General features: G+C 48.8%; 1 protein-coding gene across 1 annotated transcript; it reads left to right on the forward strand.

Annotated features, from left to right (window-relative positions):
• The first annotated feature begins 33,276 nt into the window (after nucleotides 1-33,276).
• On the forward strand, nucleotides 33,277-57,711 carry LOC142468059 (macrophage-stimulating protein receptor-like). The gene is made up of 7 exons (XM_075574146.1): nucleotides 33,277-33,417; nucleotides 35,530-36,460; nucleotides 39,370-39,730; nucleotides 40,175-40,360; nucleotides 49,462-49,584; nucleotides 49,981-50,151; nucleotides 57,488-57,711. The coding sequence occupies exons 2-7, from the start codon at nucleotides 35,610-35,612 to the stop codon at nucleotides 57,491-57,493; spliced, it is 1,698 nt and encodes a 565-aa protein (XP_075430261.1). The 5' UTR covers nucleotides 33,277-33,417; nucleotides 35,530-35,609; the 3' UTR covers nucleotides 57,494-57,711.
• The last annotated feature ends 12,861 nt before the right edge of the window (nucleotides 57,712-70,572 follow it).

Here is a 70,572-nt window from a genome sequence, read left to right on the forward strand (position 1 = left end):
TACTGCTTCCCATTTTTTGGGACGCCCAAGACACTGTGAAAGCTATTTGGCTATTAGAAAGTATTTATGTAGTGTCCCTATCCCTCTACTAACTGATTGGATCAACCTTGGAACAAGAATATACGTTTATATATATATATGTTTTTCGACAATGTGAATACAAAATGAGATCAGGAGTTTTCTGAACATCCATTGCAGATGAGTTTATATATTTTTAATTGAAGTGGGTATATAAAGGCACATTTGGGGAAGGGGCATCACACTCCTGAGGAGGGAGCTGCATACTCCATTTTGGCAAAACGCGTAGAGTGAGACCGCCCAGAGGAGGAGAGACCAGAAGTCCTGAGCCGAGTCCTGGCGGATGATCGGGAGACAGAAAGCTGCACGCGGAGCCCCCATTAGCCACAGCAGACGTCAAACGGAGGCAGTGTGGTGAGCCCCGACACCGGTCGGTTTGTCCTGCTTTTCAGAATTGAGTGATGCATACTGTTTTTATATTGTTTTATTGTAAGTGCGCATTTTTGAAGTGCTATAAAATGTACACTTTTGACTATATTGATCTGCACTAAGGATACATTCCTTTTCTTTGCATCTCCACACTCCGTTGGAATTTGATATGGAGTATACCCTGACCTGAGACCAGAAGAACACATCCACCACAGTTTGCTGTTGTTGCCCTTAAACCACTGATATGTTGTGAGTAGGCTGCACAGAAGAGCCAAGATTGAACAGAATTTAATTCACTTATTACTATTGTCTACACTTAGATTGTTGGTTTTTCTCCCTACATGCTCCCCCTGGATTTTGAGAAGCATATTCTACATTTTGGGGACGAGTGAAGACAAACCCTACCAGTGTGTTTGAGCAGGGAGTCACAATGTTTATTTATTATCCTTTCACTGTTATATGCACATTGATTGTCACCTTTTTGCACGAGAACGTGCTGTTATTTAATATTGATTGTCACGGTATAAGTAGTGACCACTTTGTGTTTAGTGCCTTTTTTTTTTACACCGTCACTTTGTCACACAGAGACAGAACACATCAAAATGGATGACAGACAGGGACAAGAACAGACAAACAAAATGGCTGACAAGGACAAGCAAAATGGCTGCTTAGATCCTAGTGCGTTTTACATGAGACCCCCTATGTCACTTTCTCACTATCTTTTAGATATGTTGGACTCCATTAGCCTATGTGATTGTAGGGGTAAAGGTGACTGCTTTTAATAAAGGTCAAGCCCTTCATTACCGCTACCTGTCAGTAATTTGTTATATATGTATATATATATATATATGTTCAAATAACGGGGGAAAAAGAGGGGGAAGGGATAGGGAAGAAAAACCTCGCATCTACTTGTACAATATTCATGCCACCATAAGCCAAAGAAAATATACTATTTGTTTTACATGAGTAAGATTTGGCGGTGCTCACGGGTTGTGAATAATGTGAGTGAAAAGAGAAAAAAGTAACCCGTATGGGAGCACTCAGGTATGCAATTGATATATTTGTTTATTTATTTGACACAGTGCAAAAAGGGATGAATAAACAGTACATGATTAAAAACACTTAAAAAAGAGGCATGGACCCCTGTCACGGGTGCTACCCAAACACAAGTGAACAGCACTAGGGAACGACACAAGTTGTCAACCCTAAACATGAAAAGGATAGTGACTCAAAAAACACTAGGGTAAGTCAAAGTGAATCACAATAGGTTACTGGGTTCAAAGGCACCTATACAAGGCTAAGAATAGTACACACTACACACCAAAAAGTAGACTGGTCAAAATATAAATGACAGTCTCAAAGCATCACACATATTTGCATAAGCATACAGTAATATAACCAATACCAACAGCGCAAATAAATCATTTGTAGGTAAGATGGTAAGTTGGAATGAAATCCCTAGATGTGTAGAACAATAAAGTTTGTGAATAGCATGTATAGGAAAATGCCTAATGAACGCCTATTAAATAACCTTGTGTTTGTTATCAGTATCCCTAGTGAAAAAATGAAATGTCACAGTCCAGAAAAGTAGTTTGCATAAGTGCTGGGTAGCATAGTTACGTGAACCATGGGTCAGGGGTCCTGCCTAGCACCCCCACTCCGACGCGTTTCGTCCAGAGACTTGTTATATATGTATATATATATTTATGTGTGTGTGTATATATCTGCAGGGCCGCCAACAAATTTCCTGGGGACCGGGACTAGAGTTATGTCTGCCCCCCCCCCCCCCCCGCTCGGCAGAATTGTGAGCCCCCCAATTTCACACCTCACGAGCCCTCTATTTCCCACCCTCTTCCCATGTATTTCTCTCCCCTCCGTCTCACTCTTACTCCCTATTTTCCACTCACTCCCCCTCTCTCCCCTCTCACTCGCCCCCACCTTCCGTCAATTACCCCACTCTCACTCAATCCACCCACAAAATATATACCAAAACCCCCACCCACCTAAATACATATTAAAAATACACACCCCAATGTATTATAAAAAAATACACCACCACCCCACCCCATATTAAAAAATACACCCCACCCCATATTAAAAAATACACCCCCACCCCATATTAAAAAATACATCCCCACTCTATATTAAAAAAGATACCCGCTACCCACAATGCATATTAAAAATTACACCTCCACCCCATATAATAAAATACACGACCTACCCCATATTAAAAAATACACCCCCCAAAGCAATTTAAAGACCCCCACCCCCCCAAATTCATATTAAAAATATCCTCACCTCCCCAATACATATAAGAAAAGACCCCCACCTTCCCAATACATATAAAAAAGACCCCCAACTCCCAATACATATAAAAAGACCCCCTAATACATATATGTGGCAAAAATGGGAGTAATCAGCGCATTAATAAAGGCAGTGGGCTCGGCTGGTTACCCCTATTTCGTATTGGGGATGAAGGGGTTAATTTTATATGCTGTTCCCCTGTACCATTTTCCCCTATATGCATTGTTGTCCCCTTTTTGCAGGCTAGTCACTACCTGCAGTGCTGAATAACAGGAGCCTTTCCATTAAGACTGCTAATTTAGGAACGGAGTGAGCCAGCACCCTGATTTTTGGTGTGCAGCCTCAGTGTAACCCCCGAAGAACACACATATTAAAAATATAACTTTGTCATAAGGGAAACATATATTTTTGATGAAGTGCCTTTCTGTTGCAGTTTTAAAATGTACCGGCAGGATGCTATTTTTTTCTGCCTGCCTTTGTAATGCATTAAGGAACAAATGCTATGCATATATGAGCCCCCAGTTGGGAGATGCCGATGAGTCTAGGGGATGAAAGACACCAGATTCTTAAAGTGTCACTTAATCAGGATGTTTCTGATTAGCAGATCCTGTTACTCATCCTAGATATTTCACACCTTGGGACCAAACTCCAGACGTTGCGTCCCCAGAAATGAGTGGCCCCTTTTTACTTAGCAGTGCTACCAAGCTGCTTACTGAGCATGCTCAGAGTTACCTGGGCTGGCTGTAGGATTTGCCCATGTGACCTGGCAGGTTCTGATAGGAGGAAGATAATTCCTTGCCTATGGGATGAGGTTAATGTAACACTTCACAGGCCCTTGTCCTTAAAAAGGCCTGTACCCCTCATTCCTGTGTTGTTGCTGTTGCTGTTGTTACCTGATTTCTTCAAGCGGATAAGATCTAAGTACAGCGGCTACGATTCCAGAACGCAAGGGGTTAAACACATCGCAACAAGGAAACTTGCCCTGCTTCAGGATTTCGTTAGCCCTGGGGAACCAGACCGAACCCCAAAGAACCAGAAAAGACTTTGCACATTCACAGAAGGATTGAACTGGCTATTTATTTGGCAATTTGCAAAAGGACTACATTTTAAAAGACAATCTTCTGGTGCTTTGCACCTTTCTGGACATTATCCTCTGTTCCTCTACCCGTAAGTGCAATTATTAAGTTTATTCTGCAGTTGTCGTGTGTTTGCCTATCAAGGGAATAAATCTCAGTCTATTTTGCTCAACCTGTTCTGCTCAATCAGGATCCACGAAATATAAATGTGTTATTAAATGCGTCTCCCGTCACGAGCGTTTAAAACTGGTGGCAGCTGGTGAGATACTGATTGAGCCTATATTGCAGTGTCCCACGGGGCTCTGTAATATAATGAGGACCTTGTAGATTGCAAGCTCCTCAGACAAGTGGCAACTTACACACACTTCCAAAGAAGCACGAGATAATTCACTGGTCTCTGGACCCATAACCGGTGGCACCATGAGTCTGCACTCAGGGAGGTTCCGTTCCTGGGACAGAGAGCAAGTCATGGAGAGATGTGCGGGATATGGCTTAACGACAGACGGTCGTTCCAAGAGTCAGCTGGAGGAGGATTTAGAAGAATATGAGGGCAGAGCGGCCCAATTAGCTGCACTTGCAGCGGATGGTAATCAGCCCGAAGTTGAGGAGGTCCCTCCAACTCTGGAGCTGTAAGGACAGGGGGAGGGTGATGCTGACCACCCGGTCGTGGGTGGCTTGGTGCCAGGGGATGCGGAGGGGTTTGTGGCTGCGGCCGACGGACTGCCGGCCACGGGACTCAGCGCACTGCTCGCCACCTGGGGAGAGGGAATCAGCTACGAGCAGCGGTTAAAGCTCCTCACGGTAGCAGAGGTTCCCAATCCTACCTTGTAAATGGGGAACAAGAGCTTTCCCGGCCAGATCACCACAGTTTTAGAAAGTTCATTGATGGCACAGATGACCTGGACTCATTTCTAAATGATTTTGAGAATCAGTGTGGCCGGTTCCGAATACCAAAGAGGGACTGGGTGGTCAAACTACGACCACTATTATCCGGCAAAGCCAAAAGAACTGTGCAGGAGCTTCCCGGTGTGGATGCTGATGACTATGGACATGTGAAGCGCAAGCTGCTGGTCCAGTATGCCCTGACACCTGAGGGGTATAGGAGCAAGTTCCGGACGGGGGATATAAAACCCGGGAAATCATTTGCGGACTATGCCAACAGAATGATCAGGCATGGAACCCAGTGGGTCACAGGGTATGGGGCTACCAAATACCATACCTTACTGGACCTGGTGTTCCAGGAGCAGCTGATGCAGCGGTTTCCCCCCACTGTGCGGGCTTGGATCTATGACCGCAAACCTAAGACCTGTGAGGACGCTGCCCGGATGGCCGACGAGTATGTGGCCAGCAGGATTGCTTTGGATGAGCCAGCAGTTCCCCAAGGAGGGGCCCGAGCAGCCCAGGGAACTAAAGCTACCCCTCAATGGACACTGAAAACTGCAGCAGCAAGCAAAGCGCCAAAGGCTGCAGAATTCAAACATGAGAGGCGGTGTTTTACCTGCAATAAGGTTGGGCAACTTAGACCCGATTGTCCGGACCGGGACCGGTCCACAGGACCCCATCAGGGGCACCGCTCTCAAGCAGCAAAACCAGTTGCCCGTGTGCGACTGGCACCATCGGAGGGGACCAGCGCAGCCATGACGCCAGCCAACAGAGGGATGACCACGGAGGCACCAACCCTTGACAACTCAGGACCTGCAGTGGAGAGCGGAGGGCATCAGGTTGCACTAATCGAGTTGCAACGCAACGATGCCAGGCAGAAGCATCTGCGGAGGGTGACCATCGGAGACCGGCAAGCAGACGGGTTGCTGGACTCCGGTGCCACCGTGACTCTGGTGCGCCCTGATATGGTGCGGCCAGAGGATTTGCTCCCGGGCACCGGGATGCAAGTGACCATGCCAGACGGAGGACCGCGGTCACTCCAAGTTGCCCGGGTCTTTTTGGACTGGGGGGCGGGTCGTGGCATGAGGGAGGTGGGGGTATTGCCCGGATTGGATGCTGAGGTGCTCCTTGGCAACGATCTGGGGCACGTTACCTGTATTTTTACTGCAGAGCTGACACCTGCTGCACCGGTTGCGGCGATTACTAGGAGCCAGGCAGCAAAGATCACAGCAGCAGCCCCTGTCCCCCTGCATTTGGGACCCACCGTTCTAGCAGTCTCTGAGTAGACCAGACAGGTAAGCCAGACTCAGTCCGCTTCTGACACTGACTTACTGTACCCTGTCCCTATTCCCTGTCCCCCTGACTCAGGTATGACCGGGGGTTGGCCAGAATTAGGCACTCAGTTTAGGGAAGTGGTGCAATCTGATCCCACCTTGGAGGGCATGAGACTTCGGGCGTCCGAGTCTAAGCCAAGTGAGGGATCTGATTACTACTTGTGGCACTGCGGGCTTTTGTATAGAGAGCAGGGGGCTACAGGGTTAGATAAGGTTTGGACTGGCAAGCGACAGTTAGTGGTACCCACGGGGTATAGGCAACAGTTATTACAGGTTGCCCACTCAATCCTGCTTGCGGGGCATCAGGGGGTCACACGCACGAGAGCCCGGCTCTTGCAGCGTTACTACTGGCCGGGGGCCTCCAGCGAGGTGGCAGATTTCTGCCGCTCCTGTGATGCCTGCCAGCGAGTAGGTAAGACGGGTGATCGTGTGAAGGCCGCCCTGTGTCACGCTGCGCTCACCACAAACAGGACGGAAGACCGCGGGGCTGAGGTGGGGATTGATAGGCACCGACCCACAACCACGCAGTCCTGTCCGGAATGCGTAGTCCTAGTCGTACCGCGTCGTAGGGTTGGAGAGGTCAGGGTAGTCAGGGTACTTGCCGTGTTCCAGGGTTGGAGAGTCCGGGTAGGTAGAGTTTCGTAGCCAAGGTCCTGGGTAATAGAAGGTAGAGTAGTCGAGTAACGAAGCCGGGGTCAAAGTGCTGGAGAGTGTAGAAATCCAAGTAACAGGCAGGGTCAAACAGGTCAGACAAAGTTCAAGACAAAACTAGACAGCAGCGGTGAGCACAATGCATAAACAGGAGTTTATGCTCAGCAATGAAGGACAGGCAGAAGCAGGTATATATGTGGGAAGGGTCCAATTACCTTGCAGGGGTGTGTACTGGTCCACCAATGGTGTCAGAGAGACACTGATCAAAAACAGCTTGCAATTAGGCTTTCCTGATGCTAGGTCTGGTTGCCGGGCAACCCGCGCGCGTGCGCGATGCGCGTCGCGACGTGATGACGTCATGCGGTTTACTCAGCAAGTCTCCTCCTGTGGGAGGCTCCAGCAGCTCCCTCACGTTCTCCTGCTTCCTGGTTGCCGAGCAACCCGTGCGCATGCGCGATGCGTCTCGCGGAGCTCCGCCATCACGCCGCTGTGCCTGCACTGCCCTGGCAGTGCGTGGGCGCATGACTCTGCCCCGTGGTGCTTCCCTGAGTCGGTCTCCGCGTGGATCAGAGGCAAGTGTGACACCCTGAGACCGCTACCGGTGATAGGGGAACCCTTTCAGCGGGTAGCAATGGACCTTGTGGGGCCCCTTATGATTCCTAGCTGGACAGGGAAGCGCTACATCTTCACAGTGGTGGATTTTGCTACCCGGTACCCTGAGGCTATAGCGCTGGCTACTATAGATGCTAAGGCAGTGGCTAAGGCTTTGCTCACCATTTTCACTAGGGTAGGTTTCCCTAGCGAGGTCCTAACCGATCAGGGGTCGCAATTCATGAGTGAATTGCTACAGTGTCTCTGGGATGCGTGCGGGATGAAGCACCAGCGCACGACCCCTTACCACCCCCAAACCAATGGACTATGTGAGAGGTTCAATGGTACCCTGAAGCAGATGCTTAGGACATTTATAGAGGCAGAGGGAAAAGACTGGGAGATTCATCTGCAGCACTTGCTGTTTGCATACCGAGAGGTACCGCAAGAATCCACAGGCTTCTCTCCCTTTGAGATGCTGTATGGTCGCAGGGTACGTGGACCTCTGGACCTATTCCGGGAGGGATGGGAAGGGGAAGCTACCAATACTGATGCGTCTGTGCTTCAGTATGTGGTAGATCTTAGAGACCGGTTAGAGATGCTCATGGGGTTGGCACAGGACAACCTTAAGGCTGCTCAGACCAAGCAGAAGACATGGTATGACCAGAATGCCCGTAGCAGAGAGTTCATCCCAGGACAGCAGGTACTTGTTCTGAAACCCACTCAGGAGAACAAATTAATGGCTGCCTGGTCGGGACCGTATTCGGTACTGCGAAAGATGAACGAGTGCAACTATGTTTTACAGGTAAATGCTGAGACAGGGAGGACCAAAGTCTATCACATCAATATGCTCAAGGAGTACATAGCACCGAGTGTGGCATCGGTGCTGGCCATTTGCAGCCCACCGATGGGTGATCCGGCGAGCAATGCTCTGCCAGATCTCCTAGGGGAGGCTAGGCAGGGAGGTACCATAGAGCAGGTGGAGATAGGGGCTCAGCTGAGTGTCAGGCAGAGAGCAGATGCCAGGGCTATGCTTGAGCAGTATAGGGCTCTGTTCACGGACAAGCCAGGGAGGACACACATCACTGAGCACCCAGTGCTGACAGGGGATCTGAGACCTCTGCATAAGCACGCTTATAGAGTGTCAGCAGAGGTGAAGGGCAGTATAGAGAGGGAGGTGGAGGAGATGCTGGCCCTATGGGTAATTGTACCATCCCAGGCTTGTCCGGTAGTCCTAGTGCCTAAGAAGGATGGGACCACCCGGTTCTGTGTGGACTACCGGCAGCTCAATGCAGGGACGGTTTCAGATGCCTACCCCATGCCCCGCATGGATGAGTTGCTGGATGAACTCGTGGGGGCAAGGTATCTGACCACCATGGATCTCAGTAAAGGGTACTGGCAGATCCCTTTGACCCAGGAGGCTAGGGAGAAGTCGGCTTTCATCACCCCAAGTGGCCTCTATGAGTTCTTAGTGATGCCATTTGGGAGGAAGAATGCACCAGCTACCTTCCAACGCCTGGTCAATTGTTTGCTAGAGGGCATGCAAGGTTTTGCAAGGGCTTATCTGAATGATATTGCTGAGTACAGTAACTCCTGGGAATCACACTTACTTCATGTAGCTGCGGTGCTAGCCAGGATTAGGGAGGCAGGTCTCACCTTAAAACCCACCAAGTGCTTAGTAGGGATGGCTGAAGTCTTATACCTAGGGCATAGGGTGGGTGGAGGGCACCTCAAGCCAGAACCAGCTAAGGTAGAGGCAGTAGTGCAGTGGCCCACTCCCAAAACCAAGAAGCAGGTCATGGCGTTTCTAGGCACTGTGTCAGGGTCGCCTAGACCTCCTGCCTAGCCATAGCTTCCGTGTCCACTGGGTGTGCTGCTGCCTTCTGTTGGCTCTGGGTTCCTGTCTGTCTGTCTTCTTGTTGCTCCTGTCTCTGTACTTTTATAGCTTGCTTCCTGTCTGTTGCTTTTGCCTTTGCTTGAAGTCAGACTCCTAATGCACATGCTTCTGATTCCTGATCTGTTTCTGTACCTGTACCTGTATTTGAGTCTGTTCACAGTAAAAGCCCTTGCTAGTAATCTGGCTTGTCCCTGTTTGTTCCTGCTCCCCGGTCTCAGTCCCTCCCCTGCCCCGCCTGTCCTGTTCCAGTCTCCTCGTTGCCGACCTCTGCTTGTTACCTGACTTCGCTACCTGCCGCCTGCCTCGGACCCCTGCTTGTTACCTGACTTCGCTACCTGCCGCCTGCCTCGGACCCCTGCTTGTTACCTGACTTCGCTACCTGCCGCCTGCCTTGGACCCCTGCTTGTGACCCCTACTACGCTCGTGCTGTTCTGGCCACCGAGATCCTACCCGCCACAGGAGTCTCTCGTGACAGAAAGCAAAGGACACTTCTGGATCTCGCTGGAACAGATTCTTCTTCTGCCTGCACCTTTTCCTGCCTGCTGCAGCAGACCACATCTGCATGGTTGAAGATAAGTACTTTCGTTTCTTTTTTGGAAATCCAAGTTGGGATCTTGAAAGGTTTTTTTTGCTGCTAAGTGTTCTGCAAGAAGTATTGCGTTCATAACGAAAAAACATTTTTGCTGAGATTAGAACTGTTGCTGCAGAGACTATTGCAGTTTTCTTTGAGATTTTTCTTTTTGTGCAGTGCCTGGGTTAACCCTTGCAGTACATGTTGCCACCTTTTTAGACTCTGACTTTTCATTCCCTGGATAGGCTTGTCTCTGCATCACTGGTTGGACCACTGCTGTTCACAGGGTTCCCATTTCAAAAGACAAGAGTGCTTCTATTATTTTGTTACTGCATACTGTGATTTTTCCTGCAATCTGTAGTTTTTCATATGATTGGTTCTAAGGTTTCAGGTTTACCTGCAAGTTCCCCATAAGTTTGTTTCTCTGCAACATATGATATCCCTACGCCTGATATCAAAGGTTTCAGATTTGACTGCAGAGTTCTCTGTCTGATATTCCTATGTCCGATGTCAAAAGTTTTAGATCTAACTACAAGTTTTCTCTGTATTAGTTTCCTGCTGTCTATGATATTTCTATGCCTGATATCTAAAATTTCAGATTCAACTGCAGGTTTTCTTTGTCTATATGATATCCCTACGCCTGATGCCTAAAGTTTCAGATATAACTACATATAACCTATACAGGTTTCTCTGTCTATGTTTTTTCCTTGCATTTATAATCTCTGTGACTGATGTTAAAGTCTCAAAAGGTCAGCTCTCCTATCTTGTGCCTCTCTGTGTCTAATATTCCTGTTGTTCATTCTAATGCTTCTGCTTTAAAAACACTTTTCCTATTTACTGGTTTCTTGGGAATTGTGGTTTTTCCATGTCTGAAATTATGGCTCCCACTCAAACAGTCTTGAGCAGTAAATGTGAACACAGTACCACTGATTCTTCAGAACTTCTCAAAGCAAGGAAGAAGAAGAAAAAGAAGGGAGGCATTACTGTGGAAGTTGCAGAAGGAATTAAGAATGAAAATTTAACCTCAGAGTCTGCATTTGATGAAAGAGATATGCTGCAGCTTAAGGCAACTCACAGACATATCCCAAGAATAGTGGAAGAGAAGAAAGATGCCCCTACTCAGACGCTTCAAGCTGCACAGAAAGTGATTGATTGTCTTTATGGACGTTTAGATAAGGAGCAAGAAGCTAATTCTGCACTACAGAGTTGTCTATCCTCAGCAATTGCTAAGTGTGTTCTCCAGGAAAAAGAAAAGCACCAGTTGGAGAGTGACCTGTATGTCATGTCAGGTGAGCTGGAGAAGGCATATGCTGATGCTGCTGAAAATCGGCGCCTCGCTTCTAAAAGTAACGAATTCCTGGAAAGTTCTATGAAGGAAATTGACAGGCTAAATACAGAGCTTAAAGTCTCCCAGGAGGACATTTGTTACTTCAAAAAAGAGATGGAAGTCGATCGGGAGGAGAGATGCTACTTGAAAACAGAGATACGTTCGATGAGAGACGCCTCCGAAGAGTTAAATATAGGCATACCCCGGTTTAAGGACACTCACTTTAAGTACACTCGCGAGTAAGGACATATCACTCAATAGGCAAACGGCAGCTCACGCATGCGCCTGTCAGCACGTCCTGAACAGCAATACCGGCTCCCTACCTGTACCGAAGCTATGTGCAAGCGGGGAGACTATAGAGCCTGTTACAAATGCATTATTTACATCAGTTATGCACGTATGTGACGATTGCAGTACAGTACATGCATCAATAAGTGGGAAAAAGGTAGTGCTTCACTTTAAGTACATTTTCGCTTTACATACATGCTCCGGTCCCATTGCGTACGTTAATCTGGGGTATGCCTGTAGTAGGTTTGAAACTATAAACCAAATGAGTAAGAACTTCTCTGTCCAAGCCAGTGAAGGAGATAAAAGACTCCATGAATCAGAAGAGGAGAACAGACTATTGATAGAAGAAAAGTCAAGGATGCAATTAGCACTGGAAAAAGCAGAGGGTGACTGGGAAAAAAGAAAAACATCAGTTGGAGAATGACAGGTTGATCTTGTCAAGTAAGCTGGAGAAGGCCTACGCTGATTCTGCCCAGTACCAGACTTTCATGGCTCAAGTTGACGCAGCACTGGAAGCATCTCAGAAAGAGGTTCACAGGCTTACTACAGAGCTGGAAGCCTCTAAGGAGAAGAGTTGCCATTTCAACACAGAACTATGTTCATTGAGAGAAATCTTCGAAGGGGTAAATATCAGTTTTGAAACTGTAACCCAAGAGTGCAAGAATCTCTATGTCCAAGTCAGTGAAGGAGATAAGAAACTCCATAAATTAGGAGAGGAGAAGAAACAGTTGGCCCAGGAAAAGTTGGATGTGTAGACAGCACTGCAGAATGCAGAGAGAATGCTGCAAGAAGAAAGTGTCTCCCTGGAGCGGCGCACACAAGCAGAAAATATGCTGCAGAGTCAGCTGCGAGAACTGCGTACACATCTGCAGGACACCAAGGAGAAATGGGTGAATGCTGAAGAAAAGCAGCGAGTTCTGCAGGAAGAAAGTTTCCAGACTGCCTACAAAATAAAGATGCTGCAAGATTATTTGAGTATCCAGTGTGTCCCCAAAGAACAGCATGAGGAGCTGAAGGCCACACTGAGCATAACCAGAGCCTCGCTGGAGGAAGAACTAAAGCTAGCATCTGAACACACATCTCAGCAACTCACAGCACTGCAGGCGCAGATCGCTGAGCTCAAGACACAGCTTTCCAAAAAGGAGGAGAGAGAGAAGGTGTCCGTCTGTCAAGTGGCTGGCCTGACACAGCGCTATGAGGTCAAAATGGCCGATGCCTGCAAATTATTGGACCACACAGCCCGTGATAAGGTCCGGCTGCAGCTGGAGCTGGACAATGCCCGGGAGGAGTACCGGCAGCTGCAGATCAGAAATGAAGAAGATGAAACATATTTAAGTTTTACTCTGAGTCAGCTGGGAGATATGGAGTCGCGACGCAACTCCAAAGAAGCCGAACTGACAACTGCATTGAGTGTGAAAAGAAGTGCAGAAGGACAGCTTCAAGAGCTGAAAAATCAAATAGCTGGTCTTAATGAGATTTTAGGTGATACCACGAAACGGCAGTCACAAAAGGAGACCATGGAGCGTGAATTCTATGTTCCCACTTACCCATGTGAAAAGTCTGCAACCGTCCTTGATGCCCACATTCCTGATGTCCATGCCTCTGCAATGGAGTTGAACGTATCCATTGGGAAGTTCCAGATTCCAAAACTAAAAGAGATATATTGGTCACAAAAAGAGACCACGAAGAGTGGTCCCCATGACTCATGTCAAAAGGCTGCAGCCGTCCTTGATGCCCACATTCCTGATGTCTCTGCCCCTGCTTTTGGGCTGAACGCGCCCATTCGGATGTTCCTTGCAGCAACCAATGTACCTGTGGAGTACCCTCTGCCCGCTGACAAACCACCAGAGGTGGGTCACCTTGAGTCCACTTTTCATCAAGGCCTCCGGGAAGAGCCTGGAGGATCGTCCGGAGAACACTCTCGAGAGGGGGGAGTAATGTCAGGGTCGCCTAGACCTCCTGCCTAGCCATAGCTTCCTTGTCCACTGGGTGTGCTGCTGCATTCTGTTGGCTCTGGGTTCCTCTGTCTGTCTGTCTTCTTGTTGCTCCTGTCTCTGTCCTTTTATAGTAAAGGCAGTAGGGGGCCCCTGCTGCAGCCACAGTGGAATGGGGTGGTGAGCGGTGCTTAGGGTGTACATACAGTAGGGAGCAAATAGAGAGAGAACCCCGTATAGCACTCAGGTTCACGCTCTGATGATGAGTGAGTGATTTAAAACATATTCTTTATTGGTAGCATCATATATTAAAATAGTAGATTTGGAGCAACGTACTGGAGGTAGGTTGATCCTAGATAATAGTAGCCGTATTGGCTCCGGATCAGACGATATCTTATATACCAGATATATCTGTATTAGAACACTGGTAACAGAACAGCACAGAAATCCTGATGTGGACCTGTGTGGTAAGTGCGTGCTGATAGGTGTGCTCAAATAGGTACTGAAACTACATATCACTTGATGGCAGGATCTGCGTAAGCCCTTAGTAAGGTGGTAAGTGTGATTTGTAGTTACTGATAAACACTGGAAGCAAATGTATAGTGATTATCAGTGGTCGTGTGCGCTATCAGCTATGTTACCACTCTGTAGTAAGGATGTATCTAGCTAAATGTCAGAATGACCTGAGGTAACCTTGAGGTGCTGTACTGCAGGGATATGTGTCCTGCATTAACCTCCTTGGCTGTATGTAACAGGTAGGTTACGCTGACTGTGAGCGGAGGGTAAGGTAATAGGAACCTATGTCAGGGAGACAATGTAGCTAGAAGATATATAACACTGGTCTTATATCAGAGGGTAAGCTGTGGGTTTAATGGTACCATTCGCCTTGAGAAAGCCTTGAGAAAGCCTTGAGAAAGCCTCTCGCGAAACGCGCGCGTCGGCTGCTATCTCCCACGTGCACGCGCAGACCAGTGACTGCCTCCGCATTATGTGTCTCTAACCGCGAGTTCATGCGGCAGCCTGCTCGTGCAGGATATACAGGGTAAAAGTGCCCCGATGGTCACTTTAAGCCTCTAATGTGCAGTGTTTATAAAGATAGTGCTCACTATCCATAGAAGTATTGATTTTAAGTTACCTGCAGTAACACTCAAGCTGCGCTGCTGTATACGGTATTTCAGACAGCAGCACAAAGGTTTACTTTATGTGCAAACCCTCAGCTTACCCTCTGATATAAGACCAGTGTTATATGTCTTCTAGCTACAGTGTCTCCCTGACATACTGTAGGTTCCTATTACCTTACCCTCCGCTCACAGTCAGCGTAACCTACCTGTTACATACAGCCAAGGAGGTTAATGCAGGACACATATCCCTGCAGTAAAGCACCTCAAGGTTACCTCCGGTCATTCAGACATTTAGCTAGATACATCCTTACTACAGAGTGGTAACATAGCTGATAGCGCACACGACCACTGATAATCACTATATATTTGCTCCCAGTGTTTATTAGTAACTACAGATCACACTTACCACCTTACTAAGGGCTTACGCAGATCCTGCCATCAAGTGATATGTAGTTTCAGTACCTATTTGAGCACACCTATCAGCACGCACCTACCACATAGGTCCACATCAGGATCTCTGTGTTGTTCTGATACCAGTGTTCTAATACAGATATATCTGGTATATAAGATATCGTCTGATCCGGAGCCAATACGGCTACTATTATCTAGGATCAACCTACCTCCAGTACGTTGCTCCAAATCTACTATTTTAATATATGATGCTACCAATAAAGAATATGTTTTAAATCACTCACTCATCATCAGAGCGTGAACCTGAGTGCTATACGGGGTTCTCTCTCTATTTGCTCTGTCCTTTTATAGTTTGCTTCCTGTCTGTTGCTTTTGCCTTTGCTTGAAGTCAGACTCCTAATGCACATGCTTCTGATTCCTGATCTGTTCCTGTACCTGTATTTGAGTCTGTTCACAGTAAAAGCCCTTGCTAGTAATCTGGCTTGTCCCTGTTTGTTCCTGCTCCCCAGTCTCAGTCCCTCCCCTGCCCCGCTTGTCCTGTTCCAGTCTCCTCGTTGCCGACCTCTGCTTGTTACCTGACTTCGCTACCTGCCGCCTGCCTCGGACCCCTGCTTGTTACCTGACTTCGCTACCTGCTGCCTGCCTCGGACCCCTGCTTGTTACCTTACTTCGCTACCTGCCGCCTGCCTCGGACCCCTGCTTGTGACCCCTACTACGCTCGTGCTGTTCCAGCTACCGAGATCCTACCCGCCACAGGAGTCTCTCGTGACACACTGCAGGCTACTATAGGAAGTTTGTTCCCCAGTATAGTGCCATTGCTAAACCCCTGACTGACTTGACCCAGAAGCGACTGTCTGTGCTGGTAGTCTGGTCTCCTGCCTGTGAAGCTGCATTTCAGGCTTTGAAGACTGCACTAGCCAGCGCTCCTATACTGGCCGCTCCAGATTATTCCAAGAAGTTTCTGGTGCAGACGGATGCCTCAGACTTTGGCATTGGTGCTGTGCTCAGCCAGGTGGGGGACGGGGGTAGTGAGCTGTGGTTTACCTGAGCCGCAAGTTGCTGCCCAGAGAAGTGGCCTATGCCACTATTGAGAAGGAGTGTCTGGCCATAGTATGGGCTCTCAAGAAGTTACAGCCTTATCTCTATGGCAGACACTTCACTGTTATCACTGACCATAACCCCCTAAGTTGGTTACAGCGGGTGTCGGGAGAGAATGCCAAGCTCTTACGCTGGAGCCTGGCCTTGCAAGAATGTGACCACCATTCAGCACAAGAAAGGCAGTGAGCATGAGAACGCTGATGGCCTCTCCCGGCAGGACAATCCCCAAGACCTAATGACTTCAAAAACCCTCCGGTCAGCCCAACCACCAGAGGAGGTGGCCAGGGCAAACCTTGGGCTTTGAGTGGGGGAGATGTGGCGAAAATTGGGGTAATCAGCGCATTAATAAAGGCAGTGGGCTCGGCTGGTTACCCCTATTTCATATTGGGGATGAAGGGGTTAATTTTATATGCTGTTCCCCTGTACCATTTTCCCCTATCTGCATTGTTGTCCCCTTTTTGCAGACTAGTCACTACCTGCAGTGCTGAATAACAGGAGCTGTTCCATTAAGACTGTTAATTTAGGAACGGAGTGAGCCAGCACTCTGATTTTTGGTGTGCAGCCTCAGTGTAACCCCCCGAGAACACACATATTAAAAATATAACTTTGTCATAAGGGAAACATATATTTTTGATGAAGTGCCTTTCTATTGCAGTTTTAAAATGTACCGGCAGGATGCTATTTTTTTCTGCCTGCCTTTGTAATGCATTAAGGAACAAATGCTCTGCATATATGAGCCCCCAGTTGGGAGATGCCGATGCGTCTAGGGGATGAAAGACCCCAGATTCTTAAAGTGTCACTTAATCAGGATGTTTCTGAGTAGCAGATCCTGTTACTCATCCTAGATATTTCACACCTTGGGACCAAACTCCAGACGTTGCTTCCCCAGAAATGAGTGGCCCCTTTTTACTTAGCAGTGCTACCAAGCTGCTTACTGAGCATGCTCAGAATTACCTGGGCTGGCTGTAGGATTTGCCCATGTGACCTGGCAGGTTCTGATAGGAGGAAGATAATTCCTTGCCAATGGGATGAGGCTAATGTAACACTTCACAGGCCCTTGTCCTTAAAAAGGCCTGTACCCCTCATTCCTGTGTTGTTGCTGCTGCTGTTGTTACCTGATTTCTTCAAGCGGATAAGATCTAAGTACAGCGGCTACAATTCCAGAACGCAAGGGGTTAAAAACATCGCAACAAGGAAACTTGCCCTGCTTCAGGATTTCGTTAGCCCTGGGGAACCAGACCGAACCCCAAAGAACCAGAAAAGACTTTGCACATTCACAGAAGGATTGAACTGGCTATTTATTTGGCAATTTGCAAAAGGACTACATTTTAAAAGACAATCTTCTGGTGCTTTGCACCTTTCTGGACATTATCCTCTGTTTCTCTACCCGTGAGTGTAATTATTAAGTTTATTCTGCAGTTGTCGTGTGTTTGCCTATCAAGGGAATAAATCTCAGTTTATTTTGCTCAACCTGTTCTGCTCAATCAGGATCCACGAAATATAAATGTGTTATTAAATGCGTCTCCCATCACAATATAAAAAGACCCCCAACCTCAATACATTTAAAAAAGACCCCCCCATACATATTAAAAAGATCCCCACCTCCCCAAGACATATTTTAATAAAGCCCACCCCCAATACATATTAAAAAGACCCCCACACTACATATTTTAAAAGACCCCCACAATAAATATTTAAAAAAAGATGATCAGGCCGGGTCAAGTGGATATGGGGGCCTGGCGGCCGGCACTGCAAGTTGGACTCGACCTCTGGCCAGGCCTGGGTGTTGGTGATCCCATGGCCGGACCCTGACTCTCCCCTCAGCAGCAGCCTGCATGCCTCTATCCCTCTGTCCCACGCCGAACTTCTGACAGGCCTCCCCTCTCATACCGTCACGCGCCGGAAGCAGAGAGTGCTGACGTCAGAGTGCTTCTGGCGCGCTGACATCAGAGAGGCCGGTCGGCGTGGGACAGAGGGATAGAGTCATGGATGCTGCTGCTAGGGGAGGGCCGGGGCCCTGCCGCGAGAGGACGGGCAGACGGGCCTGGCCAGAGGTCGGGCCCAACCTGCAGTGCGTTCCGGCCGACTGCCCTGACTCTACGGGCCCGGGACGTCAACCCTGGCAGACCCACCCTGTTGGCGGCCCTGTATATCTGTATTGTAAGCCTGGTTCCAGCACTTCAGGGACCAGGGATCAATTATGTTTTTAGGAGAAATGTTGCAAAGTTTGTCTGTGACCTTTCCCTGTAAAAGTTTTCATGTAACCAAAGTTATGTTGCATTTTAACCCACCAATCCGTGGCTGGGGCATATTCACAGCAGCAGACCTTGAATGTTTCAATGTTGTGGCATATGGTATAAAAAGGTGGGGAGGGAGACTCCTAGCTCAGCTCCAGTCCATGAAAGCACTGTGAAGAAAGAAGGACAGGGGAAATCTCTGCAAGGGGGACTGTGACAGGGTAAATAAAAGCCACCAGCTATATGCCTGGAAAACCTATGTCTAGTCTGCAATGCAGCACTGACTAGGTTAACTTCAGCTGGGAACCTCAGGACAATTAGTTGGATCCCAGCTGCCTGATCAAGGTGTGTTAAAACCCCAGGCTGTAGACACATGGGGCTGGCTGTTGAGGAGAGAGGAGTAAGCTACTGAAGAGATTACTGATACAAGGTCTGTTATCAAAGTAGATGAATGATGAACTGTCTGTCTCCTGCATAGAAAAGGGTAACTGCATTATTTTTAGACTGTCTGCTAAAGAGAGACTGTTTTGTTTGTCTGCTGAAGAAAAAGCCATTTTCTTTTCTCTTGTCTGCTGAAGAAAAAGCCATTTCTTTTCTCTTGTTTGCTGATGAAAAGCTATTTTTGTTTTTTTGTGTGCTGTATATCTTTTAAGGCTAAATAAATAAGCCTTGTCAAGAAACCCACGTGTGTAGTTGCATGTACCCTGCAACATATGGTGTCAAGAAGTGGGAAGGATTTTGAAAGGCCCCTGCAGTTAAAGGGCCACACACAAACACATACACACAAGAATGAAAAAAATGGAAGAATTTTTTTAAGAGTTTTTGTGCGAGCAGACCAAACAGCAGGGACAATTAATGCAGGAGCATACCAAACAGCAGGGAATGTTAATGCAGGAGCAGGCCCGGCTGCAAGCAGAGAGAGATGAAAGACTATTGCAGCAGCAAACCCAGTTCCTAACCCAGCAGCAGGCAGCACAGGAGGAGCGAATGGCCAAGCTGCTGACCCAATTCCAGGGGTCTGCCAGTCCAGAACTTGCAAACAGACCCCCGATACTCCTGAGGAAAATGGCGCCGAACGAGGTTCCAGAGGCTTTTTTACTGACATTTGAAAGAGTTGCCGAAGCTTAGGGCTGGGCTACAGATCGCTGAACAACTGCTTTGGCCCTGCTCCTCATAGGAGAAGCCCAGGCCTCATTTCAGGGTCTCCCAGCAGATCAGGCAATGGACTACCGACAAGTAAAAGCCGCCATACTGGATCGCTTAGGTCTGACCCAGAGACCTACCAGCAGCAGTTCCGGAACATGAAATACATCGCTAAGATGAGACCCCGGGTCCTCGCTCAGCGATTATTGGACTTGTGTACGCGCTGGATACAACGCGAGGAGTGCACTAAGGAAGCAATTCTGGAGCAGGTGGTTTTGGAACAGTTTCTACAAATAATACCCCCTTCCGCATGCTCGTGGGTAAAATGCCACGCTGCTGAAACCCTAGCTTTGGCGGTCCGACTCGTGGAGAACTTCCTTGGGGCTGAGCAGCAGGCGGGTGTCATGGACCCGACTCCACCGGCACTTGCGGATGCCCAAAGAGGGAGGTCGGATCAATGGGGAACCTACGGCCCGTCCATACGCAACCGCCAAGTCCAACGGAAGGAGCAGTCGTTCCAGCAAGGACGGAGTCCAAATGCTGGTCCCCGCCGAGACCCTCATCTCCTTCCGGATGTCGGCTCGTAAAATGAGAGGAACTTCCGAGGACGTCGCCCACAGGACCCACCAGATGCCTGGTCTCCAGTAACCGGTCCAGCGGAGCGCTATACACAGCCCCCTCCTGCGAGGGAACCCTCTCCATGTTCCGCCTGCGGAGAACAAGGCCACCGGTATGTGGACTGTCCACAGATGGATTGTTCATTCAGCAGAACCGTCGCCTCGGCCTTTACTGGAGAAAATTACAAGCCCTGGCTACTTCCAGCCCTGATTGGGGGAAAAACCGTCCAGGCCCTTGTAGATTCGGGCTCTGGGAAAACTCTGGTCCTCCAGGAACTGTTACCCCTAACGTGTGATCCTTTGACTCCCCATGGAGCATAGAATGTATACACGGCGATGTAAAACGCTATCCGACGGCCAAAATCCGGCTATAGGTAAAAGGTCAGGAGGCTTACCTCGAAGTAGTGTTTGCAGTGCGGGAAGTTGCCCAGGCCTCCACGGGATTCTCTCCATTTGAATTGCTCTATGGCCGCCAACCCCGGGGTATCCTAGACCTCCTAAATGAGTCCTGGGAGGAACAGCGGTCCCCTTCTAAGAATACCCTGCAATATGTACTAGACCTTAGGAAGCGCCTAGATGTGGTCGGCCATTTTGCCAGGGAGAATCTTAGATCAGCCCAGGACAGTCAGGAGAAACATTACAATCAGAATGCTCGCATGAGAGTGTTTCACCCAGGAGACCAGGTGATGTTATTGTTACCCAGTTGCGAGAGTAAACTCCTGGCCAAATGGCAGGGCCCATTCGAAGTACTCCGCCGTACGAGTGATGTGGATTACGAGATCGCTCAACCAGGGTCCAGGACGGGTTAACAAATTTACCATGTGAACTCGCTGAAACCCTGGAAGATGCAGCAGTCTCTATTCATCCACCCGGTGGAGGAGGAAACGGACATGGGTCCTCAGCCTACACGGGAGAACATCGTGAGTGACGATAAAATCCCAATGGGTAAACAGTTGTCCTCTGAACAAAAAGGGGACCTGTTAGCAATAATTACACAATTTCATGATGTTTTTTCTGACTTACCAGGACAAACTAACTTAATTTCCCATACGATCAAGACAGCACCTGGGGTAAAAGTACGTTCCGTCCTTATAGGTTGCCTGAAAGTCGTAGGGCTCTGGTAGAGAAGGAGGTACAAGAAATGTTACACTTAGGAGTGATTGAGGAATCATGCTGTGAGTGGTGCAGTCCACTAATTATGGTCCCTAAGCCCGATGGGAAGGTAAGATTTTGTGTGGACCTCCGAAAGGTCAATGCGTTATCCAAGTTTGACGCATATCCGATGCCAAGGGTGGACGAATTAATTGACGCCCTTGGTAACGCGGAATATATATCCACGCTTGTTAGGACCAGTAGGTCAGGCCAGAATCTACACTTGTGTTAAGCTTCCATTTTGTCTGATCATAACTAGTTATGATTCTGTAGTCAGTCTTTTGCTGAAATATAATTCCTAAATGCACTCAGTTTCTGCCAAATTGCATTTCCTTTCTTCCTGCTCAGGATATTGCTAAGATACTTTTTGTTGGGACAGTCTCCTGCTGTTTTAGTTAGAATACAATAAACTGGTTCTAAGCAAGAAGCAAAATAGTGTATTATAGTTGCTAAAGACTCAAGGTCTCTTTTGATAACAGACAATGAATAAGCTATGTATTCAGACATTGCTTGTATTGGGAGAGACACGTCCCAAAAATCATGCCACTAATATGTCCTGCCCCTAAATCCCGCCTCTAATCAAAGCTACGCCCAAGGCACACCTAGGATACGCCTAGGATACGCCTATGTTACGCCTATGGTAGAAAAAACAAATAGGTAGCGCTATATCCCACAGTGAGCTGGCAGCCGGTGATATAACCCTGACCCCTAGTCAGGCTAAGAAGTGGAAAAGAAGTTATATCAGTGGCGCTCAACACTGTAATGATCAAAGCAATTCTAATAGATATTATAAAATATATATTATAAAATATACTACCAGAGCCACGGAAATCGCCCGTCCGATTGGACGGGCGATTTCCGTGGCTCTGGTTGTATATTTTATAATATATATTTTATAATATCTATTAGAATTGCTTTGATCATTACAGTGTTGAGCGCCACTGATATAACTTCTTTTCCACTATGTTACGCCTATGTTACGCCTCTAACCAATATCTTCTTTTTCCTGTATAAAAGTCATTACCCTATGAGTAATAAATTGAGACAAAGGATTTGAAACCTGGCTTGCGTTACGTTTCATTTCTTTCGTCTACCAGGCCTGTAAGTTCACCAAAGATCGAAGATAACAGTGGCAGGGCGTGAAAGCTTCCTGGGGAAGTCTGCTGCAAAATGGTGCAGATGGTGTATCCAGTCACAAGGCCTTAAGTTCCTTTGGCAGAGGATAGGATCCTTTTGGTTCTGAAGCCTAGGGGAGGAAATTAGGTTTTCCTTCAACGCTGGACTTGACAAAAGGATGCTGGCAAATACCCTTAGAGGAAAAGTCCAAATGCAAAACAGCCTTTGCCACTCCCATGGGTTTATATCAGTTTGTGACAATGCCATTTGGACTGCATGGAGCCCCAGCCACATTTCAGAGACTCGTGGATAAGGTACTGAGGCCCCATAGGACTTGTGCCGCAGCCTACCTAGATGACATTGTCATTTATAGTAAACACTGGCGGGCCCATCTAAATAGGCTGAAAGCGGTCCTCAAATCTCTAGGAGAGGCAGGGCTCACAGCCAACCCTAAGAAATGTGCCCTGGGTAAGGCGAAAACCAAATACTTAGGGTATGCAGTGGGAGGTAGAAAAGTAAGGCCACTAGCCAGCAAGGTAGTTTCCCTGAAAGAAGTTCCGACCCCCCAAACAAAAACGCAGGTACGCTCTCTGCTGGGTTTAGCAGGGTACTACCGGCAGTTCATCCCCAACTATTCGGAAGTGGCAGCCCCTTTAACGGACCTCATAAAAAAGTGTGCCCCTACACAAGTGGTATGGTCAAGGGATTGTCAGAGAGCCTTTGAGGACATAAAAAGGTGTCTATCAGAGGGTCCCATCCTTAGAAGCCCAGACTTCAACAGCCCTTTTATAGTGCAAACAGATGCATCAGAGATAGGGCTAGGGGCAGTGTTGTCACAACAGTTTGAGGGAGTTGAACACCCTATCCTTTTCCTGAGTAGGAAATTGTTCCCGAGGGAAAAAAACTACTCAGTGATTGAGAAAGAGTGCCTTGCAGTAAAGTGGGCAATCGAGGCTTTGAGGCATTACCTGGCAGGAGTCCATTTTACTTTGGTGATGGATCATGCTTCACTGAAGTGGTTAAATAGTATGAAGGATTCCAATGCTAGATTGACTAGGTGGTATATGGCCCTCCAACCCTTCTCATTTGAGATTCAGCACAGGCCGGGAAAAGAGAACGCAAATGCTTACTTCTTTTCTAGAGAAGGGGTGGATGGTCGGGCTTCAGCCGTGCGTAGCCCCAGCCACACACTAACAGGGGAGGAATGTGACAGGGTAAATAAAAGCCACCAGCTATATGCCTGGAAAAGCTATGTCTAGTCTGCAGTGCAGCACTGACTAGGTTAACTTCAGCTGGGAACCTCAGGACAGTTAGTTGGATCCCAGCTGCCTAATCAAGGTGTGTTAAAACCCCAGGCTGTAGACACATGGGGCTGGCTGTTGAGGAGAGAGGAGTAAGCTACTGAAGAGATTACTGATACAAGGTCTGTTATCAAAGTAGATGAATGATGAACTGTCTGTCTCCTGCATAGAAAAGGGTAACTGCATTATTTTTAGACTATCTGCTAAAGAGAAACTGTTTTGTTTGTATGCTGAAGAAAAAGCCATTTTCTTTTCTCTTGTCTGCTGCCGAAAAAGCCATTTTCTTTTCTCTTGTTTGCTGATGAAAAGCTATTTTTGTTTTTGTGTGCTGTATATCTTTTAAGGCTAAATAAATAAGCCTTGTCAAGAAACCCACGTGTGTAGTTGCATGTACCCTGCAACAGGGACACTGCAACTAGTTCTGCAGCATATCCCCGGTTTTCCCTGGTTGGGTATGTGTTGTCTGTTTATCTGTATAATTATGGATATTTCTCTTTCAATTAATTAATTTTATAAACTCTTGTGTTTCTGTCTGGCTAATTGATCCCTGGTGTGATGGTCCTGGTCTCCCGTGACAGCCTTCTTCTGGGATCCTAAATTAGAGGAGCACTGTCCCTATCTACAACATAAGGCTGTGGCCACGCTGATGCTGAGCTCGCTCATGCTTGAGAGCGGTGACATCACAAGCGATCAGGTGTCCTGCAATATTTTCAGAGCAGAAGCGGGGGGGAGGGCGGGGGCATGGCTATTATGGGAGGGGGCATGTCATTGGCTGGATAGGGGCTGTCTCTGTGTCTGTATGTGTGTCTGTCTCTGTGTGTCTCTGTGTCTTCTCTCTATCCCCTTCCCTCCCCTCTCCCCCCCTTCCCTCCCATCTCTCCCCCACATTGCTTTCTCTCTCCCCCACATTGCTCTCTCCCCTCCTTCCCTCTTCTGTCTCCCCCTTCCCTCCTCTCTCCTCCCCCTTCCCTCCTCTCTTTCCCCTTCCCTCCTCTGCCTTCCCTTCCCTCCTCTCTCTCCCCTTCCCTCCTCTCTCCCACCCTTCCCTCCTCTCTTCCTCCTCTCTCCCCCCCGTGCTCTCCCCCCCGTGCTCTCCCCCCTTCCCTCCTCTCTCTCCCCCCTTCCCTCCTATCTGCCCCCTTCCTCCCTCTCTCCCTCTTCCCCCCCACTCACTCTTTTCTCCCCCTCTCAGTCCGTCCCCCCCACCCCCTTCCACTTCTCTCCGCTCCCCATCCGCTAAATTCCATTTTGTGTTTGGTGTAAGTGACAAAACATTAGAACACACCCTCTCTCTTCCCATTGGTCAGAGCAGAGTCATATGACCCTGCTCTGAGCTCGAAAGTATAGCTCTCTTGTCTCCCCAAGCACAAAGCTTGGGAGAGCGTGCGTGCCCACGCATGAGCGTGCGCATAGCGTGAACGGGAGGATTACCATTCAGAGGTAAGCGCGCTAAGCGCATAGCGCGGGCAGCGCCAGCGGCGACTCAGCCGTATAAAGCAGGGGGACCTGGTCTGTGCTATTACTTTATGAACATCCCTATCATCTCCCCGAGACTCCTCATCTTGCTCTCTGGGAACCTGAACTCCCAGACCCTTCCCTATCTTTTATATCCCTTCTGACATCAGTATGCCCATGGCAAGAACAGAAAAAGAGGGGCGCTGTTCTTGACTTTATTGTATAGGATTGGTAATCCTTCTGGGGGGCAGCATTTAAGAGCATACTTTATTTCATTGTCTGGGTTCTGCAGCTCAGCATATAGCACTGTGACATTGGAGCAGGACATATTCATTCAAGTGTAACATTTCTTACATATTATATGCCATCATTGGGTCTCACTTGTCCAGTATTATAAACTACAGATAGTGCCCTAAGTGCATCTCTCAGACGTATTTATCATCATATGGTTCATGTCATACTTTTAGACTTATAGATATCTGGGTGTCATTTGAGTTTGCATTTATTATTGGTTATTAATACTGTTTAAACTGTTACACAGTCACACCTGTCCAGGGCCGCCAACAGAAATCATGGGGCCCAGGACAAATGAAAGGAGCAGCCCCCCTCCCCCCCACTGCCCGATGCGCCCCGCCCCCATAACCCATAAGGCACCTACCACGAAAAAATATATTTTAGCGCGCAGCGTTTGCTTAACTGTTTTCTTCTTATTGTAATACGGAAAAAAACATTACAATGCAATCTGTTTATTTTTATATTTTCAACAAAAGACAGGTGACTGCCTGCCTGGGTGGGTGACTGAGTGACTGGGTGGGTGGGTGACTTAGTGGGTGACTGAGTGAGTGACTGGGTGGATGACTGGGTGGATGACTAAGTGACTGGGTGGGTGAGTGACATGGTGACTGGGTGGATGACTGGGTGGATGACTGGATGGATGACTGGGTGGATGACTGGATGGAAAAAACATTACAATGCAATCTGTTAATTTTTATATTTTCAACAAAAGACAGGTGACTGCCTGCCTGGGTGGTTGACTGCCTGCCTGGGTGGGTGACTTGGTGGGGGACTGGGTGAGTGACTGGGTGGGTGACTGAGTGACTGGGTGAGTGACTTGGTGGGTGAGTGACTGGGTGGGTGAGTGACTGGGTGGGTGAATGACTGGGTGGGTGAGAGACTTGAGTGACTGGGTGGGTGAGAGACTTTAGTGACTGGGTGGGCGAGAGACTTTGAGTGACTGGGTGGGTGAGTGACTGGGTGGATGAGTGACCTGTCCCCCCCTGTTGGCGGCCCTCCCCTCACTAACATTCACATCAATACAGTGAGAATAGTCAATTTTTGCATTTAGTTCAAGGTTCTACAGTGCACATTATTTTCCAGTTTTTGTTGCAAATCCCCATAGCCTACACTATCTATTATCACTAACTATTATCGCCTCACAGCAATCTCATAACCCCATTGCAGGGGGGGGGGGGTTACACTTACAGTGCATCTGATCTCAGATGTGCTATTAGAGACGGTTGGGGTTCCTTAACCAATAAAAAGGTTGAAAACGCACTGCTCTAGAGAGTACATATAAAGTATAGATTTTATATACTAAATCTGAATTATTCTTACATGGATTAAGCGCTTCTAATGGTTGATAGATAGACATACATACACACATGTATATCTTTCTTTATATAGCTTCACCCATGTACATAGTGAGAGATTAGTGCTGAGATGTAAGGAGGGACAGAGGGAATTGTGAGAAAATAATAGCTAGAGCCAGGGCCGCCAACAGGGGGGGGACAGCCGGGACAAGTGTCTCAGGCCTGCTGGCTGCGGGGGCACAGCGGACGGGCCAAGCAGTTGGGCTCCACCTCTCGTAACCCCCCTGAAATCTCCCCAAGCTGCGGGCTTCCTACTCACTAACTCCCACACCGGACCCTCCTCTGACGTCGCCGCGCATCGGAACTGAACCCGACTAGGCTTTCGGCGCGCCGGCTTGAGGAAGGCCCAGCGCGTTGATGTCACACGCTCGGCATGGGACAGAGTGAGGGAGAGGCCTGCAACTTGGGGAGAGCCGGGACCTGGCGGTCACGAGAGCCCAACTGCTTTGTCCGGCTGCCGGGCTCCCTGCTGCCAGCGGCCCGACCATTGAGGCCTGACAACCAAGCTAAGTGTTTATATGTATTGGGGTTTTTTCAATGTATTGTTTTTTTTCTATATATTCATTAAGTTTTTTTTCTATATTGTTTTTGTTTATATGTATTGAGATTTTGTTCTATGTATTAAAGTTTTTTCTATTTATTGGTGTATTTGTATATGTATATGTATTTGGGGGGGGGGGGCAGTTTGTATATATTTGCGGGGATGAGGATTTTTTTTGTATGTATTTAGAGGGGTGGGATATTTTGGTATGTATTTTGTATTTTTCATTACCCCTACCTGTCAGCAATACATTGATAGTGTGTGTGTATTGTAAGCCTGGTTCCAGCACTGCAGGCACTAGGGGTTAATGTTGTTTTCAGGAGAAATGTTGCAAAGGCTGCCTGTGACCTTTCCCTGTAACAGTTTTCATGTAACCAAAGTTATGTTGCATTTTAACCCACAAATCAGGGGCTGGGGAATATTGACCGCACCTGGCCTTGGATGTTTCAATGTTGGGGCATATGGTATAAAAAGGTGGGGAGGGAGACTCCTAGCTCAGCTCCAGCTCTGGTTATGAGTTCCAGCTGCAGAACTCCAGTGCCGGTACCAGGCCTTGAAAGCACTGTGAAGAAAGAAGGACGGGATATCTCTGCAAGGAGCCCCTGCAACTAGTTCTGGAGGGTATCCCCAGTTTTCCTTTGTTGGGTATGTGTTGTCTGTTTATCTGTATAGTTATGGATATTTCTTTTTAAATTAATCAATTTTATAAACTTGTGTTTCTGTCTGGCTAATTGATCCCTGGTGTGATAGTCATGGTCTCCCGTGACAGCCTTCTTCTGGGGTCCTAACTTAGAGGAGCACTGTCCATATCTACCACATAATAAAGCATGGGGACCTGGTCTGTGCTATTACTTTATGAACATCCCTATGATCTCCTCGAGACTCCTCTCTTCTTGCTCTCCGGGAACCTGAACTTCCAGACCCTTCCCCCTATCTTTTTATATCCCTTCTGACATCAGTATCCCCATGGCAACACAGGGTTGGCCCAACCCACACTATCCCACTATTATCTCCTCACAGCAATCTCATAACCCCATTGTGGGGGAGAAGGGGTCACACTTACAGTGCATCTGATCTCAGATGTGCTATTAGAGACGGTTGGGGTTCCTTAACCAATAAAAAGGTTGAAAACTCTCTGCTCTAGTGTTTCCCAACTCCAGTCCTCCGGGAACCCCAACAGGTCAGGTCTTAAGGATATCCCTGTTCCAGCACAGGTTGCTCAGTCAAAATGACTGAGCCGCTGATTGACCCACCTGTACTGGAGCAGGGATATCCTTCAGACCTGACCTGTTGGGGTTCCCGGAGGACTGGAGTTGGGAAACACCACTCTAGAGTACATATAAAGTATAGATTTTTATATATTCAATCTCAATTATTCTTACATGGAGTAAGCACTTCTAATGCTTTATATATAGATAGATAGATATATACACGCATACACACACGTATATCTTTCTTTATATAGCTTCATCCATATACATAGTGAGAGATTAGTGCTGAGATATAAGGAGGGACAGAGGGTATAGTGATAAAATAATAGCTAGAGCCAGGGCCGCCAACAGGGGGGGACAGCCGGGACAAGTGTCTCAGGCCTGCTGGCTGCGGGGGGCCCGACCTCTTGTGACCGCCGGGCCCCGGCTCTCCCCAAGCTCCGGGCTTCCTACTCACTAACTCCGACACCGGGCCCTCTGACGTCGACACGCACCGGAAGTGAACTTGGCTACGATTCCGGTGCGCCAGACGCTCTGCATGGGACAGAGTGAGGGAGAGGCCTGCAACTTGGGGAGAGCCAGGACCCGGCGGTCACGAGAGGTCCAGCCCAACTGCTTTGTGCGGCCGCCGGACCCCCTGCTGCCAGCGGGCCCGACCAGAGAGGCCTGACACCCAAGCTAAGGGTTTATATGTATTGGGGTGTTTTCTATGTATTGAGGTTTTGTTCTATGTATTGGGGTTTTTTTTATGTATTTTTTTTATATACAGTATATATTAGTGTTTTTTTTCTATGTATTATGGTTTTTTCCTATGTATTGTTTTTTTTCTATGTATTGTTTTTTTAAATATGTATTGGGGGGATTGGGCAATTTGTATACAGTATATTTGCAGGGGGTGAGGATTTTTTTGGTATGTATTTTGTGGGGGGATTGTGTGGGGGAAGGTATGAGAAGGAGGGATTGAGAGGGTGGGGTAATTGACTGGGGGGAAGTGAGAGGAGCGAGGGAGGGAGTAAGAGTGCAATGCAGGGGAGAAAATACATATGAGGGGGTCAGGGATTGAGTGAGAGTGGGGTAATTAATGGAGAGGGGGAGAGGTGAGACAGAGGGGAGAAAAAAACATGGGAAGAGGGAGGGAAATAGAGGGGGCTCGCGAGGGGTTAAATGTGGGGACTGGCACAGATACACAGCAAGGAACCTCTAGGGCAGGACATTCTGCTCCTCACATTCTCCCTCTCCAGGTCCCATATTATAGACGCCCTCCTTGTGTCACTGTGCCCCGCGCTGGGTTGAAGTCAGAAAGTGTGCCATTCACCTCCCCCATGATGAGCAGCCTCTCCCCCTTCTCCTGCCCCTCTCCCTCCTATTCCTGGGTCACATTGTATACCCCTGGCAGTGCCCAGACGAACCCCGCAGCTCCTCTCTGGACCCTAACGTCCAGTACGATCTTCCCAACTATGTGGCCCCGGAACCCATTCAGAACCTGATCTCCAAGGATGGGCAGGAGCCCTTGGTCTTCGTGGCCATCACCAACCACCTGCAAGTTCTGCACGGCTCCAACCTGCGAATCCTACAGAGCGTCACCACTGGACCCACCAACAGCTCCGAGTGCTCCCGGTGCTCCTAATGTAAGATGGGCAGCGCCCGCCCAGACCAGCCCGAGGACACAGAGAGCCGAGTCCTTGTACTGGACCCAGAAGAGGACATATTCTACAGCTGTGGCTCCTCTCTCCGCGGACTGCTCCTGCACCAGCTCACAGGCACCAAGATCTCTGACTCCAAGTGTCTGTTCGACGAGCAGGAGAACTTCCATCTCCTGTGCCGGGACTGTGTGTCCAGCCCACTGGGGACCCTTCTCACAGTGGTGACCCAGGGACACACTGCCTATTTCTACCTGGCCTCGTCGGTTGATTCCCGCATGGCTGAAAGTTACAGTCCGGTGTCCGTGTCAGTCCGGCGCCTGCTCTCCACTGAGGACGGCTTCGCGGATGGGTATCACTTGCTGACGGTGCTCCCCCAGTTCAGTGACTCCTACCCCATCCTCTATCTGCACACCTTCCGCACTGAGGACTTTGTCTACTTCCTGACGGTGCAGCTAAAGGAGCCGGGGGGCACAGCCTATCACAGCAGGGTGGTGCGCCTGAGCACCAAGGAGCAGAAGCACTCTGTCACATGCCGTTTTCATACCAAGAGACTTGTACTGGACTCCTGTAGTCTCTTCTAGGGATCTCAACTAACAAGGACACTATACCTGTCAATAACATAATAAAGTCTGATCTCAGATGCGCTATTAGAGAGGGTTGGGGTTCCTTACAATGTAACTGATCTCAGACGCGCTATTAGAGAGGGTTGGGGTTCCTTACAATGCATCTCATCTCAGACACGCTATTAGAGAGGGTTCGGGTTCGTTACAATGCATCTGATCTCAGACGTGCTATTAGAGGGTTGGGGTTCCTTACAATGCATCTGATCTCAGACGTGCTATTAGACAGGGTTGGGGTTCCTTACAATGCATCTGATCTCAGACCCGCTATTAGAGAGGGTTGCGGTTCCTTATGCATTCCTCCCTGCCCGGGGAGATTACATCATGTACTGTGTTTGGTTACTCAGTATGGGTGAGTACCTTGACTCAGGATGCTGGATTCAGGTGGATGGACGATGAGATAGAAACGATGGAAGATAATGGGCACCAGGAACTTTTGTACTGTAGTATAACAGTCTTTTATTTGTGTCCCCTAGCACGGAGACTGCTCACACGCAGGGCCAGCTGGAAATATCGCAGGGCTGTGTGCACGGACATATCGTGTGAGGTCTCTTACCTTCTCCGTCTCTTCCTGCAGGATCCCTCATCATGGAGCAGAGATGTCAAATGGCGTCACGTTGACATGACAATGGGACGTCACGTGACGTCGCCTTGGCAACCCGGCACTACAGGGTGCGGCACCACAGGGTGTCCCGTTGTCATAGCAACGTCACATGTCCCGTTGTCATGGCAACGTGACACCATTTGTTGTCGAAGCGCCGTGATGAGGGACCCTGCAGGAAGAGATGTCGAAGGAGAAGGTAGGAGAGTTACAGAGGCTCTGCGCTCTCCCATGGCGATTAGTTTTATTGTTGTGTGGGGCCTCTATAACTGCAGGGCTTGGTGCCGTGGCATCGCCATCAAGCCGGGCCTGCGTCACACACACATGAAAACATTCTCCTGGTTTTATAATCAACGTACATAAATACGGCGTTTCCATTAGTGCCCACTTTTTTGACACTGAAATGGAGGTGCAGTCATTAAGTTGTTCTACGTGTGTGGAACACGGCCCTCCTTTTGTTGCTTCGGGATCATCCATCGATATTACCCTGGTTACACTACACCAACACTAGGCCCCATTGATCATGGTTAGTCCATCACAAGTGACCACAATACCTTTGGCCTGTTTGGGAACTGCCACTTCCATACAGACTGAGGAGGAATATTAATGTGGATCTGAGATTAGATCCGATCCTCCAACACCCGGGAGCCCTCTTTCCTGAGGCCCTCTGTGGCATACTGTAGGAGACATATGCAGAGTTATAACCAGGGAGAAATATTTGAGGAAAATATACCATGGATTTATTTAGCCCGTATCTTCACACAATCTTTTTAAAGAAGCATACAAATAAATAAACAGGCCTAACCCTGTGTAAGGGCTAACTCACTTTCCCAATCCCTAACTGCAGGGTTGGGAGGATAGGCCTCTTACCAGCCTCTGACCCAATGTCCAAAGAGGTACCTGTAAGCAGGGGCTCTTTCCCTCAGTCTGGGTTGGTGTCCATGGGGTGCACCCTCTGGCGGGTTCCAGTGACCGCTGTGTCCTGGAATAGAGGGGCTGGTTCCCTGGGACCCCTCTATGACAGCACTTACCATATTAGTTTACGCAAGAGGCTTTTCTACCTGACTGATGAGCCAGGTGGAGACTGGCTAATGGTCTCTAGCTGCTATTAACCAGCTCCCTGCTGGACTATTCATCCATTCCAGATACAGACTTCCTATTGGGATGTGACTGCTTTTAATAAAGGTCAAGCTCTTCATTACCCCTACCTGTCAGTAATACATTGGTATTATGAGTATGAGTATATATATATATATATATATATATATATATATATATATATATATATATATATATATATATATATATATATATATATATACATATATATATACATATATATATATATATATACATATATAAAGCAGAAAATAGCCGTGTTAGTCCAGTTGAGATATAACTCTCGAAAGCTTGTCCTATGACATAAATTGTTAGTCCAATAAAAAAGGTATCACCTAATACTGAAGAACTAATTTATTCTGCACTATATACATATATATACACAGTGGTCGACAAATCACCCAAAAATCTACTCGCCAAACAAAAAAATTTACTTGCCACCTAGCCCCGCCCTAGTCCCGTCCCCAGCCCCTAGTCCCGTCCCCAGCCCCTAGTCCCGCTTTAATTTTTTTTAAAAATAAATTCCTAGTAAGAACAACATTCGTTTTTGACATAAGTTTATATATTGTATTACATTATACTACAATTAGTCCTTGTTAAGTGTGTGTGGGTGTGTGTAAATGTCAGATTTAGACAAAAAAGCCAGATCTGAACGACTAGTTTCCTGCACCCTTTAACCAGTGTGTGTGTGTGTGTATATATATAAGCTTGGTTCCAGCACTGCAGGCACTAGGGGTTAATGTTGTTTTCAGGAGAAATGTTGCAAAGGCTGCCTGTGACCTTTCCCTGTAACAGTTTTCATGTAACCAAAGTTATGTTGCATTTTAACCCACAAATCAGGGGCTGGGGAATATTGACCGCACCTGGCCTTGGATGTTTCAATGTTGGGGCATATGGTATAAAAAGGTGGGGAGGGAGACTCCTAGCTCAGCTCCGGTTATGAGTTCCAGCTGCAGATTCAGAGCTGCCAGTGCTGGTCCCAGACCTGAAAACCAGTCCATGACAGCACTGTGAAGAAAGAAGGACAGGGGAAATATCTGCAAGGGTGCCCTGCAACTAGTTCTGCAGCGTATCCCCAGTTGGGTATGTGTTGTCTGTTTATCTGTATAGTTTTGGATATCTCTCTTTCAATTAATTAATTTTAGAAACTCTTGTGTTTCTGTCTGGCTAATTGATCCCTGGTGTGATAGTCCTGGTCTCCTGTGACAGCCTTCTTCTGGGATCCTAACTTAGAGGAGCACTGTCCCTATCTACCACATAATAAAGCAGGAGGGCCTGGTCTGTGCTATTACTTTATGAACATCCCTATTATCTCCTCGAGACTCCTCTCTTCTTGCTCTCCGGGAACCTGAACTTCCAGACCCTTCCCTATCTTTTATATCCCTTCTGACATCAGTATCCCCATGGCAACACAGGGTTGGCCCAACCCACACTATCCCACTATTAACTCCTCACAGCAATCTCATAACCCCATTGCGGGGGGGGGGGGGGGGTTACACTTACAGTGCATCTGATCTCAGACATGCTATAAAGACGGTTGGGGTTCCTTAACCCAGTGGTGTGCAAACTGGGTGTGTGCCCCCAGATTAACTCCAGGGGCGCGGGGTTTACAGAGGCCCGCGTGCTTCCTGAAGGCACTTAAATTAAGTGCCGGGGAAGTGACGAAGGCCTCTGTAAACTGCACTTACCGTGGTTCAGCCGGCATCTGGAGACGCGTTGCCATGGCAACGTCAGACGCTCGGCATAGGACAGAGTGAGGGAGAGGCCTGCAACTTGGGGAGAGCCGGGACCAGGCGGTCACGAGAGGTCCAGCCCAACTGCTTTGTGCGGCCGCCGGACCCTCTGCTGCCAGCGGGCCCGACCAGAGAGGCCTGACACCCAAGCTAAGGGTTTATATGTATTGGGGTTTTTTCTATGTATTGTTTTTTTTTTTATATATATATATTAGTGTTTTTCTGTGTATTAAGTTTTTTTTCTATGTATTTTTTTTTTTTTAATATGTATTATTGGGGGTTGGGGCAGTTTGTATATATTTGTGGGTGTGAGGATGTGTTTGTATGTATTTAGAGGGGTCGGATATTTTGGTATGTATTTTGTGGGGGGGGATTGTGTGAGGGAGAAGGAATGAGTGTGAGGAGGGATTGAGAGGGTGGGGTAATTGACAGGGGGAGTGAGGGAGTGAGTAAGAGTGGGATGCAGGGGAGAAAATACATGTGAGGCAGGGGGGCAGGGATTGAGTGAGAGTGGGGTATTTAATGGAGGGTGGGAGAGGTGAGACGGAGGGGAGAAAAAAAAATGGGAATAGGGAGGTAAATAGAGGGGGCTCGCGAGCTATGAAATGGGGGGGGGGATCGCAAGACCGCCGACATGGGAGGGCCCCGGTCACATGCATGTGAAATACGTGCCACTAGCACACTAGCACGCGGAGCCCCCTCACCAGCATGCGTCGCCCGTGTCCTGCACTGGTATGTGGGCATGCTGAGCCCCCTCGAACCCCCACTGACATGTGGGCATGCCGAGCCCTCCCCCCGCACATACTCACACAGAACCTATTGGCTTTAAAGGGAGTCCCTGTGCAGTTTAGGACTTGATTGGTGCAGGGATTCAGAGCCTGGCACCTGCCTCTAGGGCAGGACTGGCACAGATACACAGCCTGGCACCTCTAGGGCAGGACTGGCACAGATACACAGCTTGGCACCTCTAGGGCAGGACTGGTGCAGGTACACTCCTGGCACTGCTATGGCAGGACTGGCACAGATACACAGCATGGCACCTCTAGGACAGGACTGGTGCAGGTACACTTCTGGGACTGCTAGGACAGGACTGGCACAGATACACAGCCTGGCAACTGTAGTACAGGACTGGTGAAGGTACACTCCTGGCACTGCTAGGACAGGACTGGCACAGATACACAGCATGGCACCTCTAGGACAGGACTGGTGTAGGTACACTTCTGGCACTGCTAGGGCAGGACTGGCACAGATACACAGCATGGCACCTCTAGGACAGGACTGGTGTAGGTACACTTCTGGCACTGCTAGGACAGGACTGGCACAGATACACAGCATGGCACCTCTAGGACAGGACTGGTTCAGGTACACTCTTGGCACTGCTAGGGCAGGACTGGCACAGATACACAGCATGGCACCTCTAGGGCAGGACATTCTGCTCCTCAAATTCTCCCTCTCTCTCCAGGTCCCATATTATAGAAGCCCTCCTTGTGTCACTGTGCCCCGCGCTGGGTTGAAGTCAGAAAGTGTGCCATTCACCTCACCATGATGGGCAGCCTCTGCCCCCTTCTCCTGCCCCTCTCCTTCCTCTTCCTGGGTCACCTGGCATACCCCTGGAAGTGCTCAGATGAACCCCGCAGCTCCTCTCTGGACCCCACCCTCCGGTACGATCTCCCTAACTATGTGGCCCATGGACCCATTCAGAACCTGATCTCCAAGGATGGACAGGAGCCCTTGGTCTTCGTGGCCATCACCAACCACCTGCAAGTTCTGCACGGATCCGACCTGCGAATCCTGCAGAGCGTCACCACTGGACCTACCAACAGCTCCCAGTGCTCCCAGTGCTCCCAGTGTAAGATGGGCAGCGCCCGCCCGGACCAGCCCGAGGACACAGAGAGCCGAGTCCTTGTACTGGACACAGAAGAGGATATCTTGTACAGCTGCGGCTCCTCTCTCCGCGGACTCTGCTTCCTGCACCAGCTCACGGGCGCCAAGATCGCCGACTCCAAGTGTCTGTTCAACAAGATGGAGAACTCCCCTCTCCTGTGCCGGGACTGTGTGTCCAGCCCACTGGGGACCCTTCTCACAGTGGTGACCAATAGACACGCGGTCTATTTCTTCCTGGCCTCGTCAGTGGATTCCCTCGTGGCTGGAAGTTACAGTCCGGCGTCCGTGTCGGTTCGGCGCCTGCTCTTCACTGAGGACGGCTTCGCGGACGGGTTTCAGTCACTGACGGTGCTCCCCCAGTTCAGGGACTCCTACCCCATCCGCTATCTGCACACCTTTCGCACTGAGTACTTTGTCTACTTCCTGACGGTGCAGCTAGAGGAGCCGGGGGGCACAGCCTATCACAGCAGGGTGGTGCGCCTGAGCGCCAAGGAGGGGGAGATGAGGAGGTAAGAGGAGTGGGAGGTGTGAGGAGGAGGGGGGGCCATGGGGATCTGAGCAGAGGTGATCAACTTGGGTATGCTTACCAATCCTGTGCCCCACTCTCTCGCTACCCCTTCCTACACTCTCTACCATCTCCCTCTCTCTACCTCCCCCACTCCTTCTCTCTCGCTACCTCCCCCACTCCCTCTCTCACTCTACCCCCCCACTACCTCTCTCTACTCCCTCACTCGTTACCCACTCCCTCTTTTTCTACCCCCCCCTCTCTCTAACCCACCACTCCCTCTCTCTCTACCCCCCCACTCCCTCTCTCTCTACCACCCCACTCATTCTCTGTCTACCCGCCCACTCCCTCACTCGTTACCCACTCCCTCTCTCTCTACGCCCTTCGCGCTTTCTCTACACCCCCTTCTTCTCTCCCTATGCACCCCCCATCTCTCTCTCTCACTCTCTTCCCCTCACTCTCTCTCTCTCTTCCCCTCGCTCTCTACGCCCCCTTGCTCTCTCTCTCTATGCCTCCCCCTCGCGCTCTCTCGTTCTACGCCCCCCCTTGCACTCTCTATCTATATGCCCCCAGTCGTGCTCTCTCTCTATGCACCCCCTCTCTCTCTACAACCGCCTTCCTTTCTCTCTATGCCCCCTTTGCACTCTATGCCCCCTCATTCTCTCTCTATGCCCCTCTCGCTCTCTTTACGCCCTCCCCTCGTGCTCTCTGATTACATCCCCTTGCTCTCTCTTTACGCCCCCTTGCTCTCTCTTTACGCCCCCCTTGCCCTCTCTCTTGCTCTGCCCCCCTTTCGAGCTCTCTCTCTATGTCACCCCTCGCGCGCTCTCTCTCTCTACACCTCCCGTCGCACTCTCTCTCTATGCCCCCTTGCTCTCTCTCTTGCTCAACACTCCCCCTTTCGAGCTCTCTCTCTATGTCCCCCCTCTCTCTCTCTCTACGCCACCTATTTGCGCTCTATCTCTACACCTCCCATCGCACTCTCTCTCTATGTCCCCCTCTCTCTTTATGCCCCCTTCCTCTCTCTGCCCCCTTCCTCTCTCTCTCTCTGCCCCCCTTGCTCTCTCTATGCCCCCCTTGCTCTCTCTACGCCCTACCCTCGCTCTCTCTCTCTGTACGCCCCCTCACTCTCTCTATGCCCCCACTTGCTCTCTCTCTTGCTCTACGCCCCCTTTTGAGCTCTCTATGTCAACCCCTTTGCGCTCTCTCTCCACACCCCCCTCACGCTCTCTCTCTCTACGCCTTGCGCTCTCTCTTTCTCTCTCTACGACCCTCGCTCTCTCTCTATGCCCTCTTGCTCGCTCTATATGCCCCCTCACGCTCTCTACGCCCCCCTCACGCTCTGCCTACGCCCCCCTCACGCCCCTCTCGCTATATCTCTCTATGCCCCCTTCGCGCTCTCTCTACGCCCCCCTTCCTCTCTCTACACCACTCCTTGCACTCTCTCTACGCCCCGTCCTCTCTCTACGCCCCCCTCGTGCTCTCTCTCTCTCTATGCTCTCCTTCCTCTCTGTATGCCCCCCTCCTTTCTCTATACCCCCCTCGTGCTCTCTCTATACCCCCTCATGATCTCTCTACGCCCCCTTGCGTTCTCTCTATGCCCCCTCTCACTCTACGCCCCATTGCTCTCTCTCTATGCGCCCCACCTCGCGCTCTCTCTACGCCCTCCTTCCTCTCTCTATGCCCTCTTCCTATCTGTCTGTGCCCCCCTCACACTCTCTCATTCTCTATGCCCTTCCCTCGCACTCGCTACACCCCCCATGCGTTCTCTCTACGCCTCCCCCTCGTGTGCTCTAGGCCCGCCTTCCTCTCTCTCTCTCACTCTCTACGCCCCCTCCTCTCTCTCTATGCCCCCCTTCATCTCTCTCTCTACGCTCCACCTTGTGCTCTCTCTCTCTCTCTATGCCCCCCCTCGCTTTCTCTACGCCACTTTTGGGCACTCTATGCCTTCCCCTGCTCTCTATGCCCCCCCCCTGCTATCTATGACCCCTCGCTCTCTCTATGACCCCTCGCGCTCTACGCCCCATTGCTCTCTCTCTATGCGCCCCACCTCGCGCTCTCTCTACGCCCTCCTTCCTCTCTCTATGCCCTCTTCCTATCTGTCTGTGCCCCCCTCACACTCTCTCATTCTCTATGCCCTTCCCTCGCTCTCTCTACACCCCCCATGCGTTCTCTCTACGCCTCCCCCTCGTGTGCTCTAGGCCCACCTTCCTCTCTCTCTCTCTACGCCCCCTCCTCTCTCTCTATGCCCCCCCTTCATCTCTCTCTCTACGCTCCACCTTGTGCTCTCTCTCTCTCTCTATGCCCCCCCTCGCTTTCTCTACGCCACTTTTGGGCACTCTATGCCTTCCCCTGCTCTCTATGCCCCCCCTGCTATCTATGACCCCTCGCTCTCTCTATGACCCCTCGCGCTCTCTCTCTCTATGCTCCCCTCGTGCTCTCTCTACACGTTCCCCTTATGCTCTCTCTCTATGCCCCCCCTCGTGCTCTCTCTATGCTCCCTCGTGCTCTCTCTATGCCCCCTTGCGCTCTCTATGCCCCCTTGCGCTCTCTATGCCCCCTCGTGCTCTATGCCCCCTCGCTCTCTCTATGGCCCCCTCGCGCTCTCTATGCCCCCCTCGTGGTCTCTCTACGCCCCCCCTCTTGCTTTCTCTTTACGCTCCCTCACTCTCTCTACACCCCCATCGCTCTCTACAGCCCTCCTCACTCTCTGCCTCATCCTCGCTCTCTACGCCCCGCTCTCTTTCTACGCCCCCGCTCGGTTTCTTTCTACGCCCCCCTCGCTCTCTTTGTACGCCCCCTCGCTCTTTCTACGCCCTCCCTCGCTCTCTTTCTACACCCCCCACCTCGCTCTGTCTCTCTTTTCCCCCTCCCTCACTCTCTCTACCCCCCCTCTTCTCTCCCTCCTCTCAGTTACCAGGAGCTGGTTCTCGAGTGCCGGTTTGAGCCAAAGCGCCGGTGGCGGAGCGCTGAGCCGCTGATGCCAACGGAGAACTTCAACATCCTTCAGGCAGCACACGTGGCCCCCGTGGGAGATTCGTTGGCGGGGGAACTGGGATTGAACCCTGAAGAACTTGTGCTGTTCGCAGCCTTTGCGCAGAGCGACCCGCAGAGCATTCGTCCCCGCATGAGGTCAGCGCTCTGCGCCTTCCCGCTCAACCTCATCAACATGTCCATCTACCGCAGCATGAAAAAGTGCTGCAGTAACGTGGAGTCCGAGCGGCGGCTAAGGGGGCTGCACTACTTCCAGCCTGAGATGTACTGCCCCTATAATGTGAGGGAAGGGGTGGGGGGCCCAGGGTATGGAGGAAGGGGTGGGGGGCCCAGGGTATGGAGGAGGGGGTGTGACGAGTAGGGGGACGCTGTCAGTATATGGATTTCTTGGGTGGGGGGAGGGAACGGTTCAGACCGGTTGCTATTTACTCTTCTATAATAAACTGTCCTGCGTGTCCTTTAAAAGCCCAGATTTACTCCTGATATACAGGGGCCCGGGGCAGGAGGGAGGGACCCAGGGCAGGAGGGACCCACGGCAGGAGGGGGGGGGGACCCAGAACAGATGGAGGGGACCCGGGACAGTAGGGGGGGGACCTGGGACAGGAGCGGGGGACCCGAGACAGGAGGGGGGGGGACACGGAACAGTGACACGATGAGGTGACCATTTTACCTCTGACCCCTGTCGGTTTGACCTCTAATTTGGTGATCTGATTTCTGACCCCAGAACCTGTCGGCCCCTGTACCTGACCGCAGCTGTTGGAATGTCCCCACGCTCGTGGACCTGCCCTTGTACCACATGGATTTATTTAACGGGCACATGGATGGGGTGCTCTTCACGTCCGTGTACGTCACATCCCAGGAAAGACTGACCATCGGGCACCTGGGCACCTCTGACGGGAGAGTCCTGCAGGTGAGAGGGAGAGGGACAGTCTGACTGTGCCACACACACCCACATACAGTGCTTTGCAGAAGTATTCGCCCCCCCCCCCCATAATGTCCCATGTTGTTGAATTACAAATAATGTATGCGTATTTTGTCAAACGAACTATTTTTATTCTAAGCTACAAAGCTGTAGTGATTAAACTGAACTGTTATATAAGTAGGAGGTTAAATGTCAGCAAAGGAAATGTACAAAAGGAAATGCCTATGTTGCATTAGTATGCAGCCCCTTAAGTCACTACTTGGTAGGAGCCCCTTTTGCAGCAATTACTGCTATGGGTCTTTTTGGATCAGTCTCTGTAGAGGGAGAAAGGGGGTGGCCCGGTATTAAAGAAGTTACACCGCATTTGGCCATCCCCTGACCCCACCAGGGAGACAAGAGGTTAACTGGGCTGAGGCCCAGGATTGTGATTTTACCCGTTATGACATGTAAATGTGTATTCCCCTGTTCCCCTGTTCTGTTGTAACATCTGGTTTAGGCAGTGTCTGCATCACATACACACTAGGTTCCATCCGGGAACACAAGGGTTAATAGTCCTTTAATGATTATAGCTCTTTGTGTAAATTTTCCCGCCTTTTCAGGCACCATTTTGGAGGGTCCATAGGCCGCCATTGGAGCTCCATGTATTTCAATGGCGAATCTTGCTGTGGAGTCCTGTTCCTGAGAAGACCAGCAGATGGCGTCCGAGAGGGAGAGCGGCGGTTTCCCATTGTAAGTCAATGGGCTCATTGACTTCAATGGAGAAATCCTTGAAAGAGCTTTCCAGGAACGAGTTGGCTGCCGTCCAAACCGCTTAACCGCAAAGCGGATACATTTTCAATAGGAGAGCTTTGATCACTAACAAGTCAAGTTCAACGACAAGTGGCGTGGGAATAAACAGTTCTAGGGCCCCTAGGAATAAAATTCTTTCTGTCCCTAGTTCCTAGACTTCCCCCCACTCGACCACAACCGGGTCCCCGTATCCTGGACCCCCAATAAGGGTCGAACCAATAAGAGCGGGCCACGCCATAGGTTCCAATGGCGGCGGCAGAACCGGCTCAGGAAAACGGCTAAGTGTCAAAAGCTAAATTTTGGTATTCCATAGCTCCGGTTCCGGAGGGCCCAGAGGATCGGGGTTTGGGGTATCTGTAGCCACTGCTCCGGCATCGCTGCAGAACCATCCTTGACCCTCTTGGACCAACCCGACGGAGTATGGACCCCCTTGAAAGTTCGGGACTTTTCCCATAGACTCCAATGGCGGCCAAACCCCATTGACCGGCTATGGCGGAAAACTCCCTTTGACTTCAACGGCGGCATCGCCCCGTTGAAAGTCTATGGCGGGAATTCCCATAGCCGCCAATGGCGGCGGTTTGCCATTGAAAGTCTATGGCGGCGAAGCCCGTTATTTTCAATGGGGATTTAGTGAAAAACCGTGATTTAATTTACAGCGGAGATTTGTGCATTAAAATGTAAAACGGTTTTACGGGTATTTGTGTATCTCCGGTTCCCCAGGTCGTAGCATGTCGCAAATTGGACCATAGGGTGTCCCAGTTTCGGCATTGAGAACTGGGAAGTTTGGACTGGCTGGACCTAACGGAACCGGATATTTTAATATGTTCATGTTTTATCCAACATACTGTATTTCAAGGTATGGGTAAAACCCAGAGGAAATTCCTTTGCATACCAGGGTAGCATATGGCCAGAAAGGCGACCCAATGTCTAGGACTTGAGTATGTTTCAAAGGACTTTGTCACCTCCACTGTTTGCATGAGGGTGGAGATTACTCAAACCAGAGCAGTCGTCAAGTGTTCCATTTCACACCTCACAACAAAGGGTTTCCTGCCAGATATTCCGTTTGGTAAACTGGCTGGCATTCCTGATATCGAGGAGGGGTTATAGAAATGGGACCCCAGAGCTCAACTGCGCATATACCAACTAGCAGGGGGGCATGTGTCAAAAAGTGTTCCCACGTTAACGAGTGGCTGTAGGTAATTGAAAACCAATCCACGGCACTCAATGTTAAGGATAGGGCACAAAAGGTTTATAAACTGTTGTTCCCCTTTATCCTGTGTCTTCAATTTATCATCTGAATGCTGCTTGATTGCGAGAGAATTGCTATGCTCCATACTTCTCATTCCCCAACCCCAAAGTAAGTATATTTCTTGTCTGTTACTGTATTATTCGTGTGTTCACCTATCCAAAGGAATAAATATACTTTATTATATCTAAGACTCGTTCAGTTCGACCCAGTGATTTGTGTAACCTTTAATAACCTGAGACAGGCTATCATCACAGGCTATTAAAGTTAACTGGTGGCAGCGGCGGGATTGAACTGGACCTGTATTACTAGTGTTCTGCGGGATACTGTAATATAGTGGGGACTCGATGGTAATTGCGAGTTCCTGGGTCTAAAGATATTGAACACACGTTAGTGCAACAAGTAACGCAAGTTGTCACACCACCTCACCTGCTGCAACCCAGAACCATGAGTGAAACGGAGAACGCCTATTACCTGAAGACTAGAAATCAGCTAAAAGACAAGTGCCGTGAATATGGACTGGAATATGTGGACCAAGAGGTCGAGGACATGATTGCCGCAATCACAGCATATGAAACCGAGCGAGCAGAGTCCCAGGATACGGCTCAGCTCGCCCTTGTACAGCCGCCCGGAGATTAGGGACTGAACCCAGTGCCGGAGCGGCAGAATCCCGGGGAGGGGACAAGTGCACCTCCTGGGACAAGTGCGACAAGAGGGCACTGATGGCTGCGGCCACCAGTTCGTTTACCCCTGAAATGTTGGCACTGATTACAACGTGGGGAGACCGAGGGACAGCGGAGGAGCGGCTAAAGTTTCTCTCAATGGTAGTGAACAGACCCGCTTATTGCCCCCCGGTCCAACCCCGCAAAGATGAACTCCAACTGGACAAGCACAGTCTAACCAAGTACGTGGAAGGCACTGACCAGATCGACATGTTTTTAAGGAACTTTGAGACGCAGTGCCGGCGGTACAAGGTGCTTCCCGAATATAGGGTTGCCCGCCTGGACCTGCTACTCTCCGACTTGGCCAAACAGACCTTGATGGCGCTTACAGAGGAGTTCGCTGATGACTGACCACCTGAAAGAACTTTTGCTATTTCAACACGGTTTTACCCCTGAAGCTTACCGGGGTAAATTCCGGCTGGAGGAGAGGCACCCTCAGGAGACCTATATCACTTATGTGACCCGCATGGCTTTGTACGGGTTACACTGGGTGGAGGGCTCTGAGGCCAGGACTTACCAATGCCTGCTGGACCTCTTCTTTCAGGAGCAGCTCATGCAGCAGTGCCCGCCGGCGGTGACAGCTTGGGTGTATGATAAAAAACCCAAGACCTACACAGAGGCGGCGAGGATGGCCGATGACTATGTGGTCAGCCGGTCCCAGATGACCGCCAAGGTACCAGCCAAAGCGGTAACCACGCCGGTGCCGGCCAAGAAAGCTGTGAGTACCCCCCAGTGGACCCAAAAGCCACCTGCGGGCAGCGGGTCACAGAAGGCGGGAGAGCTCCGGCATGAGCGCCGGTGCTACAATTGCAACAGCACTGGTCACCTCAGACCAGATTGCCCGGAACCCCTGCGTTCCAACAGACCCTATCGAGGGCAACGCACCCCAGCTGCGAAGCCGGTAGCCCGCGTGCGGGTGGCTTCCACCAAAGAACCAGGACCGGTCATGGAAACAACTCCCAGCGAGACGTCCCATGTCGCCCCTATCCCGGTTTCCTCGGTGCCTACAGCCAGGAGCGGAGGACATCTCGGCGCAGACCTGCAGCAGACGAACGGCCGGAGCAAACATCTTACCCCGGTCAGAGTCGGTGACCGGCAAGCAGTCGGCTTGCTGGATTCAGGAGCCGCAGTGACCCTGGTCCGACCTGATATGGTCCGGCCAAAAAAATTGATCCCAGGCCCTGGGATGCAGATCACTGTGGCCGACGGAGAGCCACGTTTCCTGCAGGTGGCCCGAATCTTTTTGGATTGGGGGGGTGGGCAAGGGTGTGCGGGAGGTGGGAGTTTTACCCGGTTTGGATGCCGACATTCTTTTGGGCAACGACCTGGGACCGATGACCTGCACCTACGACCATGTGCCCCAGCCCGCTGCAGTGGCGGCTGTTACCCGGAGCCAGACCACGGCAATGCCGGCGGCGGCCGCGCCAGTCCCCCAGCCTTTGGGACCAACGTTAGCGGAGGGCGCAGAGGAGCCCGGGGAGGTAAGCTAGGATCAGTTGCAACCACAGGCTGACTTACTGTTCCCCCTCACTCTGTTCCCTTCCCCTGACAATGACATGACTGGGGGGTGGCCAGACTTAGGAGCCCAGTTTAGAGAGGCAGTGAAGGCAGACCCTACCCTGGCCGGCGTGAGACTTCGGGCGTCCGAATCTCAGGCAGAGGAGGGCACTGAGCGCTGCCTATGGTATAAGGGACTCCTGTATAGAGAAGAAGGGAACCCAGGGATAGAGGAGGGATTGACCGGTAAGCGACAGCTAGTAGTGCCCCAGGGGTACCAACAGCAATTGTTACGGGTAGCTCACTCTATTCCGTTAGCGGGACATCAGGGGGTCACCAGGACACGAGCCCGGTTATTGCAGCTTTACTACTGGCCGGGGGCATCCCGAAATGCGAGCAATTTCTGCCGCTCTTGTGATGCCTGCCAGCGAGTAGGTAAGGCGGGCGACCGTGTGAAGGCACCCCTGAGACCCCTACCGATAATAGGGGAACCCTTCCAAAAGGCAGCGATGGACCTGATAGGACCCCTCATGATTCCTAGCAGGTCAGGGAAGCGCTACATCCTCACGGTGGTGGATTTTGCCACCCGGTACCCTGAGGGTATTTGTGTATCTCCGGTTTCCCAGGTCGTAGCACGTTGCAAATTGGACCATAGGGTGTCCCAGTTCCGGCATTGAGAACTGGGAAGTTTGGACCGGCTGGACCTAACGGAACCGGATATTTTAATATGTTCATGTTTTATCCAACATACTGTATTTCAAGGTATGGGTAAAACCCAGAGGAAATTCCTTTGCATACCAGGGTAGCATATGGCCATTTTGAGCCTGAGGAAGCCGTCCTGAACGGCGAAACGCGTTGCTCTAATTCGCACATCTTTCTGAACATTGGAGGCCTCCGTAGCCAGTGGAAGCAGACTGCAGTCACAGCCGCGTCAGAAGCTCCCATCACTTCTGAACCCGGACGCGGAAGACAGCGCAGCTGGAAGGCGACCTGCTACCACGCCGACAGGAGTGCCACGGGGTTTTTTAACATCATTTTGTGAGTGTTTTTTCCATTTATATGTGTAATAAACTTCTATTTTGACCAAAGATTGTCACTGACCCCCTGCTATCATCTCACCCCACACATCCCCGTTTCCTGAACCGGGGAGGGGGGGAGGATTGGAACGTGTGAGGGAAGGGGAACCCCCATCCAACATCCTGCCCGCCAGCAGCTGAACACACGGTGCCACGGGAATTACCACGGACGGGTCCACTAGAGGCACCTCATAGTAACCTCTCAAAGGATTGAGCTTACACATGGCCGTGTAAGTAATTTATGATTACTAATATTTTAACCCCCCCCCCCCCCTCCATTCCCATCCGAACTTAACCAGCCTCTTGGGCTAAGAAGAAGCTGTCAGAAGCAAGATACCGTTATACATATGTGCTCACACAGGGCCGTGTGAGTATTTGACTACAAACAATTGTCAATTCATCATCACACCTTTATTAAACAGCTAGATACTCCATTAAGTTATCTCATTACTGGTAAGATAGGTCAATCTCTTCTAATCCTTTACTCCCCCTTTTTTTCTTCGTTCTAGCATATGGCCAGAAAGGCGACCCAATGTCTAGGACTTGAGTATGTTTCAAAGGACTTTGTCACCTCCACTGTTTGCATGAGGGTGGAGATTACTCAAACCAGAGCAGTCGTCAAGTGTTCCATTTCACACCTCACAACAAAGGGTTTCCTGCCAGATATTCCATTTGGTAGACTGGCTGGCATTCCTGATATCGAGGAGGGGTTATAGAAATGGGACCCCAGAGCTCTACTGCGCATATACCAACTAGCAGGGGGGCATGTGTCAAAAAAGTGTACCCACGTTAACGAGTGGCTGGAGGTAATTGAAAACCAATCCACGGCACTCAATGTTAAGGATAGGGCACAAAAGGTTTATAAACTGTTGTTCCCCTTTATCCCGTGTCTTCAATTTATCATCTGAATGCTGCTTGATTGCGAGAGAATTGCTATGCTCCATACTTCTCATTCCCCAACCCCAAAGTAAGTGTACTTCTTGTCTGTTACTGTATTATTCGTGTGTTCACCTATCCAAAGGAATAAATATACTTTATTATATCTAAGACTCGTTCAGTTCGACCCAGTGATTTGTGTAACCTTTAATAACCTGAGACAGGCTGTCGTCACAGTCTCCATGTAGCTTTGCCCAGTAGGATGGTGACATTTTTGCCAATTTTTGAAAATTGATCCAGATCTGATAAGGATTTGTTTGGGATCGTGGATGGACGGCAATCTTCAAGTCTCGCCATAAATGTTCCATTGGATTGAGGTCAGGACTGTGACTGGGCCACTCAAGAACATTCATTCTCTCCTTGTTCCACCGCTGCAGTGCGGCTTTGGCTTTGGGCTTCGGGCCATTGTCCTGCTGAGATATGAATTCCCTCCCAGTGTCAGAGTCTTGGCTGAACTCGAGCAGGTTTTCCTCAGGGGTTCGCCTGTACTTTGCACCATCCATTCTCCCCTCTATCCAGGGCCGGTGCAGGAGTATTCGACCCCCTAGGACAGAGGGACGCAAATTGGGGGCGCGAGATTTTTCTAGGGGGCGCGGCGGTTGCAGAGGCCCCGCACTCTTCCCCACGGCAATGCAGGGACATTGCATGAGGCCTCTGCAATCTCAACTTACAGAGATTCAGACAGCTGTGTTCACGTGTCGCCATGGCAACGCGGCATCAAATGACACCGTGGGGTCACATAACCATGCGGTGTCATTTGATGCCAGGAACACAGAGGTAAAGGGGGCACGAGCACCAGGGGCAGGAGGCAGGGTGGGGCGCTGCTGCAAACGTTTGCACACCCCTACCCTTTAGCCCTGCGCCCCCAACCCCTTTTGGATTTTTCTTTAAATGTTACACAGTAGCTTCTCTCTTGCCCCCTCCTCCTCCTCCTTTCTCACCTTCGTTTCTCACTCCCCCATCCTCCTCTCTCAACCACCCTCCTCCAGCAGGGTGGCAGCAGAGACAGGCGACGGCGGGAGAGGAGGTCGGTGGTAGACAGGCGGTGGTGGGAGAGGAAGAAGGAGCACAGCTGGAGCGGAGCAGGGCGGAAGAGGAGGAGGATGGCTCGGGGGACCTGCACTGTCCCAGCGGCAGACATCGGAAGTCAGTGAAGACTGCTGGGTTGGACATGCTTCTCCCGGCTGTCGTCCTCCTCTGCCCACCCTGCTCTGCTCCCACGGCCCCCGTCTTCCTCTCACGCCATCGCCTGTCTCTACTACCGACCACTTCTGCCGCCACCCTGCTTTGTGCCCAACACCCGTCACCCTCCTCCACTCCCACCGCACAAAATGTGCCGCCCTAGGTGATTGTCTAAGTCACCTAGTGGTTGCACCGGCCCAGCCTCTCTCCTGACCAGCTTCCCAGTCCCTGCTGAAGAGAAGCGCCCCCATAACATGATGTTACCACCACCGGGCTTCACAGTTGGGATCAGGGCCACAGACAGATTTCCCGGGGCCCAGGACTAGAGTTACATCCAGGGCCCTCTTCACCCATGTATCGGCGGTATTGCGAGCCCCCCCCCCCATTTTACACCTCACGAGCCCCCTCTATTACCCCCCTTGTTCCCATGTATTTCTCTCCCCTCCGTCTCACTCCCACTTCCCCATTCACCCCCTCACTCTCCCCCCACCTCAAATGTATTTCTCTCCCCTGCGTCTCACTCTTACTTCCTCCTTTCCTCACTCCCTCCCTCACCCCTTCTCTCCTCTCACTCGCCCCCCCCCCGCCTTCTATCAATTACCCCACTCTCACTCAATCCCCCTACAAAATACATATTAAAAAGACCCCTGCAGCCCCCCAATACCTATTAAAAGATCCCAATACATATTTTTTTTAAACGCTCTCCCCACAATACATAATAAAAGACCCCCACTCCCCCCATATATATGTATTTAAGACCTTGGGGATTGTCTCAGGTCGGGCCTAGAGACAAGTGCTGCAGGTTGGGCCCGACCTCTGGTCAGGCCCGGCTGCTGGTCACGGCTGGGACCCGGCTCTCCCTCAGCCACCTGCAGGCCTCTCCCCACTCTGCCCCACGTGCATCAGAGAGGGCCGTCACGTGCCAGCCGTGTAACACAGGGAGGGAGAGGTCTGCAGGCAGCTGAGGGAGAGCCGGTCCCCCCGCAGGCTCCGGGCCTGGGATACCTGTCCTGGCTGTCCCCCCCTGTTGGCGGCCCTGGTTGGGATGGTGTTGACTGGGTGATGTGCAGTGTTTTGCATTTTCTGACCACAAAACCTTTTCCCACGTGTCTGCAGTATCATCTATATGCTTTTTTCGCAAACTTAATTGAACTAAATTCCCAGCGTTACGTCTGGCGCGAGCTGAACTGCACATCACCAGTCACCACCATCCCAACTGTGAAGCACGGTGGTTGTAACATCATGTTATGGGGACGCTTCTCTGCAGCAGGGACTGGGAAGCTGGTCAGGATAGAGGGGAGAATGGGTGGTGCAAAGTACAGGCGAATCCCTGAGGAAAACCTGCTCTAGTTCAGCCAAGACTGACACTGGGAGGGAATTCATATCTCAGCAGGACAATGGCCCGAAGCACAAAGCCAAAGCCGCACTGCAGCGGTGGAACAAGGAGAGAATGAATGTTCTTGAGTGGCCCAGTCACAGTCCTGACCTCAATCCAATGGAACAATTCCACATGGAGTGGAGGAGGGGGAAACCGTGTCACATGTACTTCTGTGTCCGGATCTGCAGCTCTGTCACTATCACAATATGATGTCATAGCTGTGCTCAGTTACAATATGATGTCATAGCTGTGCTCTCTGTCAGGTGGTCCTGCAGCGTGGAAGTAACCCTCTCACTCTGTTCAACTTCTCCCTGAGTGACACTCACCCAGTGTCACGCGATGTCACACGCATCGGAGACAACCTGCTCTTTGTCACCGGGAATAAGGTGAGCAGGACTTTGGGGGAGACACACGGGGGGAGGGTTATCTGATTGGGTGGGACTGAGAGGTGCAGTGACAGTGCTGTCTGTGTGTGGGGTGGGGGGGAGGATCAATACAGGAATAGCAGAGAGCTGCAGTGTAAGATGGAGGTGTAATGACAGCAATGTGTGTCTGTGTCTGTGTAGGATCAGTACAGGAATAGCAGAGGAATGCAGTGTAGGATGTAGGTGCAGTGACATCGCTGTGTGTGTGTGTGATCAGTACAGGAATAGCAGAGGAATGCAGTGTAGGATGGAGATGCAGTGACAGCGCTGTGTGTGTGTGTGATCAGTACAGGAATAGTAGAGAGCTGCAGGGTAGGATGGAGGTGTCACTGTCTGCATGTCTGGCTCCCCCTGAAGGTGACACAGGTCAGTGTCACAGGCCCCGGGTGTCGTCACCTCCTGACCTGCAGCCGCTGTCTGCGTGCACCTCGCTTCATGGGCTGCGGCTGGTGTAAAAATGGCTGCTCCCGGCAGGGGGAGTGTCAGGGAGAGTGGAACCAGCAATGCTGCTCCCCCATCATCACAGAGGTAACCGAGAGAACCGCACACCGTCCCCTCGTGCACTAATGCTACGTCCCCCTCGTGCACTAATGCTGCGTCCCCCCTCATGCACTAATGCTGCGCCCCTCCTCATGCACTAATGCTGCGTCCCCCCTCATGCACTAATGCTACGCCCCCCTCGTGCACTAATGCTAAGTCCCTCCTCATGCACTAATGCTACACCCCTCCTCTTGCACCACTGCTGCGCCTCCCCCTCGTGTACCACCACCCGCCCCCTCGTGCACTAATGCTGCACCTCCCCCTTGTGCACTACTACTATGCCCGCCCTGCGCACTACTACTATGCCCCCCCTGCGCACTACTACTATGCCCCCCTCATGCACTACTGCTGCGCCTCACCCTCGTGCACCACTGCTGCTCCGCCCCCTTGTGCACCACAGCTTGCCCGACCCCTCGTGCACCACTGCTGCTCATCTTCCCTTGTGCACCACTGCTGCACCTCCCCTCATGCACCACTGTTATGCCCACATGCACCACTGCTGCTCCTCCCTCGTGCACCACTGCTGCTCCCCCCTCGTGCACCACGGATGTTCCTACCCCTCATGCACCACTCCTGCACTTCCCCCTTCGTGCATCTCTGTTGCTCCCCCTTCGTGCACCACTGTTGCTCCCCCCGTTCTTGCACCTTTGATGCACCACTGCTGCTTCCCCTCGTGCACCACTGCTGCCCCTCCCCTCGTGCACCACTGCTGCTCCCCCCTTCGTGCACCTTTGCTGCCCCCCCTCGTGCACCACTGCTGCCCCTCCCCCTCGTGCACCACTGCTGCCCCTCCCCCTCATGCACCACTGCTGCTCCCCCCCTCGTGCACCACTGCTGCTTCCCCCTTCGTGCACCTTTGCTGCCCCCCCTCGAGCACCTTTGCTGCCCCCCCTCGTGCACCGCTGCTGCCCCTCCCCCTCATGCACCTCTGCCACACACTCCTCTTTCCTTGCCTCCTCCCCCATTGTGCACCGCTGCCGCCCACATGTGCCATAGGTTAATTGATAAGGGCAAAATATAGTATTGAGCAGGGATAATACACAGAATATTGATCAGGAATAATACACAGACGAGGTATTGATCAGGGAAAATACACAGGCAGAATATTGATCAGGGATAAAACACAGGTGGGGTATTGATCAGGGATAATACACAGGCTAGGTATTGATCAGGGATAATACACAGGCAGAATATTGATCAGGGATAATACACAGGTGGGGTATTGATCAGGGATAATACACTGGCGGCTATTGATCAGGGATAATAAACAGACGGGGGTATCGATCAGGGATAATACACATGCGGGGTATCGATCAGGGATAATACTGTAACGCTCATGCTGCCCGCAAACCTGACAGGATCCCGGTACTGAGGTGGGAAGGAGAGATACCTCACTCCCACAGCAGCGGGAGCGTGCCCAGAGTGTGGTATTGAGCGTGGCCGGGACTCCCTGCGCTTCTCCCTCAAAGGATGTAACCAAAAGTCTCCTTTATCATACTGTATACTGCACCGACACACTTTATTCGAGCAAATACCCAGTATGTACCTGGCAGATACCTGGAATGCGCCGCTCCTCACCTCTGACAAGCCCCGTTGCGTTTGCCTTCCCAGCCTGGGTTCATGCCTGGCTGACGGGCGGCTGATCTGTTAAATGATAATGATTAGGATTTAATAGGCTGCAATGCTTCGCGTGTCTACCAGATGGCATAAATTCATGAATTGTAATGCAGTATATATATATATACTGTGCAGTATTGCAGCCAGAGGGAATAAAATGCTTCAATCCCTGCCTGGAAAATAACCCAATGCACTCGGGCAGAAAACAGTCACAAACCTCAATACACCCGGCTATACCCGAATTCGTGGGACTAGCCGAGCTCGAATAAAGTGTGTCGCCAGTGTAGATTTTTACACCATATATATTCCCCATTTATTGCTATCCCAAAGGGAGAAAAAATGCTCCTTACATGGAGAAGCGTGGCGATTATATATTTGTTTTACATTTTCTGTTAGGCCGATTTTAATCCTTAGCCACACGCTCCTAGAGGGCAACACTATTAGGGTGTAATTAATATATTTGGCCAATCACCTGCAACTGCTTATTGGGCGGCTTGTGGGAGGCCAGCCCCCCCTTCTTCTAGGTATATAATCTCCCAGCAAGGTCCCTGTATGTCACTATTCACTTTACTTGCAGACATGTGACTATCTTTTAACTGCACTGTGTTATATAAGCATATGCTTGGATATATTAACCCCTTCTGGGTTTATTTCACACAACATTAGTATGTATTTAGTGTAGGGACCTGCTATAGAGACTAACCTTGATGTGGTTAGCAGGCTTGGCATTATTTGATCAAAGGATGTAAACCAAAAGTCTCCTTTATCATAAGGATTCACTTTCTGTTTTTCACATTTGTATGGCCAATCCCTTCGCCAGCTGCGTGCTCCTTACATGGAGAAGCGCGGCGATTATATATTTGTTTCATATATAATGTGAATACTGACAGCCTCCATACCAAACCTAGATGAAAAGCCTTAAAGAACTAAATAGAAAAGGAAAATAAATAAATAAAAATAAATAAATATATAAATATATATATATATATATATATAAAACACACAAAAAAGGAAAGTTGCTCAACACCTAATATTAAAGGTTAAATCAAGCCCCCAGATTAATACTGACTATAGGGGTAAAATAAAATATAAACCCCAAATTAAATCAGTTAGAAAAGTTATAGAGGTTGTTGGTGCTAGGGGATAATAACAACTACAGCTAAACCCCGTTATAACGCGGGTCTCGGGGTCCACCCCGAGACCACCGCGTTACTAACGGGGTCGCGAGAAAAAAAAATGGCCGCCGCGCTTTAGCGCATATTCATCCCGCGGGACAGGAGATGGGAGCGGGCATGTCCCTCCGCTCCCCGCTTCCCCCTGTCACCGCGGGACAGGCCGCGGGGCAGGAGATGGGAGCGGGGATGTCCCTCCTGTCCCCGCTTCCCCCTGTCACCGCGGGACAGGCCGCGGGGCAGGAGATGGGAGCGGGGATGTCCCTCAGGTCGCCGCTTACCTCAGATCCCGCTGCATGCATGGAGGTGGTAGCGGGGGGTTTCTTCTCCCCACCGCTGTCCCTGGCGCTCCCGCTGCCTGCGCGGGAGGAGGGGGAGCGGGTGGTGGTGCTGGTCGCGGCCTTTCCTCTGCTCCGACCCCACCCCCCGTCTGTGTAGAGTGAGAGAGTGTGTGTGTGTATGTATATATGGGAGAGAAAGTGTGTGTGTGTATATGGGTGTGTGTATGTGGGTGTGAGTGTGTGTAAGTGTCTGAGTGTGTGTAAGTGTGTGTAAGTGTGTGTAAGTGTGTGTGAGTGTCTGTGAGTGTCTGTGAGTGTCTGTGAGTGTCTAAGTGTGTGTAAGTGTGTGTGAGTGTCTGTGAGTGTGTAAGTGTGTGTAAGTGTGTGTGAGTGTCTGTGAGTGTGCGTGAGTGTGCGTAAGTGTGTGTGAGTGTCTGTGAGTGTCTATAAGTGTGTGTGAGTGTGTGTGCAGTGTGAGCAATGAGGAGTGTGTGTGCAGTGTACAGTGTGTGTGCAGTGTGTCAGTGTGTGCAGTGTGAGCAATGAGCAGTGTGTGTGCAGTGTGTGTGCAGTGTGTGTGCAGTGTGTCAGTGTGTGCAGTGTGAGCAATGAGGAGTGTGTGCAGTGTACAGTGTGTGTGCAGTGTGTCAGTGTGTGCAGTGTGAGTAATGAGCAGTGTGTGTGCAGTGTGTCAGTGTGTGCAGTGTGAGCAATGAGCAGTGTGTGTGCAGTGTGCAGTGTGTGTGCAGTGTGTCCAATGAGCAGTGTGTGTGCAGTGTGTCAGTGTGTGCAGTGTGAGCAATGAGCAGTGTGTGTGCAGTGTGCAGTGTGTGTGCAGTGTGTCCAATGAGCAGTGTGTGTGCAGTGTGCAGTGTGTGTGCAGTGTGTCCAATGAGCAGTGTGTGTGCAGTGTGTCAGTGTGTGCAGTGTGAGCAATGAGCAGTGTGTGTGCAGTGTGTCAGTGTGTGCAGTGTGAGCAATGAGCAGTGTGTGTGCAGTGTGCAGTGTGTGTGCAGTGTGTCCAATGAGCAGTGTGTGTGCAGTGTGTCAGTGTGTGCAGTGTGAGCAATGAGCAGTGTGTGTGCAGTGTGCAGTGTGCAGTGTGTGTGCAGTGTGTCCAATGAGCAGTGTGTGTGCAGTGTGCAGTGTGTGTGCAGTGTGTGTGCAGTGTCAGTGTGTGCAGTGTGAGCAATGAGCAGTGTGTGTGCAGTGTGTCCAATGAGCAGTGTGTGTGCAGTGTGCAGTGTGTGTGCAGTGTGAGCAATGAGCAGTGTGTGTGCAGTGTGCAGTGTGTGTGCAGTGTGAGCAATGAGCAGTGTGTGTGCAGTGTGCAGTGTGTGTGCAGTGTGTCCAATGAGCAGTGTGTGTGCAGTGTGCAGTGTGTGTGCAGTGTGTCCAATGAGCAGTGTGTGTGCAGTGTGCAGTGTGTGTGCAGTGTGTCAGTGTGTGCAGTGTGAGCAATGAGCAGTGTGTGTGCAGTGTGCAGTGTGTGTGCAGTGTGTCAGTGTGAGCAATGAGCAGTGTGTGTGCAGTGTGCAGTGTGTGTGCAGTGTGGCAGTGTGAGCAATGAGCAGTGTGTGTGCAGTGAGTGTGTGCAGTGTGTGCAGTGTGTGCAGTGTGTGCAGTGTGTGCAGTGTGTGCAGTGTGCAAAAAAAAAAAATTTTTTTTATTTTTTTTTTTTTAAAAACGGGAGCCACGGGAAAACCGCGTTATAACCGAATCGCGGTATAACGAGGCGCGTTATAACGGGGTTTAGCTGTATATAGAACACACAAATGAAAAGGACAAAGACAACCCCCTTGTTAGCACTCTAAATTACACCTAAAGAAAATCTACTAATAAAGATTATATTGCAAGAACCAGATGCACTGCAGAGTCAGAAAAATGAACAAGATTTTATTGGAATAACAGCAAGACACACTAACTTAAAAACATGAATATACTAAAGACAGCCTAACAAAATATATGTATCAAAAATATATTGGATAAAAGGGGGACTGTTAATCTAGTGAATGAATTCTATTTTACCTCAAAAAAACTAAAATGTGTCTAAGTGAATATAAATTGTAACACAAAAGTAGTTTAATATAACCCTTGAAGGTAATACAAAATATTATAAATCCCTACTGGCATGAATGCCTAATAGAGAGATATATGATGGATTGTGGCATGGAGGAAAAGTATATAATCAATGGCCCAAAAATAAAGGGGGGAGAGAAAGGCCCTTTATTTTTGGTAATATATTATTTTTTCTGGCTGTATACTGGGTCATTGATTATATACTTTTCCTCCATGCCACAATCCATCATATATCTCTCTATTAGGCATTCATGCCAGTAGGGATTTATAATATTTTGTATTACCTTCAAGGGTTATATTAAACTACTTTTGTGTTACAATTTATATTCACTTAGACACATTTTAGTTTTTTTGAGGTAAAATAGAATTCATTCACTAGATTAACAGTCCCCCTTTTATCCAATATATTTTTGATACATATATTTTGTTAGGCTGTCTTTAGTATATTCATGTTTTTAAGTTAGTGTGTCTTGCTGTTATTCCAATAAAATCTTGTTCATTTTTCTGACTCTGCAGTGCATCTGGTTCTTGCAATATAATCTTTATTAGTAGATTTTCTTTAGGTGTAATTTAGAGTGCTAACAAGGGGGTTGTCTTTGTCCTTTTCATTTTTGTGTTCTATATATATATATATATATATATAAAATTAAATCCCTTCACTAAGCACAGCCATCTACAACACTTATTCCCTCACCTGCTGTCTCTGTAAATTCCTCTCAAACCTTAGATTGTAAGCTCTTCGGGGCAGGGATTTCCTTTCCTATTGTCTGATTTTGCTGCACTTATTGTATTATTATAATTCCCCGTACTGTATTCTTTGTGAAGCGCTGAGTACACTTTTGGCACTATATAAATAAAGACATACAATACTAAACACTAATAAACCCCAACAGAGTAAACTTAAATTTAAGTCTAATTTAAATTATATTATAATTTATAATAATCAGATTATTTAAATTATTAACACTTAAAAAAAATTGTTAAAAAGTATAGACAATTTGCTGAACAGACCGCTAGAGGGGCTCTCAAGAGCAAACAACAAATTAATCGGGCACTTTGCCCTAGCAACCCGATGTGAGATCGCAGCAGTATGGAAACTTAACGTGATTCCTTCCATCCCCAAGATTCGGAACAAGATTTGGTTTATCTGCCAGATGGAAAAGTTACAGAGTCTAGTTAACGACACTGGCATCAATTATCTAAAGATCTGGTTACCCTGGTTGGCCCAAACAGACATACCCGGGGTGGAACGGGCCACAATTTGGCATTGATAGCACTAGATGCATTCTCCTTTGGCAGGTCCAGCCTATATTCCATCTTGTTATTCAAATCATCAGGGAATCGGCAAACAGGTCATAGAAGATCCTCGACAGCAGGTGTACGTACACGTACATGGGCTGACATAAATAGGTCTTAGTGGTCCTAGCTGAAGAAGCACCCTCCGAGAGCCGCTTTCACCTCAACGAGAAGACATGCCTCCCCCAACCCTACATCCTCCCTCCCTTATGTCTCTCCCCACACTCCCCCATCATCCAGCGGTGAGTTATACGTCTCCGGATACTACGGTAGATATCAAGACACCGAAAGATGGATGCTGTCTAAGTTAGTCTCGTCTTGTGTTGTGCTGTCGTCATCCCACATACACTGTATTCATTTGAAAGACTATGTCATATGTACCTCCCTTGGGTGGGTTTATGCCACGTTATGATTTGTACCTGTACATTACTTCAATAAAAATTACAAGTTAAAAAAAAAAAAGTATAGACAAACCAGTTAAAAAAAATGATAATAGAAATAAAAGCGGTATTGATACATGGAATGTAGAATGCAGGATTAGCAACATGTAACTATAAGATGTAAATAAGACATTCAAGTATAGACTATATATTGTAAATGGCAATATAGTCGATTATTGAAGTGCTAAAAAAATATATATAAATATCACTGATAGTCTGCTATATAGGGAATGGGGAGAGGGGGGTGGTGGAACGGGGGAGGGAAAGGAAGACCTGGTGTAAATAGTGATAACGACCCTACTGAAATGTATGAAAGTTACTTAAAGGAAATGACCCAAGTCCCAATCAATATTTAGCCCAAGTGTTGTTCTGGTTTTTAATGTTAAAATCCGGTAGGCTTCTCGCTGATCTAAGACCTTGGTTCTGTCTCCTCCTCTAGGTATAAAGGGGATATGTCCGATACCCTGAAACATGAAATTATCAATACTTCCCCTCGGGCAGTTTGAAAAATATTCAGGGACAGGCTGACTCTGATCTTTCTTCACGATAAGGCGGAGATGCTCCATGATCCTGATTTTAAGGCATCTCGTGGTCCTGCCCGCATATTGTTCCCCACAAGCGCATGTTAAAATATATATAATAAACCATACTTGTTCAATCTTTTTCTAATTGTACTGTCATGAACTTTAACATTTAACATCCTAACTGAGGCCTGTAGAGTCTGAGATGTAACTCTCGTTTTTTTTTGTAATTTCTCTGAGCATTGCACGGTCTGACCTTGGGGTGAATTTGCTGGGACGTCCACTCCTGGGAAGATTGGCAATTGTCTTGAATGTTTTCCACTTTTGAATAATCTTTCTCACTGTAGAATGATGGACTTTAAATTGTTTGGAAATGGCCTTATAACCCTTCCCAGATTGATGGGCAACAACAATTGCTTCTCTAAGATCATTGCTGATGTCTTTCCTCCTTGGCATTGTGTTAACACACACCTGAATGCTACAGACCAACAAACTGCTAAAACTTCAGCTTTTATAGATGTGGTCACACTTGCTGATGATCAATTAATCAAGGGCATTTGATTAGCAGCACCTGTCTGCTACTTAGCATCTTAATTCCTATGGAAGCATTAACGGTGTACTTAGTTTTTCACATATAGCTTCTCCATTTTGGCTTTATTTTTGTTAAATAAATCATGACACGGTGTAATATATCCTGTGTTGTTGTTCATCTGAGGTTGTACAGTATTTACCTAATTTTAAGACCTGCTAAGGAACAGATGATTGTTATTATGTCCTGATATGTAAAACCATGGAATTCAAAGAGGGTGTACATTCTTTTTCACATGACTGTAATATATATGTGTATGTGTGTATATATATAGATATATATATATATATATATATATATCTATATATATACACACAGTGGTCAACAAATCACCAAAAAATCTATTCGCCACCTAGTACCACACGTGTGCTGCTTGGGCCAATAGGAGCTCGCCACGATGTTAAATCCACTCGTCCGGGGCGTGCAAATGTATAGGTTTGTCGAACACTGTATATATATATAAATGTAAATACAACTGTATGCTCATCTGCATGTCTTAGGCAGGTCTGCAACCCCGCCTTTCACCATTATCACCCAGCACACAGCAAGGGATTCTGGGAAATGACATGCAAATGAGAACACAGTGCCACTTTTTGCTTCAAAAACCATTTTTAACATGGTTCCCTATAGGCTTAAGCTTGCTGCATGGTCACAGCTTTGAGCACAGCCAAGGTTAAGGTGCATAGCCAGAAAACCCACCCACAGACATATACATATGTATATATATATATATATATATATATATATATATATATATATATATATATATATATATATATGTATATATGTATGTATATGTATATTATATATATGTGTATATATATATATATATATATATATATATATATATATATATATATATATATATATATATATATACCATGTTGAATGGTTTTGAAGCAAAAAGTGTGCTCATTTGCATGTCATTTCCCAGAATCCCTTGCTGCAGTGGAAGTGCTGTGTGCGGGGTGATAATGGTGAAAGGCGGGGTTGCAGACCTGTCTAAGACATGCAAATGAGCATACAGTAATATATCCATTATATATACACACACACACACATATATACACACACACACACTACTGCTCAACCCGTTATAGCGCGATCCGCTTATAACGCAGTTTGATAGTGGCTCCCAATGAAATAAGTGGCAGATCCCGGTTTTCTATGTTCCCTGCTTTTCATGCGCCTGTTGATAGGGCGCGTGCTGCCTGTATCCTCCCCCTTGGCTCCAGCGTCAAATGACGCCATGGTGTCATTAACGGCCACTGTCCTCTGCGCATGCACCATGCATGGGCACTAATGGTGCGGCCGGCGCGTGCGCAAGACACCAGACGTCAGGCACAACTTCCCTACTCAGCCGCCTAGAACCCTTCTTATGCTTGCTTCACACCGAGCTCTGCTGCACACATCGGCCCCCTCCCTTGTGAATAATAAGGTAATCATAATTTTTCGCAATCTGCATATAACACGATCGCATTCTGTGGACCCCAAGCACCGCGTTATAACGGGGTTCAGCTGTATATTTTAAACTTCAATAATCGACTATATTGCAATTTAAAATGGAAGCAGAGACGCTGCGCTCGTACTCTCAAGCATTGTCAAGTAGAATAAGCCTCTTGCTGCTGGATGTGTAGAGGTACTCCCAGTCACTCCTGTGTGAGAACGCCCTAAGGCGAACTCACCATGCAACGAAAAAAACAGAGATGCACGCACGCAGCGCACCGGGGGTTAATAGAGAAATACGCAACACTGTGCGTGTTCTGAGGTATTGTGTACAATTATAAAACTACAGCCAAAAGGTGATTATTGTAACGCGTAGCTCACCACAAACAAAGCGCGACCGCGGTGCTGAGGTAGGGAATTGAGAAACACAAACCCACAGCCACGCGGGCGCGCCTAGGATGTAGACTAGTCTTGCGAGCTGGGTCAGGACTACGGAAGGTAGAATTAACATTATACTTGCCAGGTCTGGATTGGAGAGTAGCGAATAGTTGGAGTACTTTGCCAAGGTCAGGATTGGAGAGTAGCGGATCTTCGGGGTACTTTGCCAAGGTCAGGATTGGAGAGTAGTGGATTGTTGGGAATACTTAGCCAAGGTCAGGATTGGAGAGTAGCGGATCGTCGGGGTACTTTGCCAAGGTCAGGGTTGTAGATATCAGGATGGTCGTACGTAGCCAGGCCAGAATTGGAGAGATGAGGAGTCCAGTAACGAAGCAGGGTCAGGCAGCAGGGAGATCAGGAACAAGGCAAGCAAGGCACAAGGCGTCACACAAGATTATGCTCAGCAATGATAGTCTGGGCTGAACAGATATAAGAGGAACTTCCCACCAATGGGAAGTGGGGCGTAACTAGAGGGTGTGTGCTGATAGGCTGCTGGGTCGCGCAGGTGCGCCCTATTGTGCAGCCTGATTATGTCTAGGGGTGGAGCTACGTCCCGCGCGCGTCACCGACGTCAGGAGATGGCAACCTGATCGCGCGCCACTCACACACCGCGCATGCCTGTCCGAACAGGTATTCCGTGCGTCACTGACATAAAGGGATGGCGACTCGATCGCGCGCCACTCGCGCACTGCACATGTCCGTCTTTGAAGCGGGGGAGGAGACTGGGAATGGATCTGGGAGGGCAGACTGATCGCTGTGAAGAAAATGGGGGTAATCAGCGCATTAATAAAGGCTGTGTGCTCGGCTGGTTACCCCTATTTCGTATTTGGGATGAAGGGGTTAATTTTATATGCTGTTCCCATGTACCATTCTCCCCTCTATGCATTGTATCCCCTTTTTGCAGGCTTGTCCCTACCTGCAGTGCTTAATAACAGGGGCCGTTCCATTAAGACTGCTAATTTAGGAACGGAGGGAGCCAGCACCCTGATTTTTGGTGTGCAGCCTCAGGGTAACCCCCCAAGCACATACATATTAAAAATATAACTTTGCCATAAGTCGCCAGAGAGAGCGACGAAACGCGTAGAGTGTTCCAGTCCAACAGCCACGAGAAGGGAGACACGAGAACTCCACTGTAACCATCTGATCCGGAAGTCCCCGGCGCACCGGAAGTGACGCAGCGGGAGCCTGGGAGGCTCTCGGCGTGCCGGAAGTGAAGGGACGAAAGCTCCGGTGTGGATTCAAGTGTTTCCAGAGAGAGTGGAGGTGACCGAGTACCCAGAGGAATCGCGAGCCCCAGGGATATCCGTCAACCGCTACCTATGAGTGCCCACATCGACCGTATGAAGTGTTGTGATTGGTGGCTGCTGTTTACACATAGGGCGCATCCACCCCTTAAGTTGGATGACTGTCTAATTTGATTACATAAAATGTGAGTAGTCATTTTGGATCAATTTTCACCTTTTTCACTGTTTAAACATTTTTGCACTATGATATGTTTTTCTATTCTATGACTTCGAGACGAACTCCCCTGACGCTTTGAAAATTATCCACGAGAAGACAAGTGAAACAGTCTTTTTTTCAAGGGTTGTAGTTTATTTTGAGGTTTTTTTCACCCTACATATGCACTTTAAATAGGCACGTGCACTATCACTGTTTTTTTGCATTGTCACTGATTGTATTAATCACAATATCACTGTCACAATAGTGGTCGTTATTATTATATTTTAGGTTTGTTTTGAGCGCTATTGTTATTGTTTTCCTAACCCCCCCAGCACATACATATTAAAAATATAACTTTGCCATAAGGGAAACATATATTTTTGATGAAGTGCCTTTCTGTTGCAGTTTTAAAATGTACAGGCAGGATGCTATTGTTTCTGCCTGCCTTTGTAATGCATTAAGGAACAAATGTTATGCATACATGAGCCCCCAGTTGGGGAGATGCCCATGGGTCTACGGGATGAAAGACCCCAGAGTCTTAAAGTGTCACTTAATCAGGATGTTTCCGAGTAGCAGATCCTGTTACTCATCCTAGATATTTCACACCATGGGACCAAACTCCAGACATTGCGTCCCCAGAAATGAGTGGCCCCTTTTTACTCAGCAGTGCTACCAAGCTGCTTACTGAGCATGCTCAGAGTTACCTGGGCTGGCTGTAGGATTTGCCCATGTGACATGGCAGGTTCTGATAGGAGGAAGATAATTCCTTGCTAATGGGATGAGGCTAATGTAACACTCCACAGGTCCTTGTCCTTAAAAAGGCCTGTAACCCTCATTCCTGTGTTGTTGTTGCTGTTGTTGTTACCTGATTTCTAGCGGATAACATCTAAGTACAGCGACTACGATTCCAGAACGCATGGGGTTAAAAACATTGCAACAAGGAAACTTGCCCTGCTTCAGGATTTCGTTAGCCCTGGGGATTCCAGAACGAACCCCAAAGAACCAGAACAGACTTTGCACTTTCACAGAAGGATTGGACTGGCTATTTATTTGGCAATTTGCAAAAGGACTACATTTTAAAAGACAATCTTCTGGTGCTTTGCACCTTTCTGGAAATTGTCCCCTGTTCCTATACCCGTAAGTGTAATTATTAATTTTTTTTTTTTTTTTTATTACTTAAGTTTTTATTGAGTATTTTCAAACATACAAAATAAGGTAAACACAACATATTACACAAAAGAAAAGGGGGATACAGTAATACAAATAAACCGCTTGTGGAACAATAGAGAGGAGGGAGAACGGGGGATGGGGGGAAGGGGTAGCATTTGTACCAATATCGCACTGTATTCGGCAATTTAATACCACATGTATCACTCTGTTCAAAGTATTCTAGTCTATATATGGGGATATACCTGCATGACGGAACCAAGGAGCCCAAATATTAGACAATTGCGAGGTAGAGCCGTTCAGATAGGCTGAGAGTTTTTCCATATAGACTATATGCCAACTTTTGTTGTTTATTTGATTTAAGGATGGGGGGGCCGGTTGTTTCCAATTTTTGGCAATTGTACACCGTGTAGCGTTTAAAATTTGGGATATTACTCTAGCTTTTTTTTTGGAGATATTAGCCATTGGTTTTCCTATCAATATATATACTGGGTCGTGTGGGACAGAGATTTCTAGTATCTTGTGTATTAGGGTGAACACTTCCATTCATGTTTGTTGGATTTTGGGGCATGACCAGAATATGTGCAGTATACTCCCCACTTCACCACAACCGCGCCAGCACAGAGGGGAAACGCCTGGGAGAAAAGAGTGCAACCTGGCAGGAGTCATGTACCATCTGAATATTAACTTGTAAATATTCTCCTTAATTACAACGCATGATGAGTTTTTGGAAGCAGCTTCCCAGATGTCTGTCCAGGTATCGAGATCTATACAGATGTTAAGATCCTTTTCCCAGGATACCATATAGTTATCGGGGGTTTGGTTGTTCTTGGTAGAGGATAAACTGTGATATATTCTAGAGATAGTGCCCTTTGCGTGAGGTTGGTGTAGACACCAGTCCTCAAACAAAGTCAAAGCCTGGGTTCGACCTGGTTTGTAGACTGATTGGATATAGTGCCTAACCTGGAGAAATCTGAAGAATTCGGAGGAGGGGATATCGTGGTTTGTTTGTAGCGAAGCGAATGGGGGGACTTTCACTTGGGTGAGGATATCCTTGACTCTTGTGAGTCCTTTTTGAATCCAGGTATGGGAGTGTGGGTTTCCTGAGTAAAAAGGAAGGGAAGGGTCCGAGAATAGTGGTTGCATAAGGGAAGGAGAATCAGTTAGTTGGAACTTGGTTTTGAGGGAGTCCCAGAGATTACAGGCAAAGGATATCACCGGGTTCTTGTAGTTCTCAGGTGGTCTAGACTTTTTGTTGAGCCAGAGGAGATTTTTTATTTTACATGGGGAACAAATCAGGTCCTCTATCTCGACCCACCTCCTCTCGGTTGGGTATGAATGCCAGCTAATGAGTTGCCCTAACTGTGCGGCTCTATAGTAGTTTTGTAAGTTCGGGAGAGCTAAGCCTCCTTCTGATTTGGATTTATAAAGAATATCTCTACGAACTCTGGGTCGCCTATTTTGCCAGACAAACTTCAAAATTTTCTTCTGTATATTGTTTAGGTCTTTCTGACAGATTTTAACCGGAAGAGTTTGGAAGAGATAGAGGAGTCTGGTAGAATATTCATTTTAATGGTGGTTATTCTCCCAAAGCAGGATATTGTATATGGATTCCAAGTGGTTAAATCCTTATCTATCTGGACGGAAAAGGGTTTAAAATTTGCGTTGTATAAAGTCGAGTAATCTTTTGTTAATTGGACCCCTAGATATTTAATATGGTTCGAATTCCATTTAAAGTCGAAATTTAGTTGGAGTAATTTTACTAATTCTTTAGGGAGATTTAAGCTAAGGGCCATGGATTTGGAATGATTAATTTTATAACCTGAAAGGGAGCCAAATTCTGACAGGTCATGAAAAAGGTTAGGGAGGGATGTAAGAGGTTTTGAGAGCGTCAGTAGTATATCATCCGCAAAAAGAGCTATTTTGAATTCTTTCTGACCAACAGGAATACCCGCAATATTGGGGTTCATCCTTATCCGGCATGCTAGTGGTTCTATGGCTAAGGCAAACAACAGAGGTGAGAGCGGACAACCCTGTCTAGTTCCATTTGATATTGAAAAGGGGTCAGAAAAGGAGTTGTTCATCCTCACCATGGCCGTTGGTGTGGAGTATAGTGTGTTTATGCTGTTTAGAATTTTAGCTGTGAATCCCATCTGCGAAAGCGTAGCTGACATAAACTGCCAGTCTAATCGATCGAACGCTTTTTCTGCGTCTAAAGAAAGTAATAGAGATGGGCACTTTGTGTTTTGTGCTACCTGTATTAGATTCACTGTCCTCCTAGTGTTGTCAAGGGCTTGTCTGAAGTGTAATTATTAAGTGTATTCTGCAGTTGTCCTGTGTTTGCCTATCAAGGGAATAAATCTCAGTTTATTTTGCTCAACTTTTTCTGCTCAATTTGGATCCATGAAATATAAATGTGTTAAGTCCGTCTCCCGTGACAAGCATTTAAAACTGGTGGCAGCTGGTGAGATACTGATTGAGCCTATATTGCAGTTTCCTGCGGGGCTCTGTAATATAGTGAGGACCTTGTAGATTGCAAGCTCCTCAGACAAGTGGCAACTTACACACACTTCCAAAGAGCACGAGATAATTCACTGGTCTTTGGACCCATACCCCAGTGGCACCATGAGTCCACGCTGTCGCCCGCGCGCGTGCAGTGGAACCGCGGTGGGAATGCAATACTGGAGTGTCAGATGTAGAAGGCTGAATAGGTGCGTTCTGGCCATCAGGATGGCGAATCCTCACAGTACCTCCCCCTCAAGGAGCGACCTCCGGGCGACTCCAGTATGGTTTGTCTGGAGATTTGAGATGGAAAAAACTAACCAACCTGTTGGCATGAACCCGATGGCTCGGGATCTATGGCCTTTCTTCTGGGCCGAAACCTCTCCAGTGGACTAGATAAAGTAAGGATCCTCTAGAGAACTTGGAGTCCAGAAAGGATTGTATCTCGTACTCGGGTTGGCCTTGTACCATATGAGAAGGAGTAGGAGAGACTGGAACTGAATGTGTATTTTGAACAACAGGTTTAAGCAGGGACACATGAAAGACGGACGGGATCCTCATAGTAGAAGGCAAGGAGAGCCGATATGTGACCGGATTGATCTTTTCTGTGATAGGAAAAAGGACCGAGAAATCTGGGTGCGAATTTCATAGAAGGGACCTTCAGCCTGATGTTTCTAGATGACAACCAGACCCTGTCACCGATCTTGAAATCCTGCTCTGGCCTGCGATGATGATCTGCCTGGGTCTTCTGCCTATTGGTGGCTGTCCTGATGTTCACCTGAACCCTTTTCCAGAGATTTTGCAGTTCTTTAATCCTGTCATCTGCCGCTGAGACCCCAGATGAGGAAGAGGAGAGAGGAAGAGTAGATGGGTGGAACCCATAGTTCACAAAAAACGGGGATTCCAGAGTAGATCCGCTTTGTGCGTTGTTATGGGTGAACTCTGCCCAGGGCAAAAATTCAGACCAATCATCCTGTGAGTCAGACACAAAACATCGTATGTATTGTTCCAGGGACTGGTTGGTCCTCTCAGTCTGACCATTAATCTGTGGATCATATCCAGAGGAAAAGTGAAGGGCTGAAGAAGTCCCAAAGGAAGATTCCTAGGAGTTTTAGTCCTGGCATAAGTTGGTTACGCGGCTACAAAGTTCTTGACATCCTTCTGAATCTCGGGCCACCAGAATGTTAGAGATAAGATCCAAAGTTCTCCTGCTCCCAGAGTGACCTGCTGATCTGAAGGAGTGACTTCATTGGAGAACTTTTTTGCGGTGCAGAGGAGAAGTGTAGAGGCGACCCTCAGAAACTGTAAGATCGTCAGTGTTGAAGGTTATAGCAGAAAGAATACATTTGGGAGGAAGAATGGGTTTTTGTTGGGCCTCAGTCTTGTTATCAAGAGAGAATTTTCGAGAAAGAGCGTCTGCTTTGATATTCTTGGTTCCAGGCAGATAGGAGATTATAAAATTGAATTTTGAGAAGAAAATTGACCATCTGGCTTGGCGAGCACCCAGACGACTAGCTCCTTCGATGTATAACAAATTTTTGTGGTCCGTCAGTATTGTTATGGGATCCTCTGTACCTTCCAGAAGGGGTCTCCATTCTTCGAGTGCTAATTTCATGGCCAGGAACTCCTGATTCCCGATATCATAATTGCATTCAACGGAAGAATGTTTTTGGAAAAAAATGCGCTGGGGTGCAGCCTGGACTGAGGAGTCTTCCTCTGTGAAAGAACAGCGCCCACACCGACATCAGATGCGTCGACTTCGAGAGTAAATGGGAGCTTGGGATCAGGATGAATAAGAATGGGTGGAAACACGAATGCTTTTTTAAGGAGAGAGAAGGACTGAATAGCCGTGGGAGGCCAAGATGTGGGATCTCCTCCTTTCTTAGTCAATGTCGTAAGAGGAGCCACCAGGGAAGAAAAGTTCTGAATGAATCTGCAATAGTAAATGGAGAATCCTAGAAAACATTGAATGGCTTTGAGAGTGGTTGGTTGAGGCCAGTCCAATACGGCTTTAACTTTAGCAGGGTCCATGGTAAGGCCAGTGTTGGATATTATATATCCTAGAAGAACAGTAGATGCTTGATGAAATTGGCATTTTTCGAGTTTGGCAAAGAGTCGATTCTCCCGTTGACGAAGGAGTACTTGTTTGACGTGGGACACATGTTCCTATTTGGATGACATTATGATTTTTTCTAAATCCAAATAGATAATCACGAAAAGGTTGAGAAGGTCTCTGAAGATTTTGTTGACAAAATCTTGAAACACGGCTGGGGCATTGCACAGACCAAATGGCATGACCAAGTACTCATAATGTCCATCTCTGGTATTGAATGCAGTTTTCCACTCGTCACCTTGATGGATACGGATGAGATTATAGGCCCCACGTAAATCTAATTTGGAGAAAATGTTAGCGCCTTGTAGGCGATCAAAAAGCTCCGATATGGGATGAAGAGGGTAACGATTTTTAATGGTGATTTTATTGAGACCCCGGTAGTCAATACAAGGTCGTAAGGACCTGTCCTTCTTAACAAAGAAGAATCCGGCACCGGCTGGAGAGATAGAATTACGGATGAATCCTCTCTGAAGATTTTCGGTAATATATTCTCTCATGGCCTTGGTCTCAGGCATGGAAAGTGGGTAAGAGGCCCCTCTGGGCAGAGATGTACCTGGAAATAACTCAACAGGACAGTCAAAAGGGCGATGTGGAGGTAACACCTCTGATTTGACTGTATCAAAGACGCCGCTGAACTCGGCATACTCCTCAGGCAACAGTACCCTTTCTCTCTCCTCAGACGTGGTGGCAGTACAGATACTCCTGAATTTCATAAAGCAGTGTTTGGTACAGAAGGAGCTCCAGAGGATAGGACCCTTGTTCAGCCAATCCAACAGAGGGTTAGGAATCTGTAGCCAAGGAAGACCAAGAATGATTCCTACAGAAGGTGTGTGTATCACATTGAATTGATCTTCTCCAAGTGATCATCACCCGTCTTAAGGTGAAGAACCTCTGTCTCCAATGAGAGGAAGCTGGTAGGAGTGGTCTTCCATCGATGGCCTCAAGGCCTATGGGATTCTTCTTACGTCTGAGGGGAATGTGATGACGTTCAACGAAACCTTGGTCTATAAAATTGCCTCCGGAACCTGAATCAAGAAAGGCAAGAGTAGACACAAATAATCCGCTACCAGAAAGAGTGATGGGAAGGAGGATTCTAGAAGGTTATCAGTAGAAATAGGGGAAAGAGAAAGAGTTCCCAATGAGATTCCCCTGGTTCTCATGGGAACTTCGCGTTTCCCGACTTATTGGGACAAGAATAAGCAAGATGTCCGGGTGTACCACAATAGACACAAAGGCCAGAATGTTTGCGACGTAGTTTCTCGGATTTAGAGAGACTAGTACCTGCCAGTTGCATGGGTTCGGATGTGTCCATTAGAGGTAGTTCCATTGTGCTCACCTGAGCAGGGTTGATCCTTGAAGTGAGGTTCCGGTGATGCGCCCTCTCCGACCTCCTTTCCTGGATACGGTGGTCCACTCTGATGCAGGTGGTGATAAGGTCTTCCAGGTCGGTGGGGCGATCGTCAGTTGCCAATTCGTCTTTCAGGGTTTCAGAGAGGCCCCGCCAGAAAGCAGCCGATAAGGATTCATTATTCCAATCTGTCTCTGCGGCAATGGTCCTGAATTCGAGTGCGTATTTAGTAACTGGACGGTTACCTTGGGAAATATAGAACAAAGTAGAATCAGCCGGGCGGCCGGGCGTATCGAACACCCTACGGAATTCCCTGGTAAAGGCTCCGATGTCTTGCCTGAGATCAGACCTCTGTTACCAGATGGGAGAAGCCCAGGCAAGTGCATTGTCTGTAAGGAGAGAAACAATGAAAGACGTTTTGACGCGTGAAGAAGTAAAGCGGGAAGAATTAATTTCAAACTGGATAAAGCATTGATTTAGGAAACCCCGGCACTCATGGGGATCCCCTCCATAGCGGTTGGGTGTAGGTAGACGGGGTTCGTGAGGAGGAGGAGAGGTCGTCATGACAGAGAGCACTACTCCAGGAGTGACAGAAGTAGAGACAGGTCGAGACTCATGAAGAGAGTGAGTTAGGGATCTGAAGCTCTCCTGGAGAGTTCGCATATGATGATAATTAGCCTCTAATTTCTCCTCAATATTGGACAGGACATTGGCGTGCGTGCTCAGGACTCTTCCTACCTCACGGGGTCGTGTGGCTGAGCATACTGTAACGCGTAGCTCACCAAAAATGAAGCGCGACCGCGGTGCTGAGGTAGGGAATTGAGAAACGCCAACCCACAGCCACGCGGGCGCGCCTAGGATGTAGATTAGTCTTGCGAGCTGGTCCAGGAGTAGGGAAGGTAAAATTAACATTATACTTGCCAGGTCTGGATTGGAGAGTAGCGAATAGTTGGAGTACTTTGCCAAGGTCAGGATTGGAGAGTAGCGGATCGTTGGGAGTACTTAGCCAAGGTCAGGATTGGAGAGTAGCGGATCGTTGGGAGTACTTAGCCAAGGTCAGGATTGGAGAGTAGAGGATCGTCTGGGTACTTTGCCAAGGTCAGGGTTGTAGATATCAGGATGGTCGTACGTAGCCAGGTAAGAATTGGAGAGATGAGGACTCCAGTAACGAAGCAGGGTCAGGCAGCAGGGAGATCAGGAACAAGGCAAGCAAGGCACAAGGCAGGAACAAGGAACTGAATGCAGCAAGGCACGGCGTCACACAAGATTATGCTCAGCAATGATACTCTGGGCTGAGCAGGTATAAAAGGAACTTCCCACCAATGGGAAGTGGGACGGAACTAGAGGGGGCGTGCTGATAGGCTGCTGGGTCGCACAGGTGCGCCCTATTGTGCAGCCTGATTATGTCTAGGGGCGGAGCTATGTCCAGCGCACGTCACTGACAGGTGGCGACCTGATCGCGCGCCACTCACGCACCGCGCATGCCCGTCATCCGAACGGGAATGAAGCCTGGGAGGCGGGTCCAGGGGAAGCCTGTCTTCCGCACATCACTGATGTCAAGGGATGGCGACTTGATCGCACGCCACTCGCGCACTGCGCATGTCCGTCTTCGGAGCGGGGGCGGAGACTGGAAATGGATCTGGGAGGGCAGACTGATCGTGCGTGCAATGGAACCGCCGCGGGAACGCAATACTTGAGTGTCAGATGTAGAAGGCTGAATAGGTGTGTTCCGGCCATCAGGATGGCGAATCCTCACAATTATTTAAAAACACCAATAATGTAAATGAGGCTCAAAAGAGACAACAAACCATAAAGTAAAAAGTGTTGCACAATATTTATTAATACATTAAAAAAAAATGTGTAAGGGTAATTTCCACTGATGGCACAACCACTAAAATAATGCAGATAAATGTACTTAAAAACTACCGTGAGCACAGAATAACAACTCAACAATAACTCC

Source organism: Ascaphus truei, chromosome 17 (assembly GCF_040206685.1).
Source record: "Ascaphus truei isolate aAscTru1 chromosome 17, aAscTru1.hap1, whole genome shotgun sequence".
Taxonomy (NCBI): domain Eukaryota; kingdom Metazoa; phylum Chordata; class Amphibia; order Anura; family Ascaphidae; genus Ascaphus; species Ascaphus truei.

Excerpts from the sequence above, each read along its gene's own strand:
- LOC142468059 (XM_075574146.1), top strand. The coding sequence starts at position 35,610 with ATGATGGGCAGCCTCTGCCCCCTTCTCCTGCCCCTCTCCTTCCTCTTC. Across the intron at positions 39,731-40,174 it reads AGATGTACTGCCCCTATAAT|AACCTGTCGGCCCCTGTACC; the intron begins GTGAGGGAAGGG and ends TTCTGACCCCAG. Across the intron at positions 49,585-49,980 it reads TCTTTGTCACCGGGAATAAG|GTGACACAGGTCAGTGTCAC; the intron begins GTGAGCAGGACT and ends CTCCCCCTGAAG.